We start from the raw sequence: 72,089 nt of genomic DNA on the forward strand, positions 1-72,089 counted from the left end.
TGTTATTATTGGATCTGAGGATCCTCTTTCTAGGGCTACTCTAGCGTCTAGAATCAAAGTTACAGTTTTTCACCTATCTTTTAGCTAATCAGGCTGTACGACCAATTAAACGAGCTAAGTAAATCACCATCTAAATGGGATAAACAAACGGTGGATAAACAAACCGATTACGTAGCTTAAACGAACAAACACATATATATATATATATATATATATATGTGTGTGTGTGTGTGTGTGTGTGTGTGTATAATCTGAATAAGTCCTTCGGTAAGAATGTTAGGCATAAGATAAAAAAGCCTACTAATATCCATGTGTTTTTGGGCTATATATGCTATTATTTTAGAAACCACTAAACTGCTTAGCTGTTGCTATAGCGGTCTTAGTGTTTTTAGGAGGGCTTCGCTAAAAGTCATAGCCCACTATTTAGAATATTGGCTCCTGCATGTGGCTGCAGTGTGTTACGATCTAGGATAGCTGAAGGGGAATTGAGACTGGGAATAGCATGAATCGAGGAAGAACAGAGGGAACACGGCTGGATTCCGTGGGTTGGGGACTCGGTAACTGCCGTTACAAGTTTGTTACAGAGAATGAGTTCTGTTCTTCGTTGTCCCCCTTCTCCTGCGAAGCCAGTTTATAGGGCATGTTCGCTGATGGTGCTGGTGCTGGTTTGGACTGGCTGGTGCTGGTTTTTTTGGGAGAAAAACACTATTAATTGGCTGGTTTGGGCTGGCTGAAACATCCAGCGAACAGGCTTATATATTCACCGGTCGCTTATAGACTCTGGCCTGAGGCCCAATACCGAGCTAGCCCATTACGACGTCCCACTACAGCTAGCACTACTACTTAGCCGGTCATAACACTCCCCCGGTCTTGAATTCCAGCTTGTCGTCAAGCAGTGGCGGAGCGTGAAGAGAATTCAAGAGGGGGCTAACAGTGTTCAACTTTTCTCTTATGTGCAAATCTCCATTACTTGCTAAGTATCGTCTTTTATCATCCTTAAGAAATTTCAATTCCCAAGGGGGGGGGCATGGCCCACTATGGCCTACATGTAGCTCCGCCATTGTCGTCAAGCTGTAAACTTCGGAAACAACCCACCACTACCAGCAGAGCATTGTGCCTATCAGATTGAGGTAATCCTTCTATAAAGTCCATACTCACAATCTCCCATGCTTGAGATGGTATAGGCAAGGGTTCCAACAACCCAGGAGACTTGATTCTCTCAGTTTTAGCCTGTTGACAAGTCTGACACTGGTTCACAAAAGTAGTGATCATTTGTTTCATTCGAGGCCAAGCAAACAATTGCTTTACTCTGATATAAGTAGCAGTAATACCAGAATGGCCTCCCAATCCACTATCATGCAAGGCAGTCAGAGTATGTTGTTGAGCAGTAACATTGTTGCCCACCCAAACTCTTCCCTTAAATTTAATGACTCCATTGATCAGTGAGAAGCCTCTTGAGTTTGTACTAGTCAATGCCAGCTCAGTGAGAAGCTCCTGTGTCCCAGGATCATCTTCATAACCCTCTTTCAATTTTTGGATCCAGGTAGGTACACATTCAGACACAGCATTGACTTCATGATTTGCAACACATCTGGATAAGGCATCTGCTGCTGTGTTGGAGGTGCCCTTCTTATATTGGATAGTGTACTGCAGGTCCATCAATTTAAGCAAGGATTTCTGTTGTAGTTTTGAAGAAACTCTTTGATCAGTAAGGTATTGCAGGCTTCTATGATCAGTCTGGATCACAAATGGTTGATGCTGTAAATATGATCTCCATTTGTCAATAGCCAAAAGAATTGCCAGACATTCTTTCTCATACACTGATAGAGCCTGATTTCTTCGCCCCAAGGATTTACTGAGGTAAGCAATAGTATGTTGTTCCTGCATCAATACAGCCCCAATGCCATAGTCACTGGCATCTGTTTCAACTATGATTTGCTTACTCAAATCAGGCACTTGCAACACTGGGGTCTGAGTTAACTGTTGCTTGAGAAGCTAAAAAGCATCTTCTGCTGCTGGGGTCCATAAGAATGGCACATTCTTCTTAAGCAACTCAGTAAGTGGTTTAGTGAGCATTCCATAGTGCCCAATGAACCTTCTATATTACCCTGTCAATCCAAGAAAGCCTCTTAGCTGTTTGATGTTGAATGGAGTAGGCCACTGCTGCACAGCCAGCACCTTGGATGGATCAGTGGCAACTCCTTGCTCAGAAATGACATGGCCAAGGTAATCCACAGAATTCTTTGCAAATGAACATTTGGTTCTCTTGATCAGAAACTGATGCTTCTCCAAAATTTGAAACACCTGTTGCAGCAGCTGAGTATGCTCTTCAAGAGTAGCAGAGTAAATAAGAATATCATCCATGAATACCAACACCCCTTTTCTGAGTAATGCAGCAAAAATCTCATTCATGAAACTTTGAAATGTAGCAGGTGCATTGGTTAATCCAAATGGCATTACCAAAAACTCGAATAAGCCATGATGAGTCCTAAATGCTGTCTTGTGCTCTTCACCAGCAGCCATACATATTTGGTGGTACCCAGAACGAAAGTCCAACTTGGTGAACCACCTAGCACCAGCTAACTCATCAAGAAGCTCATCTACCACTGGCATTGGATGTCTATGCTTAACTGTAATTGCATTTAGGTGTCTATAGTCAATGCAAAAACGCCAACTCGCATCTTTCTTCCTTACTAACAGCACTGGTGAGGCAAAGGCACTAGTACTGGGCCTTATAACACCCTGGGCTAACATTTGCTGAAGTTGCAATTCAATCTCAGTTTTCTGAATGGGAGTATCTATAGGGTCTCACCTTAACAGGCTGTGCTCCTGGTACCAGAGGAATGTGATGGTTAGCAGTTCTTCTAGGAGGTAAAGCTTTGGGTTCAGCAAACAAGTGATCATACTGCTGAATGAGATCAAATACTGATGTAGGCAGGTCAACTGTTTCTGCAAGCTCAACTGCACAGACTGAGGGAATCCACTCCTCCATTGTGGGAACAGTCATCTGAATGCAGTGAGATATAGCTCCTCTTCTCAACATGCCAGCCAATTTCTCACCAGAGATGGGAAGACAACTTGAGGTATCATCTATCACTCCTTGCAATTTAACTTTTGTTATCATCAAAGGTTACTTCCATGGTTTTGAGCTTGTAGTCCACTGTCATGGGACTGTGCTCCTCTAACCAATCTTCCCCAATAATCAGATCATAACATCGAAGAGGGAGTACCTTTGCTTCAGATCTGAAGGTTTGTCCTTGAATTGACCAAGTTAACATTGGAATCTTCTGATTGCATAACATCACACTACCATAAGCAGCCCTGAATGTGCTTGCCTGAGAAGGAATGGTCTGAATCTGAAGATGTTTAACCAGTTGATCACTGACAAAAGTGCCAATGCTGCCTGAGTCAACTAGCAGTAGTACTGAATGTTTCCCAATCTGAGCCAAAAGTTTCAGAGTTTGTCTTTGACTGTTTGATGGATTGGGAGATGGTTCCACTGTCAGCATAGCCTGACCTTCTACTGGTGTCTGAACCTCGACTGCAGTTTCATCAGATAGCTCATCAATCTGCATTGCCTACAAGATTTCTTCTAAAACATGCAGAGACACATGAGTGGGACACTTATGACCTGGGTTCCATTTTTCACCACATTTGAAACAGAGGCCGTTGCGACGCCTAAACGCCTTCAGCGAGGCCAACTTATCTTCACCGTCAGATTGAGCGGCTTTGGTTGTGGATGTAGTTTTGTCAGGTACTATGGTGAGCTTCGCGTTGTCTCTGGTGAAATCCCATCCAGAGTTCTTCCCCTTGACCTGACTCAACTCTTGCTCCTGGATAAGCGCAAGAGCACTTGCTGTATCCACATCACCCGGGCGATGGAGCATGAGGGGAACCCAGATCTCTTCCCTGAGCCCACTGACAAATCGAGTAACAAAGAATGTGTCATCGATTGCAGGGTTATAGAGCACAATACCATGAGCCAGCTTCTCGAAGGCAGCCTGATACTCGAGCACCGATGATGTTTGCTTCAAGGAATCCATCTGACGGAGAAGAATCTGATACTGGTCCTTGTCATATTTCGTCATCACGAGTTCACAGAGCTTAGACCAATCAGCAATCCGCCCGCGATGTTCGACAGTCTGCAACCAGGTAGCCACAGATCCCTTGAAGTTGAGCGAGGCGAAACAGGTCTTCATCGTCTCTTCGACCACATACACCTCAAAGTAGACCTCGCATTGATCCCGCCATAAGCGCGGATTAGAGCCGTCAAACTTAGGGAACTCCATTTTGGGAAATGGCGGATGATGGCAACATGAAGTATCGACAGTATGAACGGGAAGAGCAAAGCCCGCGGGCGTACCGTGGACGATGCGAGGCGGAGGGTGTCCAAGCACACCTCCGCCCGCGCCGGGCCCCATGGACGAGTCTACGCGAGGTGGCGTCGTACTGGATGAAGCCCCTGGCGCGACGTTGAGGTCGATCCCCGTCGTAGGTGGATGCGGCGGTGGCAGCGGATGAAGAAGCTGCCACTGGACCGGAGGTGGAGGCGGGGGCGGAGGAGGAGGTCGAAACTCCAAGCTCTTGATGCGCGCCGCCGTCTCGTCCATCCTCGTCGTCGTCTTCGTGGAGCGCTGAAGCAACGTGCCCATGGACTCCTCCGCGGTGACGCGCCATGCCTCGAGCTCGCTCAGCTTGTCGAGGGATGTCGCCATCATCTCCTAGAAGTCCTTGAACTGGGCCGCCATGGACTCCATGGTCGCCTTCAAGGACTCGACGGTGTCGACCATCTCCAACTGGTATTTTGGGGGATTTCTCTTCTTCGGCGCCAGAGATGCGAAAAAAAATTCCCCCAATCAACCGAGCTCTCAATACCAAATTGTTACAATCTAGAATAGCTGAAGAGGAATTGAGACCGGGAATAGCATGAATCTAGGAAGAACAGAGGGAACACGGCTGGATTCCGTGGGTTGGGGACTCGGTAACTGCCGTTACGAGTTTGTTACAGAGAATGAGTTCTGTTCTTCGTTGTCCCCCTTCTCCTGCGAAGCCGGTTTATATATTCACCTGTCGCTTACAGACTCTGGCCTGAGGCCCAATACCGCTAGCCCATTACAACGGCCCACTACAGCTAGCACTACTACTTAGCCGGTCATAACACAGTGTGAGTGCGAGGAGCTAGCCCCATCTTCATGGTCATGACGACGCAATTTATCTTCCCTTATTAGGCAGTTACGCATAACACTCAGCTTCATGATAATTGATTATTGGTGTTGTTCGATTTGTACAGTTGTATGTGCTGACAAGGAATGGATTTTGATGCTAGTGCACGCGATCTGTTAGAGTGTATGCTACTTGATACAAGTGCAGAGCCGACAGAGCTGCCACTATAACTTCTGAAATCCATCACCAATAATTTCTCTCATGCTCAGGAAATTGGCAGGGTGGGTTTGCTGTTGTTTACGAGGTATGTATTGTTAGAAAGTACTTAGCGTTAATTACAGGATCTAATTACCTAGCTCAACCAGTAGAACACATAGTACTTAGGGATTTAGATATTGTCGATCTTATTTCATACCTTGTGCTGAGGTGGTGGAGACTTGCAGATCTCGACTTCTAGTGGACGTCGATGGCGAGGACGCTGGCACGGGGTGGCCGGCGGCTAGATCCTGGTCTTGAGGAAGCGCCCCAAGCTTACCTTGACCGGTAGGTGCTTAGGGACGCTAATCACGATCTTAACCCTAATCAACTTAGACATCGTGACCCCTTTCTTATAGCTCGGGCACCCTTGGGACCAGACCACTAACCATTAGTTCCATTAGGTCCAACAGTCATGGACCGTTAGTGGGCCATTAAGCCCCTAATGACTCGGTCAGTCATTTGACTAAGCCGAGATCATTCTAACATTCTCACCCTGAATAGTATACGAAGATGAAAAATCATAACAGGCAATTAAGCACCATTAGATCAAGCATCTATAGTAGACCACTCTACATTAAATAGAACAATTACTTATGCTTATTAGAGAGACTAATGGGGAGATAACACTATGTATTTTAAACCACTCTTTCAATAGAACAATGTGAAAGGATCAAGATGCCCAAGAGGGGGGTGAATTGGCTAATTCTAAAATTCTTTGCAATAATTAAACCCTACGGTTAGCCCACTTCACCCCTTGTGCCTAGAAAGTGTTTCTATTGTTCTACCGCACAAAAGTTTAGCAACCTATGTTCCAATCCTACTCTAGCATGGCAATTCTACGAATGTAAAGACAAGAATTGAATTGCTCAAAGTAAATGCTTAAAGTAAAGAGAGGAGGAACGCGGCGATGTTTTACCGAGGTATCGGAGAGTCGCCACTCCCCACTAGTCCTCGTTGGAGCACCCACGCAAGGGCGTAGCTCCCCCTTGATCCGCGCAAGGATCAAGTGCTCTCTACGGGTTGATTCTTCGACACTCCGTCACGGTGAATCACCCACAACCGCTCACAACTTGAGTTGGGTCATCCGCAAGCTCCGCCGGATGATCACCAAACTCCCAATCACCACCAAGCCGTCTAGGTGACGGTGATCACCAAAAGTAACAAGCACGAACTCTCACTTGACCACGACAAGCCTAATGAGAAAGGTGGATGCACACTTTGCTACTCTTGCTTTCACTAATGAGGCTTCTCTCTTGGATTCTCAAATCTCAATCACCTCACTAGGACCTTGCTCTTCTTGGCACTCTCAAGGGTGTTTCTCAGCTGTTGGAATGAGTAAAAGTGATCCCTCAAACGAATAGAGGAAGTATTTATAACCCCTCATTCAAAACGAACCGTTATGTGCCTCTGCGGAGTGACCGGACGCTCCGGTCAAGGTGACCGGGCGCTCCGGTCAGTTCACCCGCCACTGAGCCGTTTAAGTTGTGACCGGACACTGACCAGTGTCCGGTCAGCACTGACCAGACACGTTCGGTCACGAAAACTACTCTCTGGAACCTTACTGGAGTTGACCAGACTCTGGCGCCCAGCGTCCGGTCACTCACCTCTCAGCTTCCGGTCGCACCAGACGACTTCACCTTGATCAAATGAACTGACCGGACTCTGCGCCAGCGTCCGATCACACCAGAACCAGCGTCCGGTCAACATTTGACCCTCCATTCACTTCCAACTCGTAATCATATGTGAATGAAGTTTGCTCCAATTGATCTAAGGGCTATTTAGGAGCTATCTAGTGCTAGATTTGATAAGTGTGCACCACACCTAACCCACTAGACTCACCTAGATCAAGCTACCCGTCCATACCCGCCTTAATAGTATGGCCAAAGGAAAAACAAGGTCCTAAACTACTCTAAGTGTCTCTTCAACACCAAACGACACTTAGAACTAGTCCATCCTTAATCTTGTCGTCCATCCTTTGAAAACCGAAATGATTTCCATCGTAGGGGCATGACAACCATGATTGCCCAATCAATTGCCATTACCATGACCTAACTTAATTGCATCTACAAAACACACGTTAGTCACAGTAATCTAGTATTGTCATTAATCACCGAAACCTAACTAGAGGCCTAGATGCTTTCAATCTCCCCCTTTTTGATGATTGATGACAATACCACCTCGAGTATGTAAAAGAGATGAGGTTTTCAACATGCTTGGTTCATATAAGCTTTTGACAATAAGAACAAAGGAGTTAGGCAAACTTATATGACCCAAGTCAACATGATGTACTCAATAGATATGAAATAAGCATGAGTACAAGAAATAAAGCTCATTTGCATCGGAGTAAAACGCGGAAGCAAAACAAATGAGCATAACCAAGTGACATGATATATAAATAATTCAAAGTAGAGAGCACACATGTCACATATCACATAAATATCACATCACGTAGATATCACTATCACATAAATATAGTTCAATGCATGAAAGTAAACATGAATGCATAATAGTGTATCACACATAAAAAGCCAAATATAATAGATAAGCTCCCCCTAGATATATCGCTTCCCCTAAGTCTATCATACTCGATCCCTCTCCCCCTTTGGCGTCAAACACCAAAACCTAAGGGTCGATCAGCGGGGCTGCAGCGGACGAGTCGGGCGCTGAGGCACGATGAGCGATCTGGAACTGTGTGCCATCATCATCTGATCCTGAGCTCTATGCAGTCCGACCCTCTATCGCTGGAAGTGACGCTGAAGCGGTTTGGGTCGGAGCTGGGACTGGTGCAGCCTGTGACCCTACAGGTATCACTGTAGCAGGTGGCTCTGATGATGCAACAGATGAAGGGAGCGTCTCTGTAGTCCTAGTAATAGGAGCAACTATGGAAGGACCAAGGACATGTAGCTCTGGCGGTGTCGGCTGCCCTATCAGCTCACTGAATGTCGCACCAAGGCTCTGTGAAACTGGGGTATCTGGCACAAGCAACGACAAACTCAGACCCGGTGTGAAGCCTATATGTAGCGGTGTAAACTGCAGACCCGGGGCTATCACTGGCGAGGCAAACCACTGGAACACCTGCTCTGTAGGTGAAGCAAACTGAGTAGCAGTCTGTCCCTGACTCTGAAGCCCACTAGGCTGGAAAGCTGGAGTCATAGAAGTGGTGGCAGGCTGGCCGATCTGGGGTGTAGGCTGTGGCGGTGGAGCCCCAATAGCAGTCACAACATGCTGCATGAATCCAAGTAATTGCTGCTGCATGAGGAGCTGCTACTGCTGCTGCTGCTGCATGGCCTGCTGCTGCTGATGGATAACCTGCTGCTGTCGCTGGAACTCATCTTGTCTAGCCTGAACCTATGCTAGAGCAGCTGCTGTCTCCTAGGCCTGGCGAGCCTGATCCTGCCTTATCCGCTCAAGTATAACAAGTAGAGCGGGGTCTGACTACGGTGCAGGTGGAGCTAAACTAGAACCACTGGCCTCACCATCATTTCGTCGAGGAGGCATCCGAGGGATATCCTGATAATCATCATCTATACTGTCGCTGGGGTCGCTCTTGACCATACCCTCCTGCTGAGCATCTAGCTGCTCCTCCTCTATCGCTGCAATGCCCCTGATAGTCTCATCCTACTGGGCTACAGACTCTGGCACCTCTGGGCGATGGCTCTGCTGGCTAGGTGTCCTCACTACACTATGGTGGAGCATCTAAGTCAAGTTATATGCAGGGAACTCTGTAGTAGCACCACTATACTCTACCAGCATCTCTGGAGGCCTCACTGTAACTGCCCTGTGAATCAAGAATGTAATCTAGTGAGCATATGGCAACTGTCTGTGACCTCTGAACCCCTATACAAGAGTGTCCTCCATCTCTGATAGAATAAGATCCCAAATATCAAACACAGTCTGCTACATCAGAGAGTTCAGTAGCCATAACTAAATGCGAGTCAAGCCCTCACGATATCCCATCCTCAGGAGCAGGGTCCTCCTCATGATAGCATCTAGCAGTCTCGCTGTAGGAGTAAGATCCCTGGGTGTCCTACTCGACCCCTCGCCAAAAGGCTCTGTGAAGCAATGGCGGACCATATCTGTAGTAGGCACAAGACCGTCGTGAGGGCGTCTAGGAGGCTCTGTCGGACCATAGCACACCTCATGTAGCCGGATGGGTTGCTCCTAAAGCCTGAGAATCTCTCTGACCCTGAAGCTCATCAGCCTATAGTCATGGCCTCTGAATGCAAAGTGTATGAACCTGTGCTGTGGGTCAATCCAAAGTGTAGCATAAAACTTACGGACCCATGATGGAACATATCTGCTAGTCCGTTCAAGTAAATCTGCCAGCCCTGGTAGGTAAAATAGGTGAGGGCAGATCTGCTCTCCTGCTGCTGCAATAATGGCCTCAATGGAACAAACTCTATGAGATCTGAAAGCAACCCCATTGTTAAGATATGTATTATAAAAATCTTCCTGCAGTGGTGTGTAGAAGCCCTCTAAAGCACGTTCGTCCCTCCTCGGCGGGAACCAGTCCTTGAACTGCACAAATCTGAGCTACTGTACCTGCTTGGCCATGGCGGCCCTCAAATCCAAGTGAGTCACTGGAGGCGGACCCTGTGGTCTAGGAGGCGGACGAGAACCCCTCCTCTGTGTCTCTGGCCTCGGTGTCACCTGGGTACGGGTAAGACTAGAGCGGCGAATCTATGATGCCTGCTCTGTCTCCTCTGCTGGCTCTCCCTCCTGAGTCTGCTCTGTCTGCTACTGTGGCTCCTCCTGAGGCTGAGTCTCCTCCAAGATGACACGCCGTCCCTCAAGCATGACAGTCCCAGCTGGACTACCATGGCGGCGCTCAACCTGCTCAACGGCTGCCCTCTGTGCTGGAGAAAGCTGATCTGCAATCTGGACTCCACTCCTAGCACCTCCTCTCTCTGCATGCTCTGCGGCGGCTGCAACTGCAGATGCTCTCGATGTATCAGCATCTGCATACTTCCGCTTCTTGGATGTAGTCTTCTTAGTCGCCTTGCCTTTCACATCAGCAGGCAGGCGAGGCGGCTGCCTCGGATCCTCATCACCTAGACCACCTCTGGCATTCTTCACACGTGCCATCTAAAACGGACTGCTACCTCGGACAAGAAACAACTGCCAATTGTCACTTCCGAGGCTTGGCCTCGATCCGTACTCGCGAGCTTGGCCCCGAGTTGACTGACAACTGCCAAAGTGACCTTAGAAACACCAACTCGCTGCATGTTAGAATAGATTGGATATATAAATAATTTCAATATACATCTAGAGGTACGATACCCTAAGAAGCAAGCAATAGATACGAAATTAGAATCGAGGGCTTGCTACCTGATGAACCGGCAAATTGACGAGATGAGGAACGAAACACGAGGGCACCACCGGGAGTCACCTAGGGTTAGGGTTGCGATGCGATGTGCGGTGATGAAGCAATGCAATGTAGGCACGAGCACGAGGATGGCAGCTAGGGTACCGGCGTGGATTACGACGGTGGCGGCGCTGGTGCGGGCAATGGCGAGGTACGGCGGTGCTAGGGCATGAGCACGGCGTTGGTGAGACGACACGGCAGACGACGCGGGGAAGGCGTGGGCGCGACGATGCAGCACGGCGGCATGGGACGGCGCCGCCGGAGCGGCGCGGGCACCACGGCGCGGGACACGTCGGTGAGATGCGGTGGTGCTGCTGCGCAACTAGGGCATGGATGCGGCGGAGCAATGCGCAGCAAGGGTCTGCACGGTGGCTAGGGAATCGACGATGTCGATGCGGGTGGAAGCGGATTAGGTCAGCGGTGCGGCGGTTATATGGTGGCACACTCATGATAGAATAGGAAACTGAGAAGAGTTTTAGATCCGCACTACTTCTACTGACCGGACGCTCCGGTGGCAACGACCGGACGTTGCCACCCAGAGTCTGATCGACTCCAGAGAGGTCCAAAACCCCTCGAGTCACGACCGGACGCGTCCGATCACCACTGACCAGACGCAGCCAGAGTCCGGTCGATCCTATCTTCATCTCCTTCGCTTGACCGGACGCAGGATCACCTTTTGACCAGACGTAGGAAAGGAATAGTTTTAGCGTCCGATCACTTCTTCGCAGCAACGGTTCACCTCCTGTGAACTGACCGGTCGCTGGACTTTAGAGTCCGGTGCAGCGTCCGATCACTCTTTTTCAGCAAATCTTCAAAGTTCCTTCATGCTGCATGTTCCCAATCAAGTCCCAACTTCAGTAAGACCCAAATAAACACCAAATGAGACTGATGTGAGTGACCTCTCTCAAACCCTCAATTTTTTTAAAATATTTTGCCTTATGCTATAATTCTTTTTAAGAAAATAGGCAATAAAAGGGTGATTGAAGAGAAACGACACAACAACATTCATGCATATGCAATGCAATACTTGAAAGTAATTCTAGTTGCTTGTCAAGTTTGATCCAAGGTTAATCTTCTCCACACGCTTTTCGACGGTTATCTTAACCATGTTAGACAAGCCCTAAGTGCATTACCACAAAGTAAACATGTTGTATATTACAATGCAATGCAAGGGACAACACAAGCTCATTTTCTAGTGAAGTTACTAAAATCAAGCACATTGAGCTCATTCCTCAACTGACAAAATGTAGCCTCATCTAGCAGTTTAGTGAAGATATCCGCCAATTGATCATCGGTTCTTACACCTTCTAGTGAAATATCATTCTTAGCAACATGATCTCTAAGAAAGTGATGGTGAATATCTATGTGCTTGGTGCGAGAGTGTTGAACCAGACTATTAGAAAGTTTTACCGCACTCTCATTGTCACACAAAAGAGGAACTTTTTCTAGGACTACACCATAGTCTAGCAAAGTTTGCTTCATGTAAAGTATTTGTGCACAACAAGCACCCGCGGCAATGTATTCCGCTTCGGCGGTGGACAAACCCACACTATTTTGCTTCTTGGAGGACCAAGACACAAGTGATCTACCAAGCAAATAGCACCATCTGGATGCGCTTTTCCTATCAACTTTGCAACCGACATAATCCGAATCGAATAGCCAATTAATTCAAATCTAGCTCCTTTGGGATATCAAAGAACAATGTTTGGTGTGTGCTTAAGGTACCCAAGGATTCTTTTAACGGCACTTAAATGAGCTTCCTTAGGATTAGCTTGAAATCTAGCACACATACACACACTAAACATGATGTCGGGCCTAGATGCGGTTAAATATAATAAGCTACCAATCATAAAGCGGTAGAGAGTTTGATCAACCGTGTTACCTCCCTCATCTAGGTTGAGATGTCCATTTTTTGGCATTGGTGTCTTGATTGGCTTACATTCATCCATTTTGAACCTCTTGAGAAGATCATTTGTATATTTTGCTTGAGAGATAAAAATCCCTTCTCTCATTTGCTTGACTTGAAAACCAAGAAAGAATATAAGCTCTCCAATCATTGACATCTCGAACTCCTTCGACATTAATTCACCAAACTCTTTGCAAGAATCTTCATTTGATGATTCAAAGATGATATCATCAACATATACTTGACAAATGAAGATATATCCATCAAGCTTCTTGGTGAATAGTGTGGTGCCGACCTTCCCAATGGTGAAGCCCTTCTCAATGAGGAAGTCCCGAAGACGCTCATACCAAGCTCTTGGGGCTTTGCTTAAGCCCATATAACGCCTTAGACAACCTATAAACATGATTAGGATATCTAGGGTCTTTAAACACGGGAGGTTGATCAACATAGACTAGTTCATTAATAAAGCCATTTAAAAATGCACTTTTAACATCCATTTGATATAGTTTCATTTCATGATGTGATGCATATGCAAGGAGGATATGAATGGCTTCAAGTCTTGCAACCGGTGCAAAGGTCTCTCCAAACTCCAACCCTTTAACTTGAGAGAACCCCTTTTGTAACTAGTCTTGCCTTGTTCCTCACAACAACGCCTTGATCATCTTGCTTGTTGCGGAACACCCACTTTGTTCCAATGACTCTTGCACCTTGTGGTCGCTCTTCAAGAGTCCAAACTTCATTGCGGCTGAAGTTATTTAACTCTTTATGCATGGCATTTATCCAATTCAGATCTTGAAGAGCTTCTTCTACCTTGGTAGGCTCAAAGTAAGAGGCAAAAGAGTGATGTTCAATAAATGAAGCAAGTTTTTGAGATTGAGTCATTGCGCCCTTTGATGGACTCCCTATGATGAGATCTTGTGGATAAGCTTGTAGTAGAGGTGTATTTCTTCTATCAAACACTTGAGGGGGAGGTTGTGGAGCATCAACATCTTGTGCTTGTGCCACCATTTGATCATGGGAGACATGAGTGTCTTCATTTTCTACTCTCCCATCTTTATCACCATCTTGTGGCACACTTAATGAAGAAGGTGGATTGATCACTTGTACATCATCTTCATCATCATTAGACTTGATGTCTCCAACCAGAATATTCTTCATGGCCTCCCTCACTGGTTCATCACCTACATCATCAAGATTCTCATGTGCTCCTTAGGAGTCGTTAGATTCATTAAATTCCACATCATATGTTTCTTCAACCAAGCCGGTGGCATGATTAAATACTCTATATGCTTTGGACTTTGATGAGTAACTAGTAAGAAAACTAATATCACAACGTCTTTAAAACTTTCCTAGGTGTTGCCGCTTCTTGTAGATGTAGCATTTGCAATGAAACACCCTAAAGAAGGAGACGTCCGGCTTCTTCCCATTGAGCAACTCACAAGGTGTCTTGACAAGAAACTTTTGAAGGAATAGGCGGTTAGATGCATAACATGTGGTGTTGATAGCTTCCGCCCATAGAGCTTCAGGTGTATTGTACTCATCAAGCATTGTTCTTGCTAGTGTGATTAATGTCCGGTTCTTTCTCTCAACTACACCATTTTGTTGAGGAGTATATGTTGCGGAGACCTCATGCTTGATCCCAACTTTATCACAATAGGCTTCAATGTTTGTGTTGTCAATTTTTTTACCATTATCACTTCTAATCTTCTTGAGCTTCACCTCAAACTCATTTTGTGCTCTCTTGGCAAACTTCTTCAAGCATGAAGCAACTTCGGATTTGTCATGGAGGAAGAATACTCATGTGTATCTAGAGTAGTCATCAACAATCACAAGACAATAAAGATTTCCTTCCAAACTCTTGTATGTTGTTGGTCCAAATAAGTCCATGTGAAGGAGCTCTAGCACTCTTGTTGTTGACATGAAAGCTTTTGTAGGATGAGTGTTTGCAACTTATTTGCTGGCTTAACATGCACTACAAAGCTTGTCCTTCTCAAATTTCACATCCTTCAACCCTCTCACCAATTCATTCTTTATAAGCTTCTTGAGTGAACTCATTCCAACATGAGCAAGTCTTCTATGGCATAGCCACCCAAGTGATGTTTTGGTGAATAGGCATGTCTTCAAGTTAACATCTTTGGAAGTGAAATCCGTTAGATATAGGTTGTTATATCTAAATCCCTTGAATATCACTTGATCATCATCTTTTTTGGATACAACCACTTCCTTCTCAGTAAATAGGCATTGAAAGCCAAGATCACACAATTGTCCAATGGATAGCAAGTTGAAACTCAAAGAAACAACATATAGCACATTTGAGATTGAATGATCATTTGATATTGCCATTTTGCCCAATCCTTTGACTTTGCCCTTTGAATTATCTCCAAATATGATTTTTTCTTGTCCATCTACTTCTTCATCTAGTGAGGTGAACATACGAGAATCACCGGTCATATATTGTGTGCAACCACTATCAATTGCCCAATGACTTCCACCGGTCTTGTAGTTCACCTACACACAAGAGATCAAGCTTGTTTAGGAACCCAAACTTGTTGAGGGCCCTTAACTTTCTCAACAAGCGACTTTGCTACCTAAATTTTCTTAGGCCTATTCTTGTTGGGAGGTCCTAAGAACATAACTTTCATTTTTTCACTAGAGTCCTTTCTAAGCATGTAATGAGCATTGAAAGCAAAGGGTCTAGCATGCTTGGGCAAGGGTTGTGGTGGTGGAGTTTGACACTCATGGGCAAAGTGATATTCTTGTCCACACTCAAAAGACATCTTTGGCTTTGGCTTTGACTTATGTTGTTGTTGTTAAGCTTGAGCCTTCTTCTCTTAGTTTGCCAAGTACCCAATGCCACTTCTATCCATCTTCATGACGATGTTCATTAGTAACTCACTTTGAAGATGTTTGCCTCTTGTGAACTTGCTCAATCCAATCTTGAGATGTTCTTTTTCTAACTTGAGCTTCTTGTTATCTTCTTTGAGTGCATTATCATTTTTCTCTTCCTTGAGTCTCTTGTTCTCTTCTTTGAGCTTCTCATTCTTAAGAATCAAATCACCATCATAATCAAGAGTTTCTAGCACTATAGTATTGGTGGTTTTGAGCTCTTCAAGATCTTTCTTAAGCTTTTCATTATCATGCTTGAGCTTGACATACTCATCATAGTTGTCGGTTTCAATCACTTTCTTGCCTTTGCCACTAGATCCTTACTCAATGCTCTCAACAATTAAATTATCACATGATGTGGCTATATCAATCTTAACAACATCGTTAGTAGCATCATGTGGCTCATTGGACAAAAGTTCTTGAGCAATAACAAGATTATCATGATTGATCATGAGAGTTGTATATTCTTCTTTTAGCATTTTGTAGCTAGTGATGAGCTCTTTATGCATCCCCTCAAGTTTATCATGTTTATCTTTAAGCTCTTTCTTAGAAGATTTGAGCTCCTTGAGTTTGGATGACATAGCATCATTTGCTTCTCTAAGCTCAACACTAGCCGTTTCCACTATATCACATTTAGCTAAAAGAGAATCATTCTTAGCTTCTAGCTTTTCATTCTTAGCTCTAGTCTTTCTAATGATCTTAGTGTATTGGTTTAGCAATTTGACAAGATCATCATATGAAGGTGATTCAAATTCATCATCATCACTATCACTATCACTATCATCATTGTTAGCATGATCATCACCACTACTATCATCATCGTTTGATACCTTTCGTTCACCCTTGGCCATAAGGCATAGGTGTGTAGAGGATGATGGCGGTGGTGTCGGTGAAGATGATGAAGAGTCAATCACAATGGCGGCCACCTTCTCGTTGTCACTATCATCATCGGATGAGCAACTAGATGAATCAATGTCCGTAAGCCAATCACCGATGATGTATGCCTTGCCATTCTTCTTTTTCTTGTGGAAGTCCTTCTTGCCATCCTTCTTCTTGTATGGCTTGTTTTTCTTCTTCTCATCTTCATCTTCATTACTTGAGTCATCTTTCTTGCCCTTGTACTTATTCTTGTACTTGTCTTTCTTGGGCTTGGTGCATTGATGTGCTAGATGACCAAGTTCTCCACAATTGTAGCAATCCATCTCTGAGATTGGCTTCCTTCTAGTGCTAGTGAAGAACTTCTTTTTCTTCCCATCAAACTTGACGCCATTCTTGTTGAGCTTCTTTAGCATCTTGGCGGTTCTTCTCAACATGAGAGCAAGACTTGCATCATCAATTTCATCATCACTTGAGCTCTCATACTCAAGTCTTGCTTTGCCCTTCTCTTGGCTAGCCTTGAATGCCAAGTCTTTGTCTTTCTTCTTGGTAGAGGATGAGCCATCTTGTGGTGTGATGTGCATGTACATCTCATGAGCATTGATCTTTCCCAAGATTTGAGTCGGTGTAGTGGTGGAAAGATCACCTTGATGAAGCACGATCACAATATGCCCATATTTATCAATGGGGAGGACACTCAAGATTTTTCTTACAACATCGGATGGTTGCATATGAGTGAGTCCAAGCCCATTGACTTCCTCTACAAGAACATTCAAATGTGAGTACATTTCATTAGCGCTTTCTTTCGGAAGCATTTCAAAAGAATTAAGCTTTTTCATTACGAGATGATAGCATTCCTCACGCTCCCTCTTAGTTCCCTCATGGAGCGTACAAATGTCCGACCATAGTGCATGGGAGTCCTTGTGGTTCCTCACCCAGTTAAACATATCTTTGCAAAGGCCTCTAAAGATGGTGTTTCTAGCCTTTGCATTCCATTTTTCATAGTTCACTTCATCGCCTTAAAGGTGCGTGGGATCTCGAGGTTTTGGGAATCCTTGTGAGACGGCTCTAAGTATCCCAACATCTAGAGCTTCTAACTACGTCTCCATACGGATTTTCCAATAAGGAAAATCATCTCCCTCAAAGATAGGAGGTCCATCCCCGTGAGACATCTTTCTCTTGGCGGTTAAGCCTAAATACGTGAGCACAAGGCTCCAATACCAATTGAAAAGATCAAGATGTCCAAGAGGGGAGGTAAATTGGGCTAATTCTAAAATTCTTTGCAATAATTAAACCCTACGGTTAGCCCACTTCCCCCCTTGTGCCTAGAAAGTGTTTCTATTGTTCTGCCGCACAAAAATTTAGCAACCTATGTTCCAATCCTACTCTAGCACGGCAATTCTATGAATGTAAAGACAAGAATTGAATTGCTCAAAGTAAATGCTTAAAGTAAAGAGAGAAGGAGGAATGCTGCGATGTTTTGTCGAGGTATCGAAGAGTCGCCACTCTCCACTAGTCCTCGTTGGAGCACCCACGCAAGGGCGTAGCTCCCCCTTGATCCGCGCAAGGATCAAGTGCTCTCTACGGGTTGATTCTTCGACACTCCGTCACGGTGAATCACCCACAACCGCTCACAACTTGAGTTGGGTCATCCACAAGCTCCACCGGATGATCACCAAACTCCCAATCACCACCAAGCCATCTAGGTGATGGCGATCACCAAGAGTAACAAGCATGAACTCTCACTTGACCACGACAAGTCTAATGAGAAAGGTGGATGCACACTTTGCTACTCTTGCTTTCACTAATGAGGCCTCTCTCTTGGATTCTCAAATCTCAATCACCTCACTAGGACCTTGCTCTTCTTGGCACTCTCAAGGGTGTTTCTCAGTTGTTGGAATGAGCAAAAGTGATCCCTCAAACGAATAGAGGAAGTATTTATAACCCCTCATTCAAAACAAACCGTTATCTGCCTCTACGGGGTGACCGGACGCTCTGGTCAAGGTGACCGGACGCTCTGGTCAGTTCACCCGCCACTGAGTAATTTAAGTTGTGACCGAACACTGACCAGCGTCCGGTCAGCACTGACCAGATGCGTCCGGTCACGAAAACTGCTCTCTGGAACCTTACTGGAGTTGACCAGACTCTGGCGCCCAGCGTTCGGTCACTCACCTCTCAGCGTCTGGTCACACCAGACGACTTCACCTTGATCAAATGAACTGACCGGACTCTGCGCCAGCGTCCGGTCATACCGGAACCAGCGTCCGGTCAACATTTGACCCTCCATTCACTTCCAACTCATAATCATATGTGAATGAAGTTTGCTCCAATTGATATAAGGGCTATTTAGGAGCTACCTAGTGCTAGATTTAACAAGTGTGCACCACACCTAACCCACTATACTCACCTAGGTCAAGCTACCCGTCCATACCCCCCTTAATAGTACGGCCAAAGGAAAAACAAGCTCCTAAACTACTCTAAGTATCTCTTCAACCCCAAACGATACTTAGAACTAGTCCATCCTTAACCTTGTCATTCATTCTTTGAAAACCGAAACAATTTCCATCGTAGGGGTATGACAACCATGATTGCCCAATCAATTGCCATTAGCATGACCTAACTTAATTGCATCTGCAAAACACACGTTAGTCACAGTAATCTCGTATTGTCATTAATCACCGAAACCCAACTAGGGGCCTAGATGCTTTCACAATGCACCGAGATAAAACAGTTGCTGCAGTCAATTAAGTACTGATGAACCAAATCACTATAGCGCACCATTCATATCTCAGAATAGTTCATTCTTAGTCTTATGATGGACTCTTTATGGTCCTATTGTGCAGTTTATTTTTGCTTATACTTTTGTGCACATACAAAGAATTGTTTACTTCCAGAATCGCAATTTTGAGATCTCAATCTTATCCCATATGGTAGGCTACCAACAAACTTAATGCCGACAACTTAAGGTAGACCTATGGTGGCAAAACTTAAATTGAATATGGTGCTCTACACTTAGAACTTAAACATTTAAAACTTTAAACTTACTTAAAGAGCACCAACATCTTAAACTTACATGATTAACTTTGATTCTGGATTGGTCTTTCACATTGTCTTTGCTTTGGCAAAAACCATTTGACATATGTTAATCAAACCAAAAGAAAAACTGCACTTCTTATATACAACATATTCCGGGATGAATATCATATACTAAAAGTACCTTATAATAGTAATAACTTTATTCTTAATCAACTAAGATAAACTTAACTTATATTAATTAAACATGCTATAGCTTAGTTTCATATTAGAAGCTATACTTTAAAGATAGGATTGAAGCCATTCCACGGTATGGCTTCCCTTGACAAGAGTGCTGATAATTTCTTATGTGGATTTCTTAATATCAACACATCTTGCAAAAGAAGATTAATGTCACAGCAACCTATAACTTAGTGGTTACTAGACTTCTTATTCATGAGCATGTAATATTTTATATGCATAAAAGCTAGATTACTTTAAGTCTTTCCAAGGGTCCATTCTTGGACTATGTTTGCCAAGATTCCCGGACACAAAACTTTAAGGGCGTGTAATAACTTAGTCATAAAACTTATAGCTTACTTATAATACTTATGAATTAGTTATAATACTTAATTACAATACTTATAGATAATGCTTATGTCAGCGTATATCTAATGAAGAAAACTCATCACCCTTAGATTGGAGTATGACTATTCTTTCAACTTATAGAATAATTTTAAAATACTTCCTTTTATGGACCTATCTTGATGAGTCTTAGTATTCAAATAAATATAGGAAACATCACCAAGATAAATATATGTAATATCTCTATTGTTTTTACTTATGGACAACAAGATAAAATAAAATAATTAACTTTGTACCTCTGCTTATCTTATCAAGATCAATGGCAAACAAAAACCACTAATGAACTTCTTATTTCATTAAGGAGAGTTTCTTATCATTTTCCTTTTAGAGTCACTTTAAGTTATGTGGACCCATGGCAGCCTACTGTTTTGACTCCATCAAGAATACTTATTATCTTTAAAATTCAAAGGATGCTAAAAAGGATTAACTTATCACAAACTTATTGGATTAGTTTTGTAATTCAATCACATTAGACTTAATAAATCACTTAATGAAGTGAATTATTGTAAAACTTTACATCACTTCCCCTTCAAATGTGAACCAAACAACCGTGTCACATTTTGAAGTCTTATGTTAAATCCACTTTATTAGGTTATTTTATATTTTAGCATGCACATTTCTTATGAGCTTAATCCTAATACTCGTACTTAAAGCAATTGATCAGAAGAATTTCTCCCCTGATCCTTACCATCATGAAATCTTTTACGATGAGAACTTAAACTTTTCTAATAAGGGCTTAATTATGTGCATAATCTTTGTATAAAACCTTAAATCAACAATCTTACTTTATACTTTGTCAGGGTACATATAAAACAACTCAAACTTATGGTTGCACTTAACAATAGAGATACGTAATCTTAAATAGAAAAGAACTTTAAACTAAATTAAATGTTCAACATGGCATTAATCATACGCTGATCAGATCAATAACATGTCAATAATATAACTAAAAGAAAAATATTGTACTTAAAATAGATGACACATGAATACAATCAACGTTGGCCAAAAAGTATCCCTATGCCAAATCTTAACAATATGAACAATGGAAAAATTATACTTAAGAGAGATGACACATGAATACAATCAACGTTGGCCAGAAAGCATCCAACCAAGATTTCTCGTTGGTTCCATTTTAAATAGAGACATCTGCTCTCTAACAAAAACTTTCCGTTGGTTCCATTTTGATTAAAGAGGAGCAACTTAGTGACCATGAAAGTAAATGCTTGAGACAGCAACTTAAGATTAATTAAATGACGTGTGACTATAAACAATGGCCCTGTTCGGCAGGACTTATTGCTGCTGCGACTGGTTTATAGGGCTGATTTATTGTGAGAGAAAAATAATATTCCATGGCTGGCTGATTCTGGCTGATAAGCTCAAGCGAATAGAGCCAATGTTGGCTAGAATACAGCCACAAGCCACAAAACCAATTATATAAAACTTATCTGGTCTCTAGCAAGTATTAACTTATCGGAGAATAAATTTACCATATGATCAACATATACTTAGTTGCCGAAGCGTAAGAAAATTAGCTTAGTTTAATAATGAGGCTAGTAACTTTAGCTTTAGATTAATCGCAAAAGATCTTTAATCACTTCTTATGGTCTGTCTTAGGAATGTCCAAAAGCTTTATATATGTGCGGGAATGAGCCTTATGAACATAGCTTAGGACAATAAACAACTTATTAGCGGGCAACAAAATCATGACAATCAATAGCCGTAAACAACTTTGGTCAGAGTACGACTATGAAAGTCACTAAAATAAAGCCCAAAACTTAGTTATCATAGATGTATAATTTTATGAAGGCCAAATTAATCACTTAAGGCATATAAAAGAAACACTTAAAATTAGGGAAATAATCATATTTATGCCTTTTCTTTCATAATTTAATCTAGCCCATTACTCATACTTAGTTTAAATGTTCCCACATTTAATATGAACTTCAATTTCTCCAACTAAATTTTCCCGTTGGTTCCAACTTAATTGGAGAAAAGAATTTGGACTTTTGGTGGGAATAATACATTATACTTAGGAAATAAAATTTATTGATATATGTACTTATGAAAAATGCTTAGAAATGCACTTGAAATTTTAAACTTAGACTTAACTTTATATTAACTACAATGATTATTAACCACTGGCATGCTTAAATAAAACAATTCTCGGACTAATTTTTTTCGTAGGTTCCAATCTAACCATAGAACAAGACTTAATTTTCACAGCGGAATTAACTTATAATTATTTGCTAATACTTAATCTGAAACAGGGCAATAAAAAATGCACTGAAATCATATTAAACTTAAGCCTAAATTTATTCCTCAAAACAATGTTCTTATTAAATAGAAACTGATTTGGTATTATACTGTAAAAAGGAAAGCTTATTTAAAAAGCTGAAAATGTAAAAGCTTAACTTAATTCGGCCCATACATTTATTTGGCCCAGCTATGCTTAGACTGCAGCCGTGCAGGCCAGCAAGACCATAACCTGGGCCTGGGCCAGGAAACCCCATTTGGGCTGCATTTTCTCCGGCTGGCCTGCTAAAACCAGGAGCTTTCTGAGACGTCCTATGAGGATAAACGGTCTCGCTTCTTTTTTGGGACAACAAAACTGCGTGGCCAGGAAAACCCTAGGCCATTTCTTTCTCCTCTCCGTGTTTCTCGCACGTATAGGTAGCCGCAGGGGAAGCCGGTGACGGAGAAGCTGGTGGCGCCACTGGGGCGCCCTTAGCTGAGACGCTCGCGCACACAGAAGTTTGAGGCGGCAGCGGCGCGGCACCTGAGCACCGGCGGTGAGCTCGCGCAGGAGGGCCGAGACATGCTCATCATCGTCTTAAGGTGAGGGAAAAAATCTTATTTGTGCTTAGGGTTAGGGATTTGGGACTGAATTTGGGTAAGAACTTTGGGATTTTGCGTCTAGGGTTCGGATTTGGGGAAGAACAGGGCCTTAGATTTGCAATTTCTTTGATTTCCCCTCCTTCTAAGTTCTTAGCCGAAACCCTAGATTCTGATTTGGCTTAAAAGTTCTTTGAATCGGACAAATCCGAGACTGATCTATGGTCCAATGGGAGCTAGGAAGGCTTAACTGATACCAAATGTTAGAAAGTACTGAGTGTTAATTATAGGATCTAATTACCTAGCTCAATCAGTAGAACACATAGTACTTAGGGATTTAGATATAGTCGATCTTATTTCATACCTTGTGCTGAGGTGGTGGAGACTTGCGGATCTCGACTTCCAGTGGACGTCGATGGTGAGGACGTCGGCACGGGGTGGCCGGCGGCTAGATCCTAGTCTTCAGGAAGCACCCTGAGCTTACCTTGGCTGGTAGGTGCTTAGGGAGGCTAATCACGATCTTAATGCTAATCAACTTAGACACCGTGACCCCTTTCTTATAGCTCGCGCACCGCTGGGACCAGACCACTAACCGTTAGTTCCATTAGGTCCAGCGGTCATGGACCGTTAGTGGGCCATTAAGCCCCTAATGACTCGGTCAGTCATTTGACTAAGCCGAGATCATTGTAACATGTATGAGCACTCTTAACTATATATATGCTTAGTATTCATAATGTAGTTGGTCTAAATTAAAACTAAAAGGACATGCATGTTCATGCTGACAAATTAAAGACAACGCATGTGACTTCAGGGACTACTTCACAATGGGTCAGTCGCCGTGAAAAGGCTCTCCCAAGAACTCGATATGGACGAGAAGAATTTCAACCAAGAGATCAGTAGTCTGATAAAGGTGAAGCACAAAAACATAGTACCAGCTCGGCAAGCCCCTCTTGCGCCCTTTTGGATAACCACTAATAAGCTAGAAAAGGTCATTCTACTAAACTAAAGCCAGAGCCATGTAGCTCTTACGGTTGTACTATAAGTCCCGGGAGAATCCGCTAATAGATAAGTCTTTAGGGAGATAAACTAATGCCTCTGTAAAGTAGCCAGACACTCTAGCCCCCTATAGTTCATGTTACTAAAAAGCATTTTTAAGTGTTTATTGCATATACCATTAATCAAGTTACAAGATCATAGTAATTCATCTTGAGCACTAGCAATAAACTACCCAATGTATATATCCCATGGTGTTAAGGTACAAAATACTAGGATCCACCTTATTGGTAATCAAGGAGACATGCAATATGATTAAGTGATTAAATGTGAATAGGTAACAAGGATGGTCCCATGCTATACTTGCCTTGCTCAGCAAACTCCTGTTGATCCTGCTGGTCGTCAAAGTACTGCTCTTGCTCAGCGTTGTACTGCTCACCGTCCAGACTCAATCATCAAACATCAACACACAAACATCCACACAGACATACACGAAGCAAACAAGAGCTATGATTAGAACAATACACCAACAGTGGAAAATCAAGTTGAAAAAGCTTATAAAATTAATCTACGCATCGCTACGATCACACAGACGTGAAATTCACCGAAATCGGAGCTAGAATGGAGAAGATATGACATTTAGAAGTTACTGATGGCATAATCGTAATTATCATGAACTATTTTCGTATTAAAATAAATAAAAAATGAATTTAATTCACAGTCTGGGACGACGGGCACAACTATGGAAAAGTCTAGGGTCTCTTTAACAAAAAGGTTGGTGAAAGGGTATCGGCCAATCTGGGCCCTTGATCTCAGATTGGGCGGCGAGGATTAGAAGAGAAGGGAGAAGAGAGAAAACCGGCCGCCGGAACAGTAGCAGGCGCGGTAGTTGCCATTGCCGGCGGCGAGGAACTCATCGGCGTTCATCGATTTGACTATTCTGGCCACCAATGACCACGAAAAAAGCATGGGGGAAGAGAGGGGAGGACCGCGAACTCATCTAGGAACTTAACTAAGTCGGAGAGGGTTAAAAGGCGGCGCGCGGCTCGGTTTGGCCGGCGGGTTAGCCAGAGATACCCCGGCAAGCTAGTGCGCGTTGCACTGAGCGAAAGGGAGAGAAAGGGTGGCACCCGGGGCTTTCCTACCTCCTTTCGAAGCTCGACGAAGAGGTCTACACGACGACGGAGCGACGAGACGGCGAGGCAAAGGAAGCAGCGGCGAGCTAGGGTTTTGCGAGATAGGCGAGCTCGAGCAGGACGGCGGCTCGCAATTAGGATGTGAAAAGGGGTGCGGCACACCTAGGGCTTCCTTTTATAGGGCGTGGGCGTGGAGAGTACGCCACAACGTGCACAAATCGAAAGTGGAGTGACGGGGTTCTCCCGGTCGAGTCCGGCTTAGTGTCGACTCCAGGAAGGAGATGACACTGTGGTGTGGGGCCGTAGTGTCGGTGGGAGAGCGAGCGGGTCCCGGCGGTCAGTCGCACAAGAGAGAGGGAAAAGGGGTGCGGAGCTGGGCTTCAGAGGGAGAGAGCTCGCGGTCGGGCTAGGCCTGCTGCCTTGGGCCCAGGCTGCGAAAGCCAGCAGAGAGAGGGGAGGGAGTGCGGGCGTCAGCATGGCTTGGCCTCTGGACCGGGTACTAGGCTACGGCGCTGCATTGGCGGGGTGAAGAGCAGGCCGACGGGGCAGGGCTGCTGGGCCATCGCCAATAGAGGGAGGGCTGGGCCGGTAGCTCTATAGAAGAGGTGGCCGCTGCTGGGTAAAAAGGCCAGCAAGCCAAAAAGACACAGGGAGGGATGGAGAGATTTCTTTTCTTCTTTTCATTTTCCTTTTTACTTTCCAATAGATTTTCAAATCCATTTTAAAATACAGCCGAGTGCCCAAAAAACACTCGGCAAACTTTTTTTTCAAAAAAATAAAAAATGGCACGCCGACACCACGCCCGCACCACCAGGACCGCCGCCGCCACCACCATCCATGATAGTGAGCACCACCACCACCACCACCAAAGCCACCACCACCACCATGAGAAGAAGGGGAGGGGAGGTTCCATCGCCATGGAGCCCGCCGCCGCCGCGTTGCTCGCCGTGGAGCCTGCCGCCGGATCCGCCGCCGGGATCCACCGTCAGATCCACGGATCCACCGCCACCGGGATCCAACCCACCGGATCCGTCGCCGGAGGACACCTCTCCGTCGAATCCGCGCCGTGGTGGCTCCATCCCACCGGATCCACGATGCCACCCGCCGGTGGAGACATGGAGGGAGGGGAGGAGGGCAGATCTGCACCGCCACCCACTGCTGCTGCTGCTCCGCATCGTCGGGAAGGGCCGAGCCACCCTGCGCCATAGACGGGAGGGGCTTGGTTGCCTCGCGCGTGGCCGTGAAGGGCCCCCCCGGAGGGAGGGGAGGGGCGCGCCGACGGGCGGATCTGAGGGGGGCGCGCCGGAGAGGGAAGGGAGGGGCGCGCCGACGGGCGGATCTGAGGAGGAGGGAGGAGCACCGGAGAGGGAGGGGAGGGGTGCGCCGGAGAGGGAGGGGAGGGGCGCGCCGACGGGCGGATCTGAGGAGGGAGGAGGGGAGGGAGGGGAGGGGGGGAGCGCCGGAGAGGGAGGTGAGGGGCGCGTCGGTGGATGGATCTGAGGAGGGAGGAGGGGAGGGAGGGGAGGGGGGCGCCGGAGAAGGGGAGGGGCGCGCCAGCGCCGGAAATGGAGGAGGGGAGGGAGGGAGGGGGCAGCCGCGGGGGAAGAATGGGGAGGGGAGGGGCGCCCGCGGGAAGAAGAATGGGGAGGGGAGGGGCGCCCACGGGGAATTAACTATGATTTTTATCCATTGGCGAGTGTTCTAGATCTAGGCACTCGGCAAAGTTTTTTTTCTTCTCTTTCTTTTCCAGAAAAATAATTTTTGTCCTTTGCCGAGTGTCCTAGATCTGGGCACTCGGCAAAGTTTTTTTTTATTTTTTTTCTTCTCTTTCTTTCCCAGAAAATGATTTTTGTCGTTTGCCGAGTGCAAAAAAAAACACTCGGTAAACCCCCTCTTTGCCGAGTGTTTTTTTACACTCGGCGAAGCTTCTATTTGCCGAGTGTTTTTTTTTTTTTGCCCAGGGTTTCTAGCGCAGCACTCGGCAAAGAACTTGTTCGCCGAGTGCCCGAGGGAAAACACTCGGCAAATTTGACGTTTCCGGTAGTGGTTGCATCATGTGTTAATTTTGGATATTTAGTACTCGGTCCGTTTCAAACTGTAAGTCGTTCTTGCTTCTCTAGATACATTGCTTTTACCATGTATCCAGACAATATTTATCTAGGTGCATAGCAAAAGCTATGTACTTAGAAAAGCCAGAAAGACTAACAATTTTGGAATGGACAAAGTACTAAACATCACAGAAGACGGCATTTCTTTCAGTTCACCAACTGAACTCACAAAATAGCTTGCAAAAGTCTAGAAATCTTCTTTTTTACACAATTAATAAAACATGAACCTGCAACAGCTTTACAGTAGTACAAATTACAAAATAGACTAATATAATGTCTTGATGGTACCAGATAAAACCAAATAATAGTCACAAAAAACTCATCAGCACAAGTGACTCCCTAAATCAACAGGCTTACTGTTTGATCATATAAGAACCAACAAATTAAAAAAGAGAAGTGCTCCGGTAGACATTTTTCTAAAATCTGTACAAATCCCAAAGCATAATTGGCTAAATAAGATGCATTGTTAATTAGTTTACCCCTCAGTACCAGCCTTGGCATGCCCTGCTCGCCTGACCAACCCAGCCCAACCCATTCGAACAGAACTCCAATGATCTACTCCTGTCCATTCAGCTGTTCCTCATTTGGTTCAGTGTTTTATTGCACGACCGCCATTGCTGCACCCTCCGCCTCCTTGCTCACAATCTGCCGCCACCCACAGGCTGCTCTTGTTGTTGCGTGGTCTCATCATAATGATTTGGTGCATTAATTAGCAGCACTGTGACAAGGAAGTTGCACAGCAATTTGACTTGGAAGTGTCAGTTCCCATTGAAGTGTTGGAATGTGAGGAAATGTGAAAGGATGATTTCATGTAATTGGTGCTCTATTGATTAGTACAGTGGCCGCTTGATGAAACAGAATACAATGTTCTTGCCCAAATCAAACCAGAACAGAACTAAAGAATCCTGAGTTCTTATCATGATTTGGGATCTAAATAGCAATAAGATCTGCAGATGACCTTCAGAGCTTTACTTAAGCTACGTAGCAGCTAGCTGTCACGCATTAGTGTCCAGCACTACTGCCAAAGCTTGAGAGGTGAGGTGTCCAAGGAGATAAGAGAAAAAGACTGACTTGTAGGTGTTGGATCTCATAAACGGTTCAGACAAAGCTAAAGTCAGTTGTAAAGTGAGAGGATTTGGATCAGAGTAATCGGCCTCCTGCTGCCAAGCTATAATGAGTTGGCTCTCGAGCTAAACTAGCTGAGCCTGTACGAGCTATCTCATTATCTTAACAAGCCATAAGGAGCCAAGCGCTTCTTGTCCAGTCCTATTGTTAAATATGTTATCTAGGTCTAAAGCGCTAAAAACTTCACCCTTCATGGACAACTCAAAGTGAAGAAATGGGAAAGCGACAGCTCCATTCTGAATTTTATTTTTCTAGCTCATCAATAAAAAAATTCTCCATGTTGGCACACCATATCGACAACAGTAGGGTATTTTTTAATTTTGGGTTCTTTGGACCTAGATAACACATTACAACCTACAATTTCAAAGTTTATGGATCTAGATGACACTCCTAAAAAGATCAAGTTCTGCCCATACATTTCATTTTGTAAAATATATCAATGACTCACAAGTATGCCAAGAACATATAGAATAATCAACAACAGAATAATGTAGCATATTTTAAGTAAATGTAAGATTTCACTAGAGCATTCATCACAATGCGCATAAAGTTTTGGAAGTTAGATAAAACAAACAACATACCAAACTCGTCGGTAGAAGCAAGATTCTAGATCAAGAGGCTCCCTGTGTAAACATCAATGCTTTGAGTTTCTCCAAGTTCCATCTCCTTGATATCCAACACATCTGTTAAACTGTCGGTTGTTGGATCATAGCATTGTAATAGCCTCTCTACCCTGTCACAAATGACTATCCTCCCATCATCTAATATCAGTAAAGGACGTGCATATAAACAATCCCGCACAACACTTAATCTGTACTTTTTAACCCAGAGACCTCTGTTGTGATCCATGAGAAACCATAGGTCGAAAGAGACACCAACATCATTGTCAATTATAACCAAGCTGCCATTTAAGTTGGCTAATGAGATTTTCCGCTCAAAGGCCCGAAAATCAGCACTACGCAATGGCTCTGGACCCCGAAGTGTTGGCATCCACTTCTCCGTAAGTCCGTATCAAGGTTGAATGGAGCTGGCTTGCTGGTTCCATAATTGCATAATCAAGCAAGAAATACACAACCCCATTGAGGGCTAAGCGTTCCATGATTTCTCTTCTCTCTGTTCTCATAAGGCCACTCGGTGGGTTCTGCTTTCTCCTCCACCTTCCCTGGCTACTCCCATCAAGGCTGATTATGTCGCATAGCTGAGGTGGCGAGCCATTAGCATGGCTGATGCGGAGTACCTTGTACTCTCTAGTGGAAGCAACCTGTCCAAAAGCATATGCAACTGTCCTGCAGTTGTGCATGAAACCAGAAACCCAACCAGATTTCTGCTCTATGCAAATGCCCACAAACTCATCCGAATGGAGGCCAGGCAAAGCGAGGGCAACTGAGGTGGCCGGGTTGAGAACCCAGGCGCCCAACGAGGGTTTGCACCACCTAAAGACACAGAGGCGGTCGAGGTGGGTGAGCGGCAACTCGATGGGATCGGAGCCAAAGGGTATCCGCCTGAGCGGCTGTCCCGACAGCCCCACGATGGCGGGGCTCCGCGTGGCGGGACTTGTGCTCCGCGGCGAAATGCGGATCGGAGGTGAGGGCATGCCAGGACCGGCAGACGGCGCGGAGGCGACAGAGGTCCTTGGCCGGGAGGCGCAGGAGGACCTCGAACAGCGCGTCGAGGGGTAGCGCTGGCGCGCCGGTGTTGGATACCGAGGCTGCATGGCATAGCTTAGAGCTGGACGCCATCGATCTGGGGTTGTGCGAGATTGGAGGCGGAGAAGGGCGGAAGGCGGCGCCGCCGGAGGGCGGAGCGCTGGTGAATGGATCTCTGTCGTGAAGTTGCCTATTGGGCTCAGGCAAGGGTTTCGATGACAGAACCTCGGGCCATTCCAGGCTGGGAGTAAGGAATCCTACTTGTAAACAGTGACAGCCCAATTCTTGCTCCTGCCAGCTCTATCCTTGGCCCGTGTCCATAGTGCCCTTTCTATTCGATTTGATTATTTGATGTCAACTTGCAATATGAGTTGATTTGTGCGAAGCCACATTTTGCTGGCTCCGCCCGTGAAGAGGAAAAGTGCTCCGGCTCCTTCCTCCTTCATCGAAGCTGTTTTTGTTTTGCCCGTTTGGCAGGGCTCCAGCAGAGTCAGAGTCGAAGCTGCTCGTAGAGCCCTGCCAAACAGCCTCTAAGTCATTATAAGTTTTCTAGATATGTATCTATATATAATGTACATCTAGGTATTATCAAAAATAATATAACTAAAAAAGCCAAAACAACTTATAATTTTAAGTGGTGGGAGTACCTTTTAAGATCAGAAAAAAAATGAGTCATGGGTCCCCTTACTCTCGGGGCAGCCCATGGGACAAGCATATGAAAAGCCTAAGGTCCAATCCACCTGTGGCCACAATAACTCCCATGCTCCGCGTTCTAAAAAAAACCCCAACTTTTGAGCAAAAGACTTGAAAAACTTCATATTACGTGGATTTCATGTTGCTTTCCAAAACTCTGTATGGTTAAGAAAGAGAAACTCCCAACACTCATGGAAAGTGGGATGCCCCTTAGGTACAATGGGGGCAGCGACGAAGCCAGTGGTGGGGCTGGGGGGCTCTAGCCCCCCTACCGATCCTAGGAACGTGGAGCTCTCTAAGCCCTCTCTTAAAATTTTATGCATATATGTATTAGATAGGAGGGGCTAACGTTAAGAGAAGATAAAAAAACCTCTATTTTTTTTCAGCCCCTCCTAAATTTTTTTCTGGCTTCGTCCCTGAATGGGGGTGAGGGTTCAGGTGACTGAGACCTAGGTAAAATGTTGTCAAACCACTAGTTTTTCGAGCGTTTTCATCATGACTGCTCCACCGGTCCCTGCCCACCACCTCGGCCTCCGAACCACAGTCAGCCACCCAACACCTAGCCATGACCAGTTTCGGCTTCCCGCTGCTGGCCGGCTGCGCACGCTGTGCGTGGCCAGCATGTGGCCATGGTCGAATATGGCTAGTTGCATGCTATCTTTTCTCCTTGAATTCTAAATCAGACAACTTACATCTTGAACTTTCAAAATCGTTCGAATTACCCTGTTATCGTATTGAAATTGTTTTAAAGGCGGTTTTATCTTTTTAAGTTCAAAATCGATAAATACTTATGCTAGACAAAGTTTTTGCCACACAAAATGTCTCTAACCTTCTAGAAAATTTGATAAAAATCATAGAGACGGATTAAGATACGAAGAATCCAAGTAAAATATTTAGAGCTTGTAAAAGCTAAAATATATTTTAGCTCTAGCAAAAATGAGAAAAATACACAAAAATGTAGAAAAAAACCAAAACATTTTAATTAAAGTCTAAACGTATTTTAAAAACTTTAGGCTGCAAAAATATGAGATGCAACCAGCATGAATGCAATATATGTTAGTGTCAAATGCATTCAAGCTTGTTATGTCTAATGTTTTTTTGTTGTGTGAAGTTTTCAAAATACACTTATACATCAAATAGAAAGAGTTTTACATATTTTTTGGGATTTTTTTTTCATTTTTCCTAGAGCTAAATCTAACTTTGGAAGCTTCTAAAGATATTTTCACATGCTTTAAATATTTTATTTGAATTTGTTCTGTCCCAATACATCTCTAGGTATATTTTTTTGGAATTTTTTGAAATTTAAAGACATTTTATGTGGTACAATAGTCTTATCAAGTATTTAGTTGATTTTTTAACCAGAAAAAACAAAATTGCTTTCAAAACATGATAGGGAGGTAATTTGAACGGTTTTGAGAGTTCAAAGGGTAAGACTTCTAGTTTTGGAGTTTGATGAGGAAAATCAAACTACGTAGATGAGGAGGTAAAATAGACCTTTTTTCTTAAAAAAATATGACAATGTGCACTTGAAATTCACTACTACAATAAATCTTTTCTAAGGCATTTGCCAAATTGCCTCCGAGGCGGGCGGGCCGGTTGCCTGCCTCCATTATTGGGTGGCCGGACAGCTAGCCCAGCAATCGCCTCAGTTAATAACTGAGGCGGGCAACCTAAAAGGCCCGCCTCGGTTAATATATATTAACGAGGCAAGCATCCTAACACAATCGCCTCGGTAAATCATTAACCGAGGCGGGCATTCTAACTCAACCGCCACGGTAAATCAGGCCCAGCCCTCTAGCCCACACCTGTCCACTACCATCACCAATATATAAACGCAGGGGTTAGGGTTTTCCACTCCTCACTTCTGTCTCCCCATCCCGCAGTCGAGGCCGAGCGGATGGAGAGCTCGACCATGCACCCCTCGGGAGGGAGAGCCCGATGGCGCCCCTCCACTCTCTCCCTCACACTCTCCCTTTCGAGCCCCTCTCCCTCCATACTCCGATGGTGGTGCGGGCGACTCCCTCTCCGGCATGGAGGTGAGGAGGACCACCGATGCGCCTCCCTCTCCCTCAAGCGGCGCGGCCTCCCTCTCCCTCCAGCGAGCGGAGCAGCGGCGGTGCAAATCCGGAGGCTCCCTCTTCTCCACCCCCCACGGATCTGGCGGTGGCGTGCGTGGGGCGACGGATCGGGCATGCAGGGGCGGCGGCGCGAGGCCCAGATCCTTCCCTGGTGGTGGATCCGACAGCCCGTGCAAGAGATCCATCAGCGGCAGCGCGTCCAGGTGCGGCCTGGATCTGACCGACGGTGAGGAGCAGCGGTCCCGGCGGCTCCACCAATGGCCCCCGCGAGCAGGTGACCGGATCCAGCCAGCGGGTGCTCGGATCCAGCAGCGGGCGCCCGGATCCGGTGGCGGTTGCGGCGGCGTGTTGATCCAGCTGCTGCAGTGCCTGGATGGGCTCGGCGGGCCTGTCCATGGATTTTTCTCTTTTTTTGTTTTTTTATTTGATTAATCGAGGCGGGCAAATAACAGCCTTGGTAGTTCGTGTATTAACCGTAACCTTTTGTTCAAGGCGGTTGCGTTGCCCGTCTCGGTTAATCCAAAACGTCCACCTCGGTTAGACTTAGTGTAGTAGTGATTCTTGGATTTGAACGTTTCCTCATTGTTGCCTCTATTTTCAAAATATAGCACCGTGCCCGTGAAGCCTCTAATTAGTATAGTAGGATGATTGTCTACTAAATTAAAGGCCAGATGCTTTTGATATACGAGAATTTATGTGAATTATCTTATTCCCTAGTGTGTCTCGAGAAAATTATGAAGCCACCAATCTCCTCTATCTCTACAACTAAAACATTCGTATTGTCAATGTCTATCCGGCAGGACCAAACACTCATTGGATCTATATCCGGCAGACAAATAATCACCGCATCTCATGCGATCCATATCCGGCAGGTAAATAATCACCGCATGGAGACACTGGAAGGCAAGTAAATAAAATAGAATAAAACCAGAATTTATGTTGCACCCGTTGCAACGCACGGGCACTCATCTAGTCAGCAATAAATGAGATAAGATCTAATTTTTTTAGGTTTATCTTTTTTTTTCGTTTGGAGCCTTAATCTAATAACAGTAAGATAAGATAGTTTGAATCAGTGCATGGTTTCATTACATGTACACGAGGCACCAAGAGGACCGATGTGACACTGTTATCTTTCAGATCCGTACAACTCGTGTAGGTAATATGATGAACAAAGAGAGAGCAGGAACAAGAAGTTCTTTATTATCTATTATTAATTCTTCTTAGCGTAGAGTACATACATACTTTTTTTTTGCGAGGAAGAGTACATACAAGTTCGTAGACTAACACATAACAAAGCTGCTAAAAAGTGCTAATATCCACTTATTCCTTGTGGATTTAATATAAACTAGGAAGTTAGGAATACATAAGTGGAAATCTATAAACTGCATGCATGTGTGCACCATGCTCTTATTATGCGGTTCATAAATCGTATGCAAACGAGACACTAGCAGGATCGATGTCACACTACTACTACGACTTTTCAGATCGGTACACAACTCTGTAGATAATGTTTCTTCGTGTTAGCGTCCACGTACGTACGGACGAAAATCTCACTGAAACAACATATTCGCCACGTCTTCACCTGCAACTCCCGCAAGGCTTTCCATGACTTTCACGCCCAGAACTTCACCCAGCGCCGACGACCACCCCTTTCCGTTCTTCCCTCCGGAGGACCTGGCGCCGTGCAGGCACTCGATGTGGAGGTCGACGTCGCACAGCCCACAGCGGTAGACCCAAACGCCGCAGGGCTGGCGGCACGCCGCGCACGTTGTCCCCCGCACTGGGCATGGCGGTGAGGCTCAGGCCGTGCTCCGGGTGGACGAGCTCGCTGCGCGCCGTCTGCGGCAGGCGCGAGCACCGCGGGTGCACTGCGAACCCGCATGGCGCGCAGCGGTACAGGAACACGCCGGCGGGGACTTTTTGCTCGCGGCACAGCTCGCAGCAGGTGCTCCGGCGGCGGCCGTCGTCGGTGCGGGGGAGAGGGTGAGGTCGTGCCATGGGTGCGCGAAGGAGCTCAGGGCCTCTGGGTACCTGGCGCACTCCTCGTGCAGGTCGAACTCGCAGAGGCGGTGGTGGCAGCTGTAGCCGCTGCCGGTGAGCTTCTCCCCGCACAGGGCGCACTGGCGTGGCAGGTGGTACTCCCTCAGCTTCAGCTCGTGCTTGGGATGCGAGAAGTGGGCTGCCGGCATGGACATGGCGTGGAGGAGTATGCGGAGTGTTGCTCGCTCGCTTTGATAGATAGATAGGCTGCTCAATGGACGATGCTCGTACTTGGCTAGTACGGAGTGTACTATTGTCTTCTTATATAGGCAAGTGAGCTGCGAAGACTTGTCAAAATTGTTGTCGTAAAAAGACTAATAAACGGAATGTCATGCTAGCCTGCGTAAAAAACCGCGTTGGTGCGAGCGAGTTGTGCATACTAGTAAAAATGTTATTACTAATATTAGGAAATCCATGTTTAATACCCCTTTAGTTATCAAAATTATTTATTTTTACAGTCTCTCTTTATTTATTTTATTACAACACAATATTCATATAGATACTCGGTAGTCTCTATCCAGTATCCACTTGACAAACTTGCTAATTTGCCTATATGTTTTGTCCATCCGTATCCATAATTTTTCCCTCAATGAGGCACTGCATGAGTCTTTAACATATTAATTGAAACATTAGCTTAAATATTACCCTGGATCTTGTTGCAGCACATGTCTTATGACATCATGAGGCTAGACTTTGTCTTTCAATTTTTGACGTCTTTCAAAAAAAATTATACAAATTTATCTGGAATGAATTTTTTTAATTTGTTCGGAACAAACTTCTCAACCTAATTTTTTTCATAGTACATAGAAGAAAAATAGATAGTTTATTACTCCCTCGGTCTCCTAAATAAACCAATTCCTAAAGTTGTCTATAGTAAGAAAAATGAAACATAACTAGATATATAGAAATGAGTGTGAAGAGAATTAGACACCAAACTAGTATCATCAGATACATCATAAATTATATTTTCATAATATGCTCATCTGATGTTATAAATATCTGTAATTGGTCAAACATAAAAAATAATAATTTAAGACAATTCTAGAAATTAATTTTTCTAGGGACAGAGATGGTATAAAAAATTTCATAAAAATAAAAAAGAGTGAGAAAACAGAATAAACCTGTTGGAGGCCATCGAATAATTTGGTCTGGGACGTGGGGCGGGAAGACTGTCAAGTTCTCGTCAACACGTGGAAAATACACGCGTATGGCGACGTATGTACATGCCCAAGGAGACAATTGCAAGTCTTTGCCACAGTAACAAAATCCTTGCGTGTAGTACTATTCAATTCAATGGGTGGATTCCTGGAATTAGTACTGGAATACCGTGGTCGGCAATGCAATGAGGTGTTAGGAAGACGCGCAGAGGTAACGACGAGACGTTGGAGACCAGCTCTCCAAGCGTCTTGTCCGACTTCATCTCACTGAGGTCAGGTCAGGGAGGAGCCATCTCGGGTGTCCGTAGAAGATTCACATTCAATCAATCAATCGTGTGCCAAAGCGAAAGAAGGCCACACATATGTATGTATACACGTTGCCATTCGGTCAACGACGCATTTTTTTGGTTTATTTATACACGTGAAATAATAGAAGAGTAAGAAGTTTATACCGTTCAATCTAATCCCTCCAATAGGTGAAATAACCAATGTGATTTTACATCTTTTCTATCAAAAAGTATTTGATAAAGTGACAGAGGAGAAGTATCCTGGAATAACATAACCCGATGGGGTCATGAAGTAATTATAGCAATCAAGAAGAATGATTCATTTATATTCGAAGATGAGACTGTTATTAGTCTATTAGATGAAATCGACCTAGATGGGGATTTAGCTTGCTTATTATCTTCAGAAGACTATGGCTGCTTGCCGGCTTGTCACGGAGAAAAGGCGATATTACTACACAAAGATGGGTGTGCATCGGTCTGGAGATACAAGGATTTGTAATAAGATTTGTCCTCTCCAAGGTAGGTCCCCGTAGTACCTGTTTCCTTACTGGAGAGCTCAACCATATAGCCGGCGGTATAAGCTACTAGATGGAATTTACCGCCGTCAGTTCCCATAAGATAGGGGTGGGTCTCTATATGCCCCACCATGAAGACACTTGGTGTAACCTGATTTTTATGGGGTTTCTTCCTTTTTTTTATGTAGGGAAGATACGTCTTCTTAAGTTGCTATACTACAGGCTCCTGAATTTTCATTTTTTTCGGGCGATGAATCCGAGCCGTTGGATCAAGATCTAACGTCCCCAGTTCATCTTCTTCCCCTCATCGTCTTCCACCCCGACTCCAGCCTCGTGCCCGCTCCCCCGCCACCGCCCCCGCGGCGCCACCTTGTTCCCGTCCCCCGAGACGCCGCGCCACCATGGCCGGAGCTCCACCACCCCGACCTGGCCCGACCGCCTCTGCCGCCGCTAGCTCCCCTAAGCCGTCCATCGACCATGCCCACCGCCTAGCCTACCTGCCTCCCCCGTCCGACCATTCTATATCCCACCGGAGTTGGAGAAGAGAGAGAGGAGAAGCTCGCCGGAGTTGTAAGAGAGAGAGAGAGGAGACACGCCGGAACCCTAACTTGGCGACCTAGGAGGAGGAGGAAGAAGAAGAGGGCCTACCTCGCCAGATCTGCCGTGTCCACCGCCGGATCCGCTCGCCGGAGTTGGGGAGGTCGCTGGATCTGCTCGCCGGAGTGGGGGAGGAGCTCGGTGTGGGTGAGGGCGCGGCCACGGCAGCGGGGAGGAGATCGCCGGAGCGGGGCTGAAACCGCGTCGCCTGAAAGTCTCGGATGTTTCAGTAGTCTGAAGAATAGAAAATGTGGAAATAATAACCGCTAATACATGTGACCCTACTTGACGAGAAAATCTTCGGCCAAGAAAGTACGAAAGGTTAGCAACAAATCCTTGACGGCTAGGCGCTAGCTAGCTTGTGGGTTCTCACTTTTGTGCGTACAAGCCACCAATTCAATTGGTTATTCCTACAATTCAACACATATAAATTACACACTACGCATACCAAAGAACAGCTCGTTGCACACATGGTTCAAATAATAACTCTACTGCCGGTCATATTTTGTATTAGGAAAAAAGACTAATTAACCTATTCCCGGCCGCTTTGAAAAGTTGTCCAGATAACCCCTAATAATTAATCTAATTAGTGTTTAGTTTACCCTTTTGGATCTTTCAGTTGATCTAATCTACTATCTAATAACATATATACATCTTTTTTATTTCTACATGTACAAGTTAAGTTTTAAGTTCAAAATGTGTATGTGGATTACGAATATTGTAACTTATGTTAGACAAAATGACATCTTTTATAATCGTCGGAAAAGTACCATTGGTACTTTCCACGCAGGATGTGCCAATATTATGTAGTGTTAAGTCAAACTTTTTAAAATATTGTCTTTCCACGCAGAATACAAAAATACGAACTTTTTAAAACTTTTGCCTATATGTCTTTCCACGCAGAATACAAAAAATACGAACTTTTTAAAACTTTTGCCTATATGTGTGTTGCATGTAGTGTTAGGTCAAACTTAAGACAACTATTTGTAAAACCTTGTGAATCTCATCTCATTTGAAAATTGTGAATCTCATCTCACAATTTGAAGATCACGATTTGAAAATTGTTTTGCAAATGGTGTTGCCAAGTCAACACCAAGGAAAATGAGTTTCATAAATAAATATTTCGGAATAAATTAAAGGTTGAGTTCATTCAAGCCCGCTCGAATTCAACCTATAACCCTCACACACGGTTTCTAATTAATCTATTTCTCATCTCATTCATAAAACCTTGTGAATCTCATCTCATTCAAAAAACGAAACTCTAAATCTATTTCTCATCTCATTTAAAAAGGTTTACAATAAAACCTTGTGCATCTCATATATGAGTTGGATGCCTGTGTTTGAGTTGTTGGATTTTATTCGGTTTTGCTTGGAGTGTAACCTTCTTCTCTTTTCCATAGCAAGAAATGGAAAACCCCCTTTGTCATTCTTGGGCTTAAAACCCCTCACCCAGGACCAACCTTCCTTTCCCTTCCTCCTTTCCGAGCACGGCCTAGCTTCCACATCCTCCTTCCCTAAAGATGTCAACGGGGACCCGATCCCCGATTCCCCGCGGGGAATTCTTCCATTAGGGGATGGGGATGGAGGGAAATTAATCCCCATGGGGATGAATTTGGTAGGAAAGTTGTCCCCGTCGGGGATGGCGGGGACGGGGATGGTTCGCTGATTCCCGACCCCGATCCCCGCCGCCCCGCCCCGCGAAGAAGGCACCAAACGGCCAGGTCGCCACTCGCCAGGCCCATGTAAAAGGCCCAATAAGTCACGGAGTATATAATGCACCAATGCACCATTCCAACCCTAATTCGTTCCTCAATCCCTATCCGGCCAACCCTGTTCTCCAGCCGTCGCGCCGCCCCCTGTCTCGCTCAGCATCTCGCACTCTCGCTCTCGCACGCTAGTGGTCGCGGAGGCCACACCCAGCAGCTCGCCCGTCATCGACTCGTCGGAGTCGGCCTCGTGCGGTCGTGTCCTCGTTGGGGTCAGAACCTCGGAAGCTCGGTTCCGCGGCATGTGCAGCATCCCAGAGCCCCCAAGCCCCTCCACCCAGCATCCCTGAGCCCTTGGGCCCCGGCAGCGTGTGCAGCATCCCGGCTTCTGCGGCGACCTAGGCGAGGAAGAAGAGGGCGGAGGAGAGAGAGAGAGCGGAGGAGGGGAAGAGGGCAGAGCAGGTGCGCGGGGCGAGGTGGAGAGCAGGACGCGGGGCGCCGTTGGTATCGGCCTCGGCTCGGTGGGGAGCAGAGCTGAGGGAGAACGGGGGAGCAGAGCGGCGGTCGGCGGTGAGCGTGTAGTAAAGAGCGAGAAGGGGAAGCAGAGAGAGAGAGAGAGAGCTCGGCGGCGCTCTATGGAGGTGGAGTAGAGGAGGAGAGGAGAGGGCGGAGCAGAGGGAGAGCATGGGCGACGACGGCAGCCTCGGCTCCGGCGAGCAGAGGCGAGCTCGACGACGAGGGCGGCTTCGGCGAGCGCGACTTCGGCGGCAGAGGCGAGCACGGCAGCCGAGGCGGAACTATGGCGTGCTATGGTGTTGATGCAGGGACGGGGATCCCCACGGGGATTAAATCCCCGAGCGGGGACGGGGATGGGGAAGAAGTGCTCCCCATGAGTCTTCACGGGGACGGGGACGGGGGAAATTTGCCCCCGCAGGGACGGGGATGGGGCAGTAACCCCCGACGGGGAATTCCCCGTTAACATTTCGATCCTTCCCCAAGCTGCGCAAGCCCTGCTAGCCCGCGCGCGCACTTCCTACCTTCATTCCCCCTCTTGGGCCCAATTCCCTCCACTCCCATTTGGACCGGAATAAAATTCTATGCGGCGGTGCGGCAGTCCAACTCCCGTGCGACACCGCTCACCCCGTATATGGCCGCATGACGCGTGTCGTCTGGTCCCACCACGTGGATGTCGATGTTCTGGCTGCCTTTGTGGCTTTGAGGCTTTCCCTTCGTAACCGCCTGCACGCACCATGCGCGCGAGACGCTCTTCCGTCCAGCTGCGCAGCTATGCATCGAGATTAGCGCAAAAAGATACGTGGACGGTTTGTAGGTCGTCCTGCACAGGAGTCAGATTGCGGCACCACCGCATAGAATTTTATTCCCATCTGGTCCTCGCCTCGCCTCCACTGGCCCACCCCAAAGCCTAGCAGTTGTGCCCAAGCTAGGAACCCTAGGGCGTGGGCGCCCCTGAGCTCGCGTCGCCTCCGCCACAATTTGTTTTGATAGTGTAACAGATATAGATGAATTTAGAAGTGCTGGCCAGCATCATGCGTTTAGGTGATTGAATGGTAGGATCATGGGAGTGTCTCGTAGCATCTGGCGGAGATTTTTCTCGTTCGAGACCCATTTCCGTGGCAGCTGCACTGTTGCGATAAGCTTACCGATAGGCCGAGTATCTGGGTGCAATCTATCCACCGCTTGGAGTCTCCAGCTAGCCTCCATTGCTCCGTCAACCATCACTGCACTTGCTTCTCACACGACACGATCTCCACTACTAGCAGCTCCTGCAAACCACCTCGTTGCCCGTGCGCCGCGCATGCAGCCTGCCTAGGCGTGCATGCTTGCACACGTCGACGACGCATGGGTCGGCGCCATGTCATGGCAGCCCCGGCCGCCGTTCCGTCTCCCCATGGCCCACCGCACCCACCCGATCGGCGACCGAGCTGGCCGCCTCTCCGTCTTCCCAATGCAAGATACTAGTAGGAGATACTCCGTATAGGATAGGAGGTAGCCCCTTTCCCTCGGCGCCCAGCTAGTACTAGTACTAGTACCAGGTGCAGTTGTACTGCCACTACCGCTAGTGGGAACTGGGAACACAAGAACGAGTGTGATCAGATCGGTGACCACTGACCAGAGCTATTAGCACTTTAGCAGAGCTCGCCGCAGCTTGCAGCTGGCCGCTGTTTGCCTGGGCGCCGCCGCATGCCATGGGGTGCCTTCCTTCTACAAGTGGCTCGTGGGCAAGTACCCCAACATCGTCGTCCCCGCCAAGGAAGACGACGAAGCTGGCGCCGGCACGTCGTCGCCGCCGTCGCCGGGGGACGAACAAGCCCAAGCGGGCCGCCCCAATGGCGTCTACCACAACCTGTACCTCGACATGAACGGCATCATCCACCCCTGCTTCCACCCGGAGGACCAGGCATATATATGTCTGTAACGCACATGTTACACACACATCACATCATCCTCCGCCTGATGGATTGATCGAGTTCCTCAACTGAATCTCTTGACGATGGAGCTGGTAATAAACGTGATGGATTCAATGCAATGCAGGTGTACCCGCCGACGACGTTCGACGAGGCGTCCGCGGCCATGTTCGAGTATATAGATCGCCTCTTCCCCATCGTCAGGCCTACCAAGCTGCTCTACTTGGCAGTAGGTACGAACATGTGCACTGTACACTACTAGTACACATGTTTCAACCGTATTTTTTTTCCATTTTGTCTTTAGCGCCTTGTTTGAACTGCAGATGGTGTTGCTCCCCGGGCCAAAATGAACCAGCAGAGGTCCAGGCGCTTCAAGGCCGCCAAGGACGCTAAAGATGCTGTAAATAAACAAACCCCTCGCCGTCCTCTGGATTTGCTTCCTGCTATGAATGATTTGAAGCAACCTGTACGTATGTTCCATGATATGATTAAATTTGCAGGAAGTGGAGGAGAAGATTCTGAGAGAGAAGTTCAGAGCTGAAGGGCTGGAGGTGCAACCGCCGCAGACGCATGAGGTTTCAGATCCCAATGTCATCACGCCAGGGACGGAGTTCATGGAGAAACTCTCCAAGGCCCTCGAGTACTACATTCGTTCCCGGTTGAATAGTGACCCCGGATGGAAAGGCATCAAGGTTTAGTAGACACTGAGGCCCTTCTCTCACTTTCCCATTTTTGCATTGCTGCAGTGAATATCTTATTCTTATGACAGCTTTTATTTAATATTAATATTGACAGTTTCAAGATATTAGTTTCATTGTGTAAAATGCGCCCCCTGTTTTGAAATAATGGTTACCATTTGACGTTACTATTCAAAACTTTTCAACTAATAGGCAAATGAAATGAAATTTTTAGCATTGTCAAAAAGTATTTAATTTAAAATTCAGCTTGTGTATTTACAGTTAGGCAGGTGAAATATCAAAGTGAAGAGTGATAATTTTCTTTTAATCTGAGGCATTGCACTTTTTTTTTGAGTGGCTAGTTGATCACATTTTGATCAAGATCCTGATTTTCGTCAACATGATCGTTACTTGATAACCTTCATGATACTTGTGTTCTGAAGGTAATACTCTCTGATTCAAATGTACCTGGAGAAGGTGAACACAAGATCATGTCTTTCATCCGGGGACAACAGAGCCTGGAGAACTATGATCCAAACACAAGGCACTGCTTGTATGGATTGGTACGATGGACTAACTAAATATTTGAATATTTTCTACATCAATGATCTTCTAATTGTTCTCTTTATTGTGCCTCTTTTACACTCTGAATATCATTACAGGATGCGGACCTCATAATGCTCGCTTTGGCATCTCATGAACTTCACTTTTCAATTTTGCGGGAGGTCTGTCAATCCATCATCGGTGTCATCTCTGGCTTCATCATACTATGATAGTTTTTGGCAAATCACATTTATTTAATTGGATTTAGCAAGTAAAGGTGTATTGAAGTTAAATGTAGATGCAGAATTTTGTAAACTTGAACAGGATGTGTTACCTCAGAATCAGCCAGAAAATTGCACCCCTCTATCCAAAGAACTGTTCAAGACTGAAGATTCCTCAAGAAAGTGTAGAGGATGGTTCCCCCGAGTAACAGAAACAACTCCTAGAGACAGGTCTCCCAAGAAACCTTAACAGGTTTGTTCCCCAAAGTCAAAGATGATAACAGGGCCTTTCCATTTTTTTTTTATAACACCGCTTTCTTGCAGTTTTTGAACATATGGGTTCTGAGGGAGTACCTGGAGCTTGATTTGAAGATACCGAACCTGGTTGTCAAAACGGATATCGAGAGGCTAATAGATGATTTCATATTTATCTGTTTCCTGACAGGAAATGACTTCATTCCACATATTCCTTCAGTTGAGATACATGGGGTGCACTTATGCCGTCTGGTTCTAACAGCAAACAATATTGTTATTGTCACATCCTTTCACATGTTTCCCACTGCAAAAAAGTGTTCTTTCCCTTAATTTATCTTGGATGTGGTAGGGTGCAATTGATCTGCTGTTGGAAGTGTACAAACAAGCATTTAACAAAATGGGGGGCTATATTGTAAGCACCGAGAAGGTACATGCAGAATCGAACTGTTCATTTCGTTGATTAGTTGTTGAGTTATATTTTGGTGTATTTCTATTGCTACCAAAAACAGTTAAAAGACAAAAAATGCTGCATATCTTAAAGTTTCGAGGTTGGAAAAGTTTTTTCATGAACTGTCCTGGTGTGAAGAGAAAATTTTTCTTAAAAGATATGAACTGCGAGAGGTATGTTGTAAAACTTATAATCCTTGGGTCAAAGTGTACACTATTGCCAATTGGAGCTTGTTGATTACATGCAGAGGTTACAGCGCAATTTAGTGCGCCGAGCTGCAGAAGAATGGAAAGAAAGAAATTATGACAATATTGTGAGGGCTATATACAGCTAAAAATTTTGTTCTGATTACTGTCAAATTCATTTTTTAATCTCAAGCTTTCTTTACTCAGGTAGAAAATCCTGATGGTCCAGACTTGACAGAAAAGTCTTTTTCAACAAACTGCAGTATTTCCACTTACAGCCAAGACGAGTCAGATGTATGGAAGAGCTTACCTGTTTTTTATACTTTTATTGGATATCTGGAAATATCTTATCACTTCTCCTAAACTTCCATATTATTCCTTAGGTAACTGCAAATACCTTGGAGCTGAGGCGAAACTTAAAGGATACTCTTCGTAACAAGCAAGACCTTATAAAAAGTGGAGCCTGTAAACATGATGCGGTTAGTAGCACCTATTTGAGTAAATATTTCGCATATGTGCAAAGTTTGACATGCCATTGCAGATAAGATTGGGATTTGCAGGGTGGAAATCTCGATTCTACAGGGAAAAGTTTGGTGTGGAAAAATCTAATGAAGTTGGGAAGCTGAAGAATGACATGGTTATGATTTTTCCTGTTTCTGTGTGCAAATAAAATTTTAATACCTGTGGGCATTCTGAAGAGACATCATATGATGTTAACTTTCTTTGTCATCACTGGCTTAATTTAGGTTCAAAAGTGTCTGGAAGGACTTTGTCGGGTGCTGCGGTACTATTTTGCAGATGTGCCATCATGGAGCTGGTAGGATGTACATATTTATATATGATCTGAGCTTTTATTTGTCCATGTATCTTATACATTGTACTCGTATGCTTTCATCGTCTGAAATTTGAATGATGAATAGTTAAAAATTTTGATAATCTTGATAAATAGATCCACATACTAAGTGATATGTGACTGCTAATTCTTATTGATATATATGTACTAGCAAATGTTTTCTATAATGTTTATTTTGTTTTCTGCAGGTACTACCCCTTCTATTATGCTCCTTTTGCATCTGATTTTAAAGGACTAACTCACTTCAAGATATCTTTCACTGCTGATAAGCCACTAAGGCCATTTGATCAGCTCATGGCAGTTCTTCCAAAAGAAAGGCACGTGAAATATTCTCTGTTTTATAATGCACATTCTTCATAGCAATCTTTTAGTTGAAGTTTTAAGTTTATTTTCTTTTGCAGCTCATGTGCACTACCAAAGTGTTACAGAGAACTGATGGAAAATGAAGAGTCTTCGATAAAAAAAATTCTACCCGTCAGGTATATTTGTCACTCTAGACTCATCATATAATCTGAATTCTGAATACCATATTACTGAACTAAATAAGGATTCATTTCTCTTACAGATCTACAGATTGTGATACCCATGGGAAACGTTTCTTGTGGCAAGTAAGTCATTATTCCATATATATGAATTCATAATTTAAGACTAGCTTACTCCTATTTTTACGCACATTGGCTGGGTTGTGTAGCTAAGCCATCATCATTCAGTTCCTACATTTAATTAAGCCCCCAGTAGTAGTTGTGAAAGAAAAAAGAAAGCCTTCTTCATGTTCGCCCATAGAATCACCGACTCAGGTGAGTGAACCACTCACCAGTCTTGCCGAGCACCCGCTAGTGTTACCGAGCACCCGCTAGCCGTGCCGACCACGAACAAGCGTTGTCTGTCCCCACACACTATGGCTAGAGCTAGAAGAAGGGAGAACAGAGCATGCACGCACAATACAAAGACACCAGCATTGGCCAAAGCCCTGTCTGTGAGATGGCAAATCTGAGCTCTCTTTACTGAGTTGCCATGGTAGTCTATTTATATAACTCTATCCATCTAGTCCCAATACAACTGTTCTGCTGCAACAGTGACTAGATAACATATAGGGCTGACTCTGCGCCGGCCACTGCATGTGCCTACAGTGCTGCAGGTGAGCAGTTCGGCGCCTGCACCTGCAACGGCTACAGTATCACAGCATGGGGTCTTTTCAGCGCCGTCTTTCCCTTGTTGTGTTCACACAAGGTAGTAGTAGATTATTTAACAATCTTCACATAATCCTACTGCTAACCCTTGTACCCCCTCCATGCCGATCATCTACTTCAGCTCCGTGAGTCGAAGTCGTCCGAGCAGCTTGGTGAGGACGTCCGCGAGTTGCCGACCAGTTTCGACGAACTCGATGACGATCTGCCCTCCATCGACACAGTCCCTGAGGAAGTGGAACTTTACGTCAATGTGTTTACTCTGGTCGTGCAGAACCGGATTCTTCGCGAGGGCGAGGGCGGGCTGGTTGTCCACCATCAGTGCTGGTGGGTGAGCTTCCACACCGGTCAGCTCGCCCAGCAGCCGGCATAGCCACACAACTTGGCATGCCGCTGTGGCCGCCGCTACGTACTCTGCCTCGCATGTAGATAGCGCCACCACCTTTTGCTTCAGCGATAGCCATGAAATTGGGGCCGACCCGAGGAAGACGAGCACGCCAGAGGTGCTCCGTCGTCCGTCGATGTCCCCCGCCATGTCTGTATCGCTGAACACAGTGAGCTATAGCCTACTCTCGCTGGTCTTTGGGAAGATGATCCCGTGATTTGCCATCCCCTTGGCGTAGCGCAGTAGCCGCTTCACCACAGCCCAGTGATCCTCTCTGGGATCCTCCATGAAGCGACTGACGTAGCCCATGGCAAACGAAATGTCCGGCCTTGTGTGGACTAGGTAGCGCAGACCGTCGCCGATGCTCCGGTAGAGTGTTGCATCCACCTTCGCCGTGGTACTGGCCTTCGTCAGCTTCAGCCGCTCCTCCATCGGAGTCACGCATGGTTTGCACTCAGCCATGCCGCTCCTCTCCAACAGCTTGGAGGCCTACGCGCTCTAACCGAGCGTGAGTTCCTCCTTTCCCTGTCTTACCTCGATGCCGAGGTAGTAGAAGAGTGCGCCGAGATCGCTCATTCGAAAACGAGCCGCCATCTCGCGCTTAAAGCTGTTGATGTCCTCCGTGCGCGCGCCGGTGACGATTAAGTCATCCACATACACGCCGACGATGAGCTCCTCCTTCCCCCGTCACCGCGTGTAGAGCGCGTGCTCGGTTGCGCATTGTTGAAACCCAAGCTCACCCAGCTTGGCGTCAAGCTTGGCGTTCCATGCTCGAGGGGCCTGCCGCAGCCTGTAGAGCGCTTTGCGCAGTCAGAGCACCCTGTGCTCCTCTCCCTTGATGGCGAAACCTGGAGGTTGCCTGACGAAGACCGTCTCCGCCAGCTCGCCGTTGAGGAAGGCTGATTCAACGTCCAAGTGATGGACGCGCCAGTCCTTTACTGCTGCCAAAGCAAGTAGCAAACGGACCGACTCCATGCGCGCTACTGGTGCAAAGACCTCCTCGAAGTATATGCCCTCGCGCTGAACAAAGCCTCGGGTGACGAGGCGCGCCTTGTGCTTGACAATGGCGCCGAGCTCGTCCCGCTTGACCTTGTACACCCACTTCAGGCTGATCGGTCGGCATCTTGGAGGTGGATCGACGAGCTGCCAAGTCTCGTTTTCCTCGATCGCCTTCATCTCCTCCAGCATCGCCCGTCGCCAGTTTCCATCGTGCTCGGCCAGCGCGAACATGGGTGGTTCCTCAGCACTGACGAGTAGCAGCTCTGCGTCATTGAGCAACCTACCCGCCAGACTTGAGGGACCTGTGCCGCCAACGATGTCGTCCAGCCTGCGGAACCGCACCTCCTCACATTCGTGGAAGGCATCCACGAACTCAGTGATGTCACTTGGAGGTGAGGCGAACTCGATCGGCGTCGATGGAGTTTCCTGTTCCGCCGAAGTGCTTGGCACAACACCTGGAGTGCTGGCACTACTTCTGGACAGCTTGTCACAACTCCTGTAGTGTTCGGCCACACTGTAGGAGTGTCCTGCCTCAGTCTTGGGGTGGTTGACACCACTGTAAGACGTCTTGGCTCCGCTACGGGAGTGCTTGGCACCCGTCCTGGAGTGGTCGTCACCACTGCAGAACCTCCCGACACCACTCCTGGCGTGCTCGGCATCCCTCCAGAAGTGCTCGGCACTCCTCTCGGAGTGCTTGGCATCCCTCCCGAAGTGCTCGGCACTACCCCAGGAGTGCTCGGCTCTACCATCGGAGTGCTCGGCCCCCCTCTTGGAGTACTCGGCACCTCTTCCCCTGCGTTTCCACCACCATGGATGACCAAGTGCTCGACGACGAAGGTGTTGGTGAAGCTGGCAGCTTCCCCCATGCTCGGACTGCTCTAGTCCCAAGCCGCCTCCTCGTTGAACATGACGTCGCGCGAGACAAGCACCTTGTCTCCGCGTGGGTCGTAGAGCCGGTACGCCTTGGTACCCTCCACGTAGCCCAGGAACACCATGGGTGTGCTCCTGTCCTCTAGCTCGGTGAGGTTCGGCTTTGTCTTCCTGACGTGGCCGATGCAGCTGAATGTCCGGAGGAAGGACACGCTCGGCTTGCGCCCATACCAAGCTTCGAATGGCATCTTGCCCGTTAGGGCTTTGGTCGGAGATCGGTTGAGATGAACACTGCCGTGGTCACTGCCTCACCCCAGAACCTTGCCGGCATGCCTTTGGCCTTCATCATGGATCGGGCCATGCCGACCACCGTCTGGTTCCGCCTCTCCACCACGCCATTCTGTTGTGGCGAGTACGGCGCGGTGTGGTGTTGCCCCACACCCTAATCCGCGCAGTACGTAGTGAACTCCACCGAAGTGAATTCGCAGCCGCGATCAGTTCTCAACACGCGGAGCTTCTTGCCGCTCTCGGCCTCCGAGCGCGTCTTGAACTTCTTGATCGCCGCCGCCGCTTCGTCCTTGCTTGTCAGGAGTTGCAGCCACATGTAGCGACTGCAATCATCCACAAGCGGTTGGAAGTACCGCCGACTACCATTTGTAGCAGGCATGATCGACCTGCAGAGGTCGCCGTGAACAAGCTCGAGAGCGTCCTTCGTGTGATACTTGGCCGCCTTTGGGAAATGTAGCCTCCTCTGCTTCCTGTCCAGGCAGCTGTCGCACAGCTTGCCTCCGTGCTTGATGTGGGGTAGCCCTCGAACCATCTTCTCTAGCCGACCAAGCGCGTCGAACCTAAGATGTCCGAACCGGGCATGCCACATCCATGGTTCCTCGGAGTGCCTTGCCGCCAGGCACACCGGTTGTTCTACCTTCAGGTCAAGCAGGTACAACCGGTTCAGGGACCTCTTCACCTTGGCGAGAAGTCGCTACTCCCGGTCCCTGATCCTAAGGACTCCATCCTTGATCAATACCTCGCTATCGCGCTCATCCAGCTGACCAATGCTGATGATGCTGGAGTGCAGCTGCGGGATGTAATATACATCTGTTAGCGCGCGGTGCTCCCTATTCTGGCATCTGAAGATAATGGTGCCGCGCCCTTGGATAGCCACCCTTGAGCCGTCACCAAACTTTACCGTACCGGTAACATCGCCGTCGAGCTCGGAGAAGGATGCCTTGGAGCCCGTCATGTGGTTACTGGCACCAGAGTCCAGATACCACCGCTGCTCCTAGTTGACGCCCACACGTCTGAGGTGAACTTGGGCTTGTGGTTCGTCGAGGTTGACAGTCTTCAGGGCCTTCCCAGGTCCTTCCACCGTCGTCGCCTCTTCCCTCTCCTCGGCCTCGACGTCGTGCAGTGCACAGAATGTCGCCATCAGGATAGTGGCCTCATCCTCATCATCGGCTTGCGCCAAATGAGCCTGAGCCTTCTTTTCCTGCTTGCGGTTTGGGCACTCTCGTGCCCAATGGCCCATCTTCCCGCAACGCCGGCAGACGTTGGGGTCGACTTGCTTTTTCTCCGAAGAAGCCTTACCGCGGCGCTTGCCATCGCCACAGCGGCTGGAGGAGGCTGCCTTCCTAGAGTTCCTTCGAGCAGCCCACTCCTCTTCCGTCAGCAGGAGTTTCCCGCTGTCCTTCGTTGCTGTTGCCTGCTCCAGGCGCTCGTCCACCGCCCGTAGACGGCCTGTCACATCCTCAATGGTGAGGGTGGACAAGTCTAGCATCGTATCTCTGGAGAGAGCGATCTGGATATACTTTGCCAGCATGGAGTGGAGGTACTTGGAGACCACCTCCTCTTCGTCGATGGTGACGTCATGACTCTTCAGCTTGCTGATGAGCGTTTGCAGGCGGAGGGAGAAGTCCTCCACTGTTTCAACATCCTTGAACTTGAGGTTGACGTACTCCTGCTTCAGAAGCTGGGCCGTCGCCTTCTTTGTGCGGTTGGAACCGACGCGCATCGCCGCAATAGCCTCCCACGCCTCCTTAGCCCGAGCTCTTCGTCCCCAATGGCTCCCTGTACTCCACTGGTATAGCAGCGAGGATAGCCTTCAGCGCTGACATGTCATCTTCTTCAATATCGGTGCCCTTGTCAACAACATTCCAGAGCCATCGGGCTCTGAGCTTGATCTTCATGGTCACCGACCACTCTCCATAGTTGGCCAACTGGTGCCGCTGACCTCCCGCACCGTGCGAACAACAACCTCCGGTCGTGGCTGGGCAGCCACAGCAGTGCCACTACTGTCGCCCATCTCCGAATCGCCCGTCATCGCCAGCGGTTAGTCTAGCGACGGCGCCTGTACGGCTCCGATATCACTTGTTGGCCCACAGGATCACCGGCTCAGGTGAGTGAACCACTCACCAGTCTTGCCGAGCACCCGCTAGTGTTGCCGAGCACCCACTAGCCGTGCCGACTACGAACAAGCGTTGTCCGTTCCCACACACTATGGCTAGAGCTAGAAAAAGAAGGGAGAACAGAGCATGCACGCACAATACAAGACACCAGCGTTGGCCGAAGCCCTGTCTGTGAGATGGCAAATTTGAGCTCTCTTTACTGAGTTGCCGTGGTAGTCTATTTATACAACTCTATCCATCTAGTCCTAATACAGCTGCCTTGCTGCAACAGTGACTAGATAACATACAGGGCTGACTCTGCGCCGGCCACTACATGTGTCTACAGAGCAGTTCGGCGCCTGCACCTGCAACGGTTACAGTATCACAGCAGGGGGCCTTTTCGGCGCCACATTCCCCTTGCTATGTTCACACAAGGTAGCAGTAGATTATCTAACACTTCTCTCATGCTAGTTTTCTCTGAAATAAATTGTTTCAGGGTATTGGAATGTTGTCATTCATTGATGAAAAGCTGCTGATTTTGGCTACCAAGACGGTGGAGGACAAACTTGCAGTAAAAGAAATTGACTACCTTCTATGCAAATTGTCTACCAGAGTATGTTGCACGTGAGTGTTTTACATTGTTTGTATTTTGTAGGTGCATGAGATAAATAGAAACACAGTTCGACGAGATAAGATCTTCCTGAGGAACTCAAATACTATGCCAAATGGTTCAGCTTTTGCGCAGACATCCGACTGTTTGGCAAAAAAGCTTCCGTTAGATCCATCTACCAGGTACAAGTCTGAACTGATACTGCGTTGATGCATTTCTTTTATTTTTGAGCAACTTAAAAGATTGTTGCTAAATCCTAAATTTCATTCGACATATAGTGAACTTGGAGGCTGGTTGTCACCTGTTGACGACGATATAAGCTGTGGTTTCTTACGTTCACCGATAAGAGATCTACAGGACATTAGGAATGACCACACAATGTATGTTTTCTCTTGACCCTCTCATAACATTCATGCAGTACATTCCTAAGGGAAGAAGTCATCCTTTAATTTTCACTACATGTTCTTGTGTATGTTTCAGATCATTCTTGTTCTCCAACCCAGAACCAGTGAAAATCATTCCAAGGCTACCTGATAATGTCAAAAAACCTGAAAAGGTATATTCAGATGTCCCTTTAGCTGCACATACCTCCGATTCATCTTCATCTCTGAAAGAAACCATGTCTTCTGCAGACTGTAACTGAAACTGAGATTCCAAAGAGGCCGCTGTGGCACACCTATCCTGGTAGCCGACCACCGCCTGAAACCATCCCAACCGTGGCAGAGCCTCAGTCGATGATCAGCGGCTTTGGACGTGGGAGAGGGAGAGCCATCACTGCAGATTCAGCGCTGGGCGGTGGCCGTGGCTACGGGAGAAGTTTTTATGGGGCTGACATGGCGCAAAGCCGAGGCTGCGCATTCGGAAGCGCTTGTGCAGGAAGAGGGCAGTATGGCGGCGCGTTCCAGAGGCAGCAGACGTCTTGGCGCCCTGTTGGGAATTCAGGCGGCTGTGGTGGGAGTGAACAGCACCGTGGGTCCGTGGTTGGTAACAGAAGAGATGACAGGGATGCGATGAACTAGTTTTTGGTCTCGCGCCTCACCATTTTGTCTGAAACATCAGTAATTAATGCTATGTTGACTTCTGAAATTATCTGTGTGATACCTCAAACTAGAGGTACTTTTTGTGTTGAGACAGAATGCCTTGCTGTGTTGCTAATCTTGGGTCTGGCAGCTTGTTCCATTTCGTCCCGCTTGTGTTACGTTCAAAAAAATTTCGTCCCGCATGTATCTGACTTTTGTTATGTGGCATCTCATTTTTTTTCCGTTTTTTGAATCATACAGTACGTCTACAATATTACTCTTACTTTTTAGTTCATATCATAAACTAATGGTGGGGTAAGACATACAAGGTTGAGTTAGGCCTGATAGCGGGGAGGTGCCGTGGAACGCCACCTTCCAGAGCCGCAGGTGTCGGAGCATGAACTTGTATGACCGCCCATGTCGTTGAGCGGCCACCCGCCGTACTCTTTCCCCAAATCCGTCACGAACACCTGCGCCAAGCAATCCAACCAGCAAACTAATCTATCGACTTCATATTTCATCCATCCGTTATTTATTACGGGAAACAGAATTACTATACACACATGTGTTTTAGAAAAAAAAAACATATGGATTTTGTTTATCTCTCTCCCACCCTCTTTCTCATATATAAGGTCAGACGTCACGTGTCAGTCGCACGGCCATCAATCGGTCGCCGTCGTCGTGTCACGGGCAGAGATCCAGTGCGGTGCCGAAGACAGCTACCACTCCAACTGAGATGACAACATGGTCAACCTCACGTGTCACGGGCTCACGGCCATCAACCGGTCGCCGTCGTGTCACGGCCAGAAATCCAGTGCGGTGCCAACGACCTGCAAGTTTGAGAAAGCCGATTTGTCCTTTTGTTCTTGCATAGAAAAAAATTGTTTCTTGTGATCTGTGTATCTGTGATCTTGTGATTTATGATTGTCTGGAGGTAGAAGAAAGTTGGAGGTAGAATGAGGATGGAGGCTGTTGGATTTTTATTCTATGGTGTAAAAAAATTTATGTGTTGAAACTACATAAAACACATAGTTGTTCGATAAACAGACTCTATGGGGAAACCCCAAAATGTTCGCTGAAGAATTTGGAGCTCGATTGTCGATCGATTTCTTCTTCTCGAAGAAAGAATTCCGAGAGACCTATCTTTGTTCAAGCGTCCATAGCTGCCCAAGTTTCTCTCTCTAGGTGAGAGAGCGCCCCGCTCCGCCCGTCGGTGGCCGCTCCGGCCCTGACGTCCACCACCTCACGCCGGCGACCACTCCGGTCCCAGGGTCCACCATGTTGGTTGATCTCTATCAATAGGCCCAACGGCCTATTGGGTCCTTGGATCTGCGCCCTGATCGGGGCGCCCAACCCTAATACGGTTGGTGGGCCCCTGTCGCACAGCACATATAAAAGGTAAGGTGGAGATCAGGGCTTGGACTACGAGGTTCAACGGAGCCACCGTACCCACCGACAGAGTAAACCTAAACCGATCTAAAGTAGTGCTGCCAGCGACGAGATGCCCCACCGCACCGCCGTCGCCCCTGCAGGGTCACCACCATCGTCACTGGACATCCACGGCATCGCCACCACGATGCCTACAACGCCGCAGTACCGGCGTCTACGCCAGAGCTGCCACGACACCGATGGCCATGTACCAAAAGGATGACCCATACGAAGGTACACCAACTGTTTTCCCCATCTAGTAGAAGCTCCACCCAGATCTATGGTCTAGAGGTCCACTATGACTCTAACAATGGTATTGGAGCCAAGGACGGTATCGGGTAGAGCATAGAAAAGAAAGAACATGGGTTAAATCCATTTCGGATTGAAACTCTAACCCTAACCGGGTAAAAAAACTAAAAAGAGACCGGGGGTGGCGGACGTCACTGATTGCCGGTCACCGCCGCCACCGCGCAAGTGGGGAAAGATGTTGCACCGACGTTTTTGCCGACGCGCGGCAAGAAAACAAGAGAAGAACATCCATTCGGATCAGAGAAGAGATAGGGCTCTCGGCACTTCAAGCCGAACCCTAACCCACGAACAGACCGTGAGGAAGAAGAACAGACCGTGGAAAAGAAAAACCCTAACCCTAACTGGGTGAAGAGGAAGGGCACACGAACCCTAACCCACAAACCGATTCGGATGAACTCCGAAAAGAAAAGAAATCAAAGAAAAGATAGGAAATCCAAAGAAAGAAGAAGAATAGGGGTCGGAACCTGAACCCTAATCCTAGATCCCGATTCGGATGAACTCCGAAAAGAAAAGAAAGAAGATCTAAAGAGAAGAAAGGCAAGAGGGGAAGGGGCCTATCTCGACGATCTTGAATCAAAACCGAGACAAAACCGAATCGGTTCAAAAGAACCCTAACCCTAACTCGCGACGAGGAAGGGGAAAAGGTGATTCGGTACAAATAGAAAAGAAAAGAATCAAATGAATGAGTTGAAACGAATAGAACAAACCCTAATTCCCCACACCAGTTCGGAAAAGAGAAGAACAACTCAAATCCGAAGGGGGAGAAGAAAAGGAACCCTAGATCCAAACCCTAATTCCCCACATCAGTTCAGAAAAGAGAAGAAAACCAAATAAGAGAAGGGGAAAAGGGGAAAAGGAGACCTACCCCGCCGTGCGCAGTGAAAGGATCAAGATGCCCAAGAGGGGGGGGGTGAATTGGGCTAATTCTAAATTTTCTTGCAATAATCAAATCCTACGGATAGCCCAATTAACCCCTTGTGCCTAAAAAGTGTTTATATCAAACTAATGCACAACAACCTCTCAATCAACGTTCCAAACTTACTCTAGCAAGCAATTCTATGGATGTAAGACAAGTATTGAAATGCTCAAAGTAAATACTCAAAGTAAGTGCTCAACGTAAATAGAGAGAGAAAGGAACGCGGCGATGTTTTGCCGAGGTATCGGAGAGTCGCCACTCCCCACTAGTCCTCGTTGGAGCACCCGCGCAAGGGTGTAGCTCCCCCTTGATCCGCGCAAGGATCAAGTGCTCTCTACGGGTTGATTCTTCGACACTCCGTCGCGGCGAATCACCCGAAACCGCTCACAACTTGAGTTGGGTCACCCACAAGCTCCGCCGGGTGAACACCAAACTCCCAATCACCACCAAGCCGTCTAGGTGATGGCGATCACCAAGAGTAACAAGCACGAACTCTCACTTGACCACGCGAAGCCTAATGAGAAGATGGATGCACACTTTGCTACTCTTGATTTGCTAGTGAGGCTACTCTCTTGGATTCTCAAATCACAAACACCTCACTAGGACCTTGCTCTTCTTGGCACTCACAAACGTGTTTCTCAGCTGTTGGAATGAGCAAAAGATACTCCACTCACGAGTGGACCTTCTATTTATAAGCCAGCCTAAAAAACGAACCATTATGAGCTTCTGCGGGACGACCGGACGCTCCGATCGTGATGACCGGACGCTCCGGTCAGTTCAACCCGCGAACCAGTATTAAAGAGTCGACCGGACGCTGGCAGGGTCCGGTCTGCACTGACCGGACGCGTCCGGTCGCATAAAACCCTTACTGGAACCTTACTGGAGTCGACCGGACGCTGAACCCTCAGGGTCCGGTCAGCACTGACCGGACGCGTCCGGTCACTCTTTCCCAAGTCTGGACCCTTACTGGAGTCGATCGGACGCTGGTCCTCAGCGTCCGGTCACATGACCTTCCAGCGTCCGGTCACATCAGACTTGTTCACCTCAGTCAAATGAACTGACCGGACCCTGCGGCCAGCGTCCGGTCGCACCGGAGCCAGCGTCCGGTCAGTGTTTGACCCTCCATTCACTTCCAACTTCCGAATATATGTGAATGAATTGTGCTCCAAAAGATCTTAGGCATTCATAGGAGCTACCTAGAGCTAGTTTAAACAAGTGTGCACCACACCTAACTCACTAGACTTAACTAGGTCAAGCTACCCGTTCATACCCCCCTTCATAGTACGGCCAAAGGAAAAAAAACAAAGTCCTAAACTACTCTAAGTGTCTCTCCAACTTCAATTGACACTTAGAACTAGTTATCCTTAACCTTGTCGTCCATCCTTTGAAAACCGAAACGATTTCCATCGAGGGGCATGACAACCTCAATTGCCCAATCGATCTCCATTACCATGACCTAACTTAATTGCCTCTACAAAACACACGTTAGTCATAGTAATCTTGTATTGACATCAATCACCGAAATCCAACTAGGGGCCTAGATGCTTTCAATCTCCCCCTTTTTGGTGATTGATGACAACACCACCTCGAGTATGTTATGGAGTGAGGTTTTTTTTTTGACGGGCTTGGTTCATATAAGCTTTTGTCAAAAAGAACAAAAGAGTTAGGCAAGCTTATATGACCCAAGCCAACACAATGTACTCAAAGAATATGGATTAAGCATGAGTACACATAACAAAGCTCATTTGCTTCAAAGTATAAACACGGAAGCAAAATCAAATGAGCATCACACAAGTGATATGACATATAGATAAAGCAAAGTAGAAGTCACACATGTCAAATATCATAATCATGTAGATGGCACTATCACATATATATAATAGTATGCATGAAAGTAAACACACGAATGCATAAGTAATAGTGTATCACACAAATAAAACTCCAAATGTATATAATAAGCTAAAACTGGATAACTAGCTCCCCCTAAAACTCGCTCCCCCTAAGTCTACATACTCAAACCCTCTCCCCCTTTGGCGTCAAACACCAAAACCTAGGGGTCGGACGGCGGGGCTGCAGCGGACGAGTCGGGCGCTGAAGTACGTGGAGCAAGATGGAACCGGGCGCCATCATCATCTGACCCTGAGCTCTGAACTGACTGACCCTCTGAAGCAGGAAGTGTCGTTGAAACGGTCTGGGTCTGAGCTGGGGCTGGTGCTGCCTGTGAAGCTGCAAGTATGTCTGTCGTAGGATCTGACGAAGCGACAGACGAGGGGAGCCTCTGAGTAGTCATGATAGCTGGAGCTGCTGTAGATGGACCGGCAGCATGCATGTGAGGCGGAGTAGGCATGCCGGTCAACTCACTGAATGATGCTCCAAGACTCCTGGAGACTGACGACTCAGGCACGAATAGTGAGGAAGACTGCTCTGGTGAGAAACCCGTGTGATAAGGAGTGAACTGCGGGGCTACACCAGGTGAGGCTAACCACTGGGACACCTATACAGGAGGTGAAGGAAACTGAGCTGGAGGTTGTCCCTGACTCTGAAGCCCACTGGGCTGTACTGCTGGAGTCGTCGAAGTGGTAGGAGGCTGTGCAAGCTGGGGCGAAGGCTGTGGCAGGGGGACCCCAATAGCTGTCACTACATGCTGCATGAATCCCATGAGCTGCTGCTGCATAAGTAACTGCTGGTGCTGAAGAAGCTGCTGCTGCCGCTGAAACTCGTCCTGACGAGCCTGAAACTGTGCGAAGTTGGCAGCTGTCTCCTGTGCCTGTCGTGTCTGATCCTGCTGCATCCGCTCAAGAATAGCAATGAGAGCGGGGTCTGTCTGTGGAGCAGGTGGAGCAGAACTGGAGCTACCTGCCTCTGCATCGTGTCTGCGTGGAGGCATCTGAGGTATAGGCTGGTAGTCGTCGTCAGAGCTGTCACTGTACTCACTCACCTCCTGCTGTGCCTCTAGCTCCTCCTCCTCAGTGGCTGCAATCCCTCTGATTATCTCATCCTGCTGAGCTGCAGACTCTGGCACGTCGGGGCGACGGCTAGGCTGACTGGGTGCCTGAGGAGTGGCGTGTCTGATCCTCTGAGACAGGTTGTAGGCTGGGAACTCTGTAGTGGCACCTGTATACTCATCCATCATGCCAGGGGGCTTATCAAGCACTACTCTGCGGATGAGGAATGTGATCCAGTGAGCATAGGGAAGCTGCCTGCGACCCTTGAATCCCTCAGCTATAGTATCCTCCATCTCTGAAAGAAGGAGGTCCCAGATGTCAAACACTATCATCTGCATGATGGCATTGAGAAGCCAGAGCTGTAAGCGAGTCAGGCCCTCCCTGTACCCCAACCTGGGAAGCAGTGTCCTCCTGATGATGGCCTCTAGTATCCTCGCTGTAGGAGTCAAGTCACTGGGGTTCCTGCTCGACCCCTCTCCAAACGGCTCCTTGAAGCAATGCCGCACTAAATCTATAGGGGGCACCTGCCCTCCATGAGGACGCCTGGGAGGCTCCTGATGTCCATAGCACACCTCATGCAGCTTTACAGGCTGCTCCTGTAGTCTCAGTATCTCCCTGACTCTGTCACTAGTCACTCTGTAGTCTTTGCCTTTGAAAGCAAAGTGAATGAATCTGTGATGAGGATCAATGTACAGCGAGGCATAAAACTGACGGACCCAAGAAGGTACATATATGCCCGTCCGTCCAATCAAATCTGTCAGTCCTGGCAAATATGACAAGTATTGCCGAATGCCCTCTCCGGCTGCTGCCACAATGGACTCTATCTGACAGACCCTCTGTGATCTAAACACTGCCCCACTGTTAAGATATGCATTGTAGAAATCCTCATGCAGTGGCGTGTAGAACCCCTCAGCTGCTCTCACATCCCTCCTCGGAGGAAACCAAACCTCAAACTCAACAAACCGCAGCTGCTGAACCTGCCTGGCTGTAGCGGCCCTCAAGTCGAGGTGAACCACTGGAGGCGGACCCTGTGGTCTGGGCGGAGGGCGAGAACCCCTGTGCTGTGTAACTGGCCTAGGTGGAACTGCAGCACTGGTACGACTCGAGCGGCATAGCTGAGGTGCCGGCTCGGTCTCCTGACTCTCCTGAGTCTCCTGGGCTGGCTGAGGCTCTGCTGGTGGGGGCTGCTGCTGTGCTGACGGACCCTCCTCAATGGCGACCCGTCGTCCTGCAAGCGTGGCAGTCCCAGCTGGACTACCGTGACGACGCTCAACCTCCTCAATCGCAGCTCTGAGTGCTGGTGAAAACGGCCGATCTGCAATGACAACTCCGCTGCGGGCACCTCCTCTCTCGGCACACTCTGCAGCCTCTGCAACAGCTGCTGCTCTCGCTGTCTCTGCGTCGGGGTACTTCCGCTTCTTGGATGTCACCTGCTTGGTTGCCTTGCCCTTCGATCGGGCTGGCTAGCGAGGCGGGGGCCTCCGATCATCATCACCTGGGCCACCACCAACGTTCTTGGTGCGAGCCATCTGAACAGACAAGATGGTGAACTGCCGCTGATGAAGATCAACTGTCAAACTGCCGCTTTCGAGGCTTGGCCTCGTTCCTTACTCGCGAGCTTGGCTCCGAGATGACTGCCAACTTCCAGACGAAACACAACGGAACCGACTCGCTGCACGATAGAATAGATAGATATACAAATAAATACCATATTGCTAATAGATGCGAAACCCTAGGAAAGAAAGCAATGTAGATGCGAAATTGAATCGAATGGCTTTCTACCTGACGATCAGCGAACCGAGAAGAGATAAGATGTCACGCGGGGGATCCTCGGAACCGGGCTAGGGTTAGGTCAAATGCCCTGAATGCAATGGGGAATCAGTGCGTTTAGAATTTGATCTAGGTCACAATTGGAGATCAAGATTGAAACACAAAACTTGCCATACCAATCAATGGGAGGACAGGGCAAGAGCACTTGGCGAAGACCGGCAGCCTTGGCAACGATTGACCGGCGGAGCTTGGGCGCGAGGAGGCCGGCGAGATGCTGAGCAGGCGTGGTGGCTCGGCTGTGGGCTTGGCTGGAGCGCGGCTGGCGAGCTGGGGCCGAGCGCGGAGGCGCGGCGAGGCGAGGGCACGGCGGCGCGGCTAGGCAGTGGCGGCTGCTCAAGCTAGGGCACGGCAGCGCGGCTAGGCAGTGGCGGCTGCTCGAGCTAGGGCACGACGGCGCGGGCACGAGATTGGGCGCGAGGAGGTGGCGGCGCTGGTTAGGTCAAAGAAGAGGAACACGGCTCGGATAAATAATCCCCCAAACGCGACAGAAAAGGAAACCAAAAAGAGACGAAGTCGCGCGAGATCCACTGACCGGACGCTCCGGTGGTAGCGACCGGACGCTACCACCCAGCGTCCGGTCGATTCCAGAGAGGTCCAAATCCTCTGGAATCGGGACCGGACGCGTCCGGTGGTCCATGACCGGACGCAGGCAGGGTCCGGTCAAAATAACTTGTCCTTCCTTGATCGACCGGACGCTGAACCCTTCCTGACCGGACGCACAGACGCAGCGTCCGGTCACTCCTTCATCAGCAGTTCACCTCCTGTGAACTGACCGGACGCTGGACAGCAGCGTCCGGTGCACCTTTTCCAGCAAACATTCAACCTTCCTTCGCGCTGCCTGTTCCCAATCAAGTCCCAACTTGAATAAAATCCAAATAAACACCAATTGGGACTGATGTGAGTGACCTCTCTCAAACCCTCATATTTTTCAAAATATTTTGCCTTAGGCTATAATTCTTTTTGAGGAAATAGGCAACAAGAGGGCAAATGGAACAAAACGACAAAAACAACATTCATGCACAGGTAATACTTGTAAGTAAATCTAGTTGCTTGTCAAGTTTGATCCAAGGTTAAGCTTCTTCACACGCTTTTCGGCGGTTATCTTAACCATGTTAGACAAGCCCTATATGCATTGCCACAAATTAAACATGTTGTATATTACAATGAATGCAAGGGACAACACAAGCTCAATTTTTAGTGAAGTTACTAAAATCAAGTACATTGAGCTCATTCCGCAATCTACAAAATGTAGCCTCATCTAGCGGTTTAGTGAAGATATCCGCTAATTGATCTTCGGATCTTACACCTTCTAGTGATATATCATTTTTAGCTACATGATCTCTTAGAAAGTGATGGCGGATATCTATATGCTTGGTGCGAGAGTGTTGAACCGGATTATTTGCAAGTTTTACCGCACTTTCATTATCGCACAGAAGAGGAACTCTCTCTAGAACTACTCCATAGTCTAGTAAAGTTTGTTTCATGTATAATATTTGTGCACAACAAGCACCCGCGGCAATGTATTCCGCTTCGGCGGTGGACAAAGCCACACTATTTTGTTTCTTGGAGGACCAAGACACAAGAGATCTACCAAGCAAATGGCACCCTCCGGATGTGCTCTTTCTATCAACTTTGCATCCGGCGTAGTCCGAATCAGAATAGCCAATTAATTCAAATAAAGCTCCTTTGGGATACCAAAGGCCAATGCTTGGTGTGTGCTTAAGATACCTAAGGATTCTTTTTACGGCAATTAAATGTGTTTCCTTAGGACTAGCTTGAAATCTAGCACACATACACACACTAAACATGATGTCGGGCCTAGATGCGGTTAAATATAACAAGCTACCAATCATAGAACGGTAGGGAGTTTGATCAACCGAGTTACCTCCCTCATCTAGGTCGAGATGTCCATTGGTAGGCATTGGGGTCTTGATTGGCTTACATTCATCCATCTTGAATCTCTTGAGAAGATCTTTTGTGTATTTCTCTTGAGAGATGAAGATGCCTTCTTTCATTTGCTTGACTTGAAAACCAAGAAAGAATGTAAGCTCACCAATCATTGACATCTCGAACTCCTTAGACATCAATTCACCAAATTCTTTGCATGAGTCTTCATTTGATGATCCAAAGATGATATCATCAACATATACTTGACAAATGAAGATATGCCTATCAAGCTTCTTGGTGAATAATGTGGTGTCGACCTTCCCAATGGTGAAGCCCTTCTCAATAAGGAAATCCCGAAGGCGCTCATACCAAGCTCTTGGGGCTTGCTTAAGCCCATATAGTGCCTTGGACAACCTATAAACATAATTAGGATATCTAGGGTCTTCAAACCCGGGAGGTTGATCAACATAGACTAGTTCATTAATAAAGCCATTTAAGAATGCACTTTTCACATCCATTTGATATAGTTTCATTTCATGATGTGATGCATATGCAAGAAGGATACGGATGGCTTCTAATCTTGCAACCGGTGCAAAGGTTTCTCCAAAATCTAAACCTTCAACTTGAGAGAACCCCTTTGCTACTAGTCTTGCCTTGTTCCTCACAACAACACCTTGATCATCTTGCTTGTTGCGGAACACCCACTTTGTTCCAATGACTCTTGCACCTCTTGGTCGCTCTTCAAGATTCCAAACTTCATTGCGTTTGAAGTTGTTCAACTCTTCATGCATGGCATTGATCAACTCATATGGTGTCTTGACAAGGAACTTTTGAAGAAATAGGCGGTTGGATGCATAACATGCGGTGTTGATTGCTTCCGCCCATAGAGCTTCGGGGGTGTTGTACTCATCTAGCATTGTCCTTGCAAGAGTGATTAAAGTCCGGTTCTTCCTCTCAACTACACCATTTTGTTGAGGAGTATAGGTTGCGGAGACTTCATGTTTGATTCCAACTTCATCACAATAAGCTTCTATGTTTGTGTTGTCAAACTCTTTGCCATTGTCACTTCTTATCTTCTTGAGCTTCACTTCAAATTCATTTTGAGCTCTCTTGGCAAACTTCTTGAAACAAGATGCAACTTCGGATTTGTCATGAAGGAAGAACACCCATGTATATCTTGAATAGTCATCCACAATCACAAGACAATAGAGATTTCCTCCCAAACTCTTGTATGTTGTTGGTCCAAATAAATCCATGTGTAGGAGTTCTAGTACTCTTGTGGTTGACATGAAAGCTTTGGTTGGATGAGTGTTTGCAACTTGCTTGCCGGCTTGACATGCACTACAAAGCTTGTCCTTTTCAAACTTCACATCCTTCAACCCTCTCACCAAATCATTCTTCATAAGCTTCTTGAGTGAGCTCATTCCAACATGAGCAAGTCTTCTATGCCATAGCCACCCAAGTGTTGTTTTGGTGAATAGGCAAGTCTTCAAGTTTGCATCTTCGGAGGTGAAGTCAACTAGATATAAGTTGTTGTATCTAAATCCATTGAATATCAATTGATTGTCATCTAACTTGGATACAACAACCTCCTTCTCGGTGAATAGGCATTGAAAGCCAAGATCACACAATTGCCCAACGGATAGCAAGTTGAAGCTCAATGAAGCAACATAGAGCATATTGGAGATGGAATGATCATTTGATATTGCCACTTTGCCCAATCCTTTAACCTTGCCCTTTGAATTATCTCCAAATGTTATTTTCTCTTGTCCATCTACCTCTTCATCTAGTGAGGTGAACATACGAGGATCACCGGTCATATGTTGAGTGCAACCACTATCAATAATCCAATGACTTCCACCGGTCTTGTAGTTCACCTACACACAAGAGATTCAAGCTTTAGGGATCCAAGCTTGTTGAGGGCCCTTCACCTTCTCAACAAGTGACTTAGCCACCCAAATTTTCTTAGGCCTACTCTTGTTGGGAGGACCTAAGAACATGACTTTCATCTTTCCACTCGAATCTTTTCTAAGCATGTAGTGAGCATTGAAAGCAAAAGGTCTAGCATGCTTGGGCAAGGGTTGTGGTGGTGGAGTTTGACACTCATGAGCAAAGTGACCTTCTTGTCCACATTCAAAACATCTCTTTGGCTTTGGCTTTGGCTTTGATTGTTGGTGTTGAGCTTGAGCCTTCTTCTTCTCTACACTTGCCATATATCCAATGCCACTTCTATCCATCTTCATGACGGTATTCATGAGTAGCTCACTTTGGAGATGCTTGCCTCTAGCAAACTTGCTCAATCCCACCTTGAGATGCTCTTTCTCCATCTTGAGCTTCTTGTTCTCTTCCTTGAGAAGATCATTGTTCTTCTCCTCCTTGAGTTTCTTGATTTCTTCTTTTAACTTCTCATTCTCAAGGATCACCTCTTCGTCATGATCAAGAGTTTCTAGCACAATGGTGTTGTTACTTTTCATCTCTTCAAGATCTTTCATGAGCTTCTCATTGTTACTCTTGAGCTTGACATACTCATCATAGTCATTGCACTCAACCACTTGCTTGCCCTTGCTACTAGATCCATGCTCAATGCTTTCATCAATTAAGTCATCACATGAGGTAGCTATATCAATCTTAACAACATGGTTAGTAGCATCATGTGGCTCATTTGGTAAGAATTCTTGTGCAATAATAAGGGTATCATAATTGATCTTTAGAGTTGCATATTCATCTTTTAGCTTATTGTGACTAGTGATAAGCTCATTGTGCACCCACTCAAGTTTATCATTTTTATCTTTAAGCTCTTTCTTAGAAGATTTGAGCTCCTTGAGTTTGGATGATATAGAATCATTTGTTTCTTTGAGCTCATCATTAGCCTTTTCTAATGTATCACACTTAGCTAAGAGTGAATCATTTTTAGCATCAAGTTTTTCATTTGTAGCTCTACTCTTTCTAATGATCTTAGTATATTTTCTTAGTATTTTGACAAGATCATCATAAGTAGGTGAGTCATCATCATCGCTATCACTATCATCATCACTAGCATGTTCATCATCACTACTATCATCACTCTTAGTTACCTTGCGTTCGCCTTTGGCCATAAGGCATAGGTGTGTAGATGATGATGGCGATGGTGGTGGTGAAGATGCAAGATCAATAGCAATGGCAGCCACCTTTTCATCGTCACTATCATCATAGGATGATCCACTTGATGAATCAATGTCCGTGAGCCAATCACCGACAATATAGGCCTTGCCACTCTTCTTCTTCTTGTAGAACTCCCTCTTTTTGCCATCTCTCTTCTTGTATGGCTTGTTCTTCTTCTTTTCATCTTCATCACTTGAATCATCTTTCTTGCCCTTGTTCTTGAACTTGTCTTTCTTAGGCTTTGTGCATTGATGAGCTAGATGACCAAGTTCGCCACAATTGTAGCAATCCATCTCGGAGATTGGCTTTCTTCTTGAGCTAGTGAAGAACTTCTTCTTCTTGCCGTCGAACTTGATGCCACTCTTGTTTAGCCTTTTTAGCATCTTGGTGGTCTTCTTCACCATGAGGGCAAGGCTTTCTTCATCATCTTCATCACTTGAGCTCTCATACTCAAGTCTTGTTTTGCCCTTGTCTTGGCTAGCTTTGAATGCTAAGTCCTTCTCTTTCTTCTTTGTAGAGGATGAGCCATCTTGTGGTGTGATGTGCATGTACATCTCATGAGCATTGATCTTTCCCAAGATTTGTGTTGGTGTAGCGGCGGAAAGATCACCTTGATGTAGCACGGTCACAATGTGCCCATATTTGTCAATGGGGAGGACACTCAAGATTTTTCTCACAACGTCGGATGGTGACATTTGAGTGAGTCCAAGCCCATTGACTTCCTCTACAAGAACATTTAATCGAGAATACATCTCATTAGCACTTTCTTTGGGAAACATCTCAAAAGAATTTAGCTTTTTAATCACAAGATGATAGCGTTCCTCACGCTCACTCTTGGTTCCCTCATGGAGCGCACAAACGTCCGACCATAGTGCATGGGCGTCTTTGTGGTTCCTTACACGATTGAACACATCTTTGCAAAGGCCTCTAAAGATGGTGTTGCGAGCCTTTGCATTCCATTTTTCATAATTCACTTCATCGCCTTGAAGTTGTGCGGCATTCCTAGGTGCCGGGAACCCTTGAGAGGCGGCTCTAAGAATTCCAACATCTAGAGCTTCTAAGTAAGCCTCCATGCGAATTTTCCAATATGGAAAATCATCTCCCTCAAAGATAGGAGGAGGTCCATCCCCGTGAGACATCTTGCTCTAAGCGATTAAGCTTAAAAACGTGAGCACGAGGCTCTGATACCAATTGAAAGGATCAAGATGCCCAAGAGGGGGGGGTGAATTGGGCTAATTCTAAATTTTCTTGCAATAATCAAATCCTACGGATAGCCCAATTAACCCCTTGTGCCTAAAAAGTGTTTATATCAAACTAATGCACAACAACCTCTCAATCAACGTTCCAAACTTACTCTAGCAAGCAATTCTATGGATGTAAGACAAGTATTGAAATGCTCAAAGTAAATACTCAAAGTAAGTGCTCAACGTAAATAGAGAGAGAAAGGAACGCGGCGATGTTTTGCCGAGGTATCGGAGAGTCGCCACTCCCCACTAGTCCTCGTTGGAGCACCCGCGCAAGGGTGTAGCTCCCCCTTGATCCGCGCAAGGATCAAGTGCTCTCTACGGGTTGATTCTTCGACACTCCGTCGCGGCGAATCACCCAAAACCGCTCACAACTTGAGTTGGGTCACCCACAATCTCCGCCGGGTGAACACCAAACTCCCAATCACCACCAAGCCGTCTAGGTGATGGCGATCACCAAAAGTAACAAGCACGAACTCTCACTTGACCACGCGAAGCCTAATGAGAAGATGGATGCACACTTTGCTACTCTTGATTTGCTAGTGAGGCTACTCTCTTGGATTCTCAAATCACAAACACCTCACTAGGACCTTGCTCTTCTTGGCACTCACAAACGTGTTTCTCAGCTGTTGGAATGAGCAAAAGATACTCCACTCACGAGTGGACCTTCTATTTATAAGCCAGCCTGAAAAACGAACCGTTATGAGCTTCTGCGGGACGACCGGACGCTCCGATCGTGATGACCGGACGCTCCGGTCAGTTCAACCCGCGAACCAGTATTAAAGAGTCGACCGGACGCTGGCAGGGTCCGGTCTGCACTGACCGGACGCGTCCGGTCGCATAAAACCCTTACTGGAACCTTACTGGAGTCGACCGGACGCTGAACCCTCAGGGTCCGGTCAGCACTGACCGGACGCGTCCGGTCACTCTTTCCCAAGTCTGGACCCTTACTGGAGTCGACCGGACGCTGGTCCTCAGCGTCCGGTCACATGACCTTCTAGCGTCCGGTCACATCAGACTTGTTCACCTCAGTCAAATGAACTGACCGGACCCTGCGGCCAGCGTCCGGTCGCACCAGAGCCAGCGTCCGGTCAGTGTTTGACCCTCCATTCACTTCCAACTTCCGAATATATGTGAATGAATTATGCTCCAAAAGATCTTAGGCATTCATAGGAGCTACCTAGAGCTAGTTTAAACAAGTGTGCACCACACCTAACTCACTAGACTTAACTAGGTCAAGCTACCCGTTCATACCCCCTTCATAGTACGGCCAAAGGAAAAAAACAAAGTCCTAAACTACTCTAAGTGTCTCTCCAACTTCAATTGACACTTAGAACTAGTTATCCTTAACCTTGTCGTCCATCCTTTGAAAACCGAAACGATTTCCATCGAGGGGCATGACAACCTCAATTGCCCAATCGATCTCCATTACCATGACCTAACTTAATTGCCTCTGCAAAACACACGTTAGTCATAGTAATCTTGTATTGACATCAATCACCGAAATCCAACTAGGGGCCTAGATGCTTTCACGCAGGGCTGACCTTTCGCCGGCGCGGGAGAAGAAGGCCAAGCCGGGGCGCTGCTCGCCGGGCTCCGGCCAAAGGGGCACCGTGGCCAGGCCACTCGACGATGGCACGCTCACCCGCTGGGGAGCGCGCACGCCGGCGAGGGGGCCAGCGACGGCGCCATGGCTCTGCCCCTCCACCGTTTTTGCCCGCTCGGTCGCTGTGGCTGCGCTGAGAGGAGAGAAGAACGGCAAAAAAGAAAGCGAAGAGAGAGAAGCAGGCAGAAGCGAATGGGGCTAGGGTTTCCAGCCGACGCTGGCGAGTGGGTTTTTGACCCCACGAAGCCTGCGGGCGACCGTCAGATGTGATCCAACGGTGGAGCGCGACCGGGCCAGCGATGCGGCCCAGACGGGCACGCGTGGCCGAGCGACTTTGCCGGCCCAGGCCCAGGTTGCGGCCTGGGTGCGGCCGGGCGTCGCGCAAGGGAGCTGGGCCGGGCTGTTTTGCTGGCCAGGCCGAAAGAACAGTGACAATTCTCATTTTTCTTTTTTCCAGTAAATGTTTATTTCCTGGAAATTGATTAATGGCTTAAAGTAAATAGAAAAAGTAATTTTTCCCTATGGGTAAAATTAGAGAAAAAGAGAGTTTTTCCGCTGCTAAAGAAATAGTTGATTCTCCAGTTATTTTGAACCAACGTGATATTTAATTGGAGAAAAAGAGAGTTTTTTCGCTGCTAAAGAAATTGTTTATTCTCCAGTTATTTTAAACCAACGTGATATTTAATTGGAGAAAAAGAGACTTTGACATGATTATGATGTTGTTATTTTCTGACCAACGTTGTTAATAACAATATCGTAATTTTAAAGATTTATGTATTAATTCTATTTCTGCCCAACGGTGATGTAGAATTAGTGTGTAAGAACAATTGTGAATTTTAATGATTTTATACATTAACGGTGATGTAGAATTAGTGTATACGAACAGTTGTATGTTTTGATTTTGACCAACGTTGGAATCAAGGCATGCAAATGGTGTTATTTTTATGTTAAGAAAAGTTTTGACTTGGTTTTCATCTTGTCTAAGGTGTACTGGGTAGTCACCTCGCCGTGTTCCACAGAGCCTGTGGCACCGGTGAGGGAGACAAACGAGGATGATGCCGTTTGGGCAACTAAAGAGAGAGATTTTGAAATCCCGAAAGATGTCCTATGCCCTTGTGCATAAGAAGTGGGTCACTGCCAACAAGAAATGTTTGGCTGTGATAAAGAACACGATTGAGTCTGCAATTATGGGCTCAATCCCAGAGTATGACACGGTCAACGAGAACCTCGATAGAATAAAGAGTCAGTTCACTGACTCTTCAAAGACATTTGCTACCCAGCTGATAAAGCGGCTGGTGATAGAGCGTTACTCTGATAATGGTGGCATAAGAGAGCTCACAATGCATCGTCGAAATTATAGCACTATCGTTTAGGTCATATTTCGAGGGGGAGAATAGAAAGACTAGTTAAGAATAATATTCTTCCTCCATTAGAGCTCTCAGAATGCATAAAAGGAAAGTATGTAAAGAAAATTAAGAAAGATGCCAAACGAAGCGTAGGAATTTAACAGATTATTCACATAGACATCTGTTGTCAGTTTCCTATAAGGAGTGTGGATGGTTATGTTTCGTTCATAACATTCACAGATGATTACTCCCATTATGGCTACATTTATCCAATCAAAGAAAGAAAAGAAGCATTGGATAAATTTAAGATATTTAAGGAAAAAGTTGAAAATCAACACAATTTAAAGATTAAAATAGTCAGGTCCGACCGTGGGGGAGTACTACGGTCGGCATACCCCATATGGCCAAGTTTCTGGACCTTTTGTAAGGTTCTTACAGGAGAATGGCATAGTAGCCTAGTATTCTATACCGGGTGAACTCAGTAGAATGGAATAGCTGAAACACGGAATTGTACCCTGATGGATATGGTGTGCAGTATGATAAGTTACTCCACCTTACAGTTGAGCCTGTGGATGGAGGCGTTAAAAACCGCCATTCATATTCTCAATAAAGTACCAAGTAAGTCGGTGTCCAAAACACCGTATGAGTTATGGACAGGAAGAGTATCCTCACTAAACCACTTGAGTGTGTGGGGAAGCCTTGCTGAGGCTAAAGTATTTAACCCAAACATTGGGAAGTTAGATCCCAAAATAGTAAGTTTGTCATTTCATTGGCTACACAGAAAAGTCAAAAGGTCTTCGTTTTCTACTGTCCAAACAGACATTCAAAGTTTGTGGAAACGAGATACGCTGTCTTCCTAGAGGATGAATTGATGAGGGGGAGCATGGTAGCTCGAGAATTTGACCTTGAAGTGAAGCGGGTGTATGCCCCCACTCCAATCATTCATGAGCCAATTTTCTCACTACCTGCTATCGCTGCACTAATAATGCAAGATACTGTGGTGCCAGCACCTGTTGTTATTCTGCTTGTGGCAACAATGAATGACGATGAGAAACCTGTTCTTCAGGGTCCTATAGAACCAATTGCCACAAATGAGGGGGAGCAACAATAGCCTCTAATAGAAGATGTGCCAAATGTGGAGGCTCCTAGAAGGTCTCAGAAAGTTAGAAAATCAGCTATTCCTGCTGATTATGAAGTGTACAACATTGAGAAATTTCAAATGGAGGATGATCCCACATCATTTGAAGAAGCCAAGAGAAGTGCTCATTCATCAAAGTGGCTTGAGGCCATGGAAGATGAAATGAAATCAATGAATGCCAATAAAGTTTGGGATTTGGAGATAATTCCTAAAGGAGCCAAAACAGTAGACTGTAAATGAGTCTACAAAACAAAACTTGACTCTCAAGAGAATATAGAGAGATATAAAGCCTGACTTGTGGTAAAAGGCTTTACGCAAAGAGAAGGGATTGATTACAATGAGACCTATTCTCCAGTGTCATGTAAGGATTCCTTCAGAATCATAATGGCATTAGTGACACATTACGATTTAGAATTACATTAGATGGATGTAAAGACGACATTTCTCAACGGAGACTTGGAGGAAAATGTTTACATGGCACAACCGAAAGGTTTTGTCATGGAAGGAAAAGAACGAATGGGATGCCGCCTAAAGAAATCCATTTATGGATTAAAACAAGCTTCAAGACAGTGGTACTTGAAGTTTGATCAGATAATAAAGAATCTTGGGTTTAAAGAGAATGTAGAGGACAATTGTGTCTATACAAAGTTTAAGAATGGGAAGTTTATCTTTCTTGTCCTGTATGTGGATGATATCTTACTTGCTAGTAGTGATGTCAGTCTACTACTGGAGACAAAGATGTTTTGTCCTCAAAATTTGATATAAAAGATCTTGGTGAAGCTTCGTTTGTTCTAGGGATCGAAATTCACCGAGATAGAAGTAAAGGGGTATTAGGACTGTCACAAAAGGCATACATAGAAAAGATCTTAAAGAAATTCTGTATGCACAAATATAGTCCCTCACCTGCTCCTATAGTCAAGGGCGACAGATATGGGGATTTTAAATGCCCTAGGAACCAATATAAGATCGATCAAATGAAAGTGGTTCAATATGCTTCAGTTGTCGAAAGCTTGCAATATGCTCAAGTATGGATACACCCTGACTTGGCATTTGTTACCGGGTTTTACTTGGCAGAATCCAGAGCAATTCTAGAACAGAACACTGGAAATTAGTAAAGAAAGTCTTGCGTTATTTGCAAGGAACGAAAGGCCTCATGATGACATATAGAAGGTCTGATTCACTCCATATAGTGGGATGTTCAGATTCTGATTATGCGAAAGATGATAGAAAATCCACGTCTGAATATGTATTCACTCTCACAAAGGGGAGCTATTTCATGGAAAAGCTCAAAGCAAACCGTCACTGCATCGTCCACAATGTGTGACAGTTTGTAGCGTGTTATGAGGCAACGGGCAGGTGAACTGACTAAAGAAGTTCATACCTAGTTTGAAGGTGGTTGACGACATCTATAGACCACTTAAGTTATACTGCGATAATAATCTGGCAGTACAATATGCTCACAACATAAGTCAAGTGGTGCTACCAAACACATTGACATAGAGTATTATGTTGTGAAAGATAAAGTCTGGGATCAAGTCATAAGTCTTGAGCATATAAGTACAGAAAAGATGCTCACGGATCTGCTTACAAAAGGCTTACCCAACGTGTTCAGAGAACATTTAGCTAGCATGGGTTTAAGGGAAAGCCTAAAATTCCTAGACAAAAGAAGGCCCAAAGATAAGTATCTATTTCAGAACAGAGTAGTGTGTTGTAGCTGTTAAATCTATCGGCAATGGACCGTGACGATGAGACATGCTCTATGCGCTAATCTATAATGGAATGAACAAAAGTAAATGATATGAGATTGAAAGATAATAATGAGATCAAGGGGGAGAATGTTGGTTGATCTCTACCAATAGGCCCAACGGCCTATTGGGCCCTTGGATCTGCGCCTTGATCGGGGGCGCCCAACCCTAATACGGTTGGTGGGCCCCTGTCGCACAACACATATAAAAGGTAAGGTGGGGATCAAGGCTTGGACTACGAGGTTCAACGGAGCCGCCGTACCCATCGACAGAGTAAACCTAAACCGATCTAAAGCAGTGCTGCCAGCGACGGGATACCCCACCGCACCGCCGTCGCCCCTGCAGGGTCACCACCGTCGCCACTGGACATCTACGGCATCGCCACCACGACGCCTACAACGCCACAGTACCGGCGTCTACGTCGGAGCTGCCACGACACCGGTGGCCATGTACCAAAAGGGTGACCCA

General features: G+C 46.5%; 1 protein-coding gene and 1 pseudogene across 1 annotated transcript; one reads left to right on the top strand and one right to left on the bottom strand.

Moving 5' to 3' along the window:
* Positions 1–22,714: 22,714 nt before the first annotated feature.
* Positions 22,715–52,307, top strand: LOC136484143 (5'-3' exoribonuclease 3-like). The gene is made up of 24 exons (XM_066481336.1): positions 22,715–22,946; positions 23,755–23,853; positions 41,578–41,683; positions 41,774–41,850; positions 41,951–42,142; positions 42,571–42,690; positions 42,790–42,852; positions 42,995–43,138; positions 43,216–43,380; positions 43,496–43,573; positions 43,660–43,767; positions 43,842–43,907; positions 43,987–44,073; positions 44,163–44,258; positions 44,321–44,416; positions 44,526–44,596; positions 44,821–44,949; positions 45,034–45,111; positions 45,198–45,240; positions 50,954–51,028; positions 51,113–51,249; positions 51,346–51,447; positions 51,548–51,623; positions 51,700–52,307. The coding sequence occupies exons 2-24, from the start codon at positions 23,809–23,811 to the stop codon at positions 52,084–52,086; spliced, it is 2,541 nt and encodes an 846-aa protein (XP_066337433.1). The 5' UTR covers positions 22,715–22,946; positions 23,755–23,808; the 3' UTR covers positions 52,087–52,307.
* On the bottom strand, positions 26,874–31,925 carry LOC136483824 (putative F-box protein At1g50870; annotated as a pseudogene).
* Positions 52,308–72,089: the final 19,782 nt, after the last annotated feature.

This window comes from Miscanthus floridulus, chromosome 9 (genome assembly GCF_019320115.1).
Source record: "Miscanthus floridulus cultivar M001 chromosome 9, ASM1932011v1, whole genome shotgun sequence".
NCBI lineage: Eukaryota > Viridiplantae > Streptophyta > Magnoliopsida > Poales > Poaceae > Miscanthus > Miscanthus floridulus.

Excerpts from the sequence above, each read along its gene's own strand:
- LOC136484143 (XM_066481336.1), top strand. The coding sequence starts at position 23,809 with ATGGACGAGAAGAATTTCAACCAAGAGATCAGTAGTCTGATAAAG. Across the intron at positions 42,853-42,994 it reads ACTTTTCAATTTTGCGGGAG|GATGTGTTACCTCAGAATCA; the intron begins GTCTGTCAATCC and ends AAACTTGAACAG. Across the intron at positions 44,597-44,820 it reads GATGTGCCATCATGGAGCTG|GTACTACCCCTTCTATTATG; the intron begins GTAGGATGTACA and ends TGTTTTCTGCAG.